Raw genomic sequence first — 72,089 nt, forward strand, 5'->3', positions numbered from 1 at the left:
TCGACCCCAAAAGAGTCGAAGCCAAAACACCTTCACCTAAAATCCTAAAGTGCAATAAGCACTAAAAGGCAAGGGGCTATCAACCCCAAAAGGGTCAAAGCCAAAACACCTTCACCTAAAATTCTAAAAAGTGCAATAAGCACTAAAAGGCAAGGGGCTATCGACCCCAAAAGGGTCGAAGCCAAAACACCTTCGCCTAAAATTCTAAAAAGTGCAATAAGCACTAAAAGGCAAGGGCTATCAACCCTAAAAGGGGCGAAACCAAAACACCTTCGCTGAAAATTCTAAGAAGTGCAATAATCACTAAAAGGCAAGGGGCTACCAACCCCAAAAAGGTCGAAGCCAAAACACCTTCGCCTAAAATCCTAAAAGTGCCGTAAGCACTAAAAGGCAAGGGGCTATCGAACCCAAGAAGCTCGAAGTCAAAATACCTTCGCCCTAAACACCTATAGTGCAACAAGCGCCGTAAAACAAAGGTCTGCTAGCCTTAAAGTGGTCAAAGGCACGCGCCACACCAAGCAGCATAACACACACCAAAAAGACAAGGGACTCTTGAATGAAAGAAAGCCTGAAAGCTCTCCTTCAGGCTCATCGAATGAAAGAAAGCCTGAAAGCTCCTTTCTTAGTCAAGCCTGAAAGCTCCTTTCTTAGTCTGGTCTGATGGCTTAGTTTAGTTTGTTTAGCCTTGTTGTATTACCTTGAGTTTTCCCCTTGTGGTTTCTATGCTCTTTGTAAATAACTCCTTTTTTCCTTGTTTAATAAAATTTTAACAATGGGGGCCTCCCTCGCTGTTTTTCAGTTCAATTTTTTTTAAAAAAAGTACAATAAGCACTAAAAAGCAAGGGCATCAACCCCAAAAGGGTCAAAGCCAAAAAAAACATTCGCCCCAAATTCTAAAAAGTGCACTAAGCACTAAAAGGCAAGGGGCTATCAACCCCAAAAGGGTCGAAGCCAAAAAAAAAATCTTCGTCCCAAATTCTAAAAAGTGCAATAATCACTAAAAGGCAAGAGGCTACCGACCCCAAAAGGGTCGAAGCCAAAATACCTTGGCCTAAAATCCTAAAAGTGTCGTAAGCACTAAAAGGCAAGGGGCTATCGACCCCAAGAAGCTCGAAGCCAAAATACCTTCGCCCTAAACACCTATAGTGCAATAAACGCTGTAAAACAAAGGTCTGCTAGCCTTAAAGCGGTCAAAGGCACGCGACGCACCAAGCAGCATAACACACACCAAAAACACAAGGGACTCTCGACTCCCAACATGGCCAAAGCCAACATAACCTTCGTTCATTTCTAAGCACTAGGGGGGGACACGTTTTCAAAAACAATGCCTCAACTGCCCAGGAAAATAAAACCCCGACTACCGTGCAAACAACATCGAATCATTTCTCATGCATCGCAACAAATATATACACAAGATAACTTGTTCATCACATACTTTTGTCCAAACCCCTAGATACTCCTAGCACCGCTAGCATGCAAAAATTCAGCAACACTTGCTCCCAAATGAGCAAAACTGAACCGCTCCCACTCCGACCACGGTGCAGAAACACCTTCGCGCCGGACCCGTAGGGGGGAAACAATGAGTACTTGAGCTGGCACAATCGCTTAGCCAAAGGTGGGAATATTTACATCATTTTCATCTAAAAAACATCCAAAAACCAAAAATACTAAGTTCCTTCTCAAGCCAATCCTAGACCCTCGGATCAACAGTTGTCGAGCCGCCAGAGCTCCCAGCAATGTCGGTGACCTTCGCACCTTCATTAATCACCACCTTCCCAGTAGCACGAGCTCGTTTTGACTGCCAAAAGGAGCAAATAGCTAATAGTTAGCCTAGAATTAGCTAAACATTGGCCGAGACCAAAGAGCAAGCGAGAAACAACAACCTCCTCCAGCGCAGCCTCTCACACAGCTTGTCACGCCCCAAATTATGTGACAGCGCCGCATGTGCATGAATGAAATTTCATACACATAGAAGGCATGAGTGTACATCATAAACAGCTAGCCAAGCTTTATTCATATCAGAGTTGCCAGTACCAGTATATTACAGCTTTACTTCCCGTTGTATAGTACACAAACAACATCCTTTCCTATACTCCCATCCCTCGGCAAGTCTACTCTAGTTCTTGTTTGCTTTTATTCATGGAGATACAACAGCAGTGGTTGTCTAGTTGTTGTCTGAAGTACTAACACTATGCATGCATGTCGTCATCGATATCACCTCTCCCAATCAAATCAAGACTATTCTTCTCCCCTTCTGCGCATATCAAAAGGAAGAGCTAATATGAGTATGTTTACACACACTCTGCAAGAATAATAAGGAATTAAGGCATAATTAAAAGTTAGTCAGCTAATTAAAACAATATACTCTGCAGAGATATATCACATGTACCGTCATAATCTTTCTCCATTAATATTTTATATAGGGTACTGCCCTTCATCTGAGAATCACGTCACCAAAGACCCTACTTGTATGAGTTGTTCCTACTCACACTGACCACAGCCAGTCTGTGCATCATTATTTCAGGTTTTGGTCGTCTCAGGCTGAGCATACCAATACTTACCCAGATAATGACGATGTTACTGCAATTAATTAATATAATTCAACTGTCTTCAAATCATATAGTAGCTCACGGCATATTCTGCCTAGATCAGCTTATCACATTGCTAATTAATTTAGAGCAGGTTAATAGATATACACAGTCTTGCCTTGATTAATGAGTATTCCTCCTGTTATCAAAGCTTCTTTTGTAGATCCTGGTAAAACCAATAGCTGCAAGTTACTAGGAACATCATCAATTAGCAAGAATAGGTGAGAGTTTCATTTGTGCGCCATGCATGCATGAGTTAGATGAAGGCTTTGTTTAGTTACGAAATTCAAAATCACAAATCTATCACATCAAAAGAGAATCTTACAAGCATGGAGTACTAAATCAAGATGAAATAAAAAATGAATTGCATAGTTTGCTTACATTGCGAGACGAATCTAATAAGCCTAATTAAGCTATGATTAGACACTAAATTGCTACAGTAATTGCTACAATACACATGCTCTAATGATGGATTAATTAGGCTCATTAGATTCGTCTCGTAGTTTACAGACGAGTTTTGTAATTAGTTTTGTGATTAGTCTATATTTAATATTTCAAATGTGCAAATATTCCATTTTTACAACTTTACACGGGCAACTAAACGAGGCCGAAAAGTGACTAGACTTGATTAATAGGCTACTGTCGTTACTGCATGCTCATCACCTACGATAAAGAAAAAAACTGAAAGGAACAGGACATCAGTACCTGAATTTGCTCCTTCCTTCTTCCAATTCCTTGACTAGAACTCGTTGTGTCTGTGTCGTGTATTTTGTGTGTGGTGCGATTACGGCAAGAGCACAGGGGCTCCTATTTATAGAAGTGTGATACCGAAATATCTCAGAGCGCTGTAAATGAGATGAGAAGATTATCTCCTCTCGAGTTTTCTTTCATTTTTTATACCGGTTGATCTTATCCGGTTCGTTCTCATCCATCCACCCTAGGCTGCGGTGGTCATGATATCAGCTGCAGTGAATACTTGCCTAGCTACTTCCATGTTGCGCTTTTATTTTCTTATAAAGATAAAATCTACTGCCAACATTTTAGCTTGTGGGAAACAACTGTATCCGAACAACTGCATCCTACTACACTTTTTTTTGCACATGTTATTCTTATTAGTATTATTGTTACTTAATATTATAGAATCTTACACAGCTTGTCGCCCGGCTGTCCTCCAGAACCTCCGCAAGAAGGCCTTCTTCACTGATTGCACATTTGAAATATTGGCCTCCAACGACAAGTACTCAGGGTACTCAAAGTCAGGAGCAGCCAGTTTCGCCAGGTCCCCCACAACCTTCGTGATCCAGCAAAGCCAACAAAGTCTCACAGGCGACAACGGTTGAGTTGTCCGAGGTGTTGGTCAGTATCCCTGAGAGGCAAGAAAATTCATTTAGAATCCAGCTCAATAGCCCTGAAACCTCACTCCGGACTCTTTGACCAAGGGTTCAGGCTCGGCCCTGAAGGTGGCCAGTGCATCCCTGTACTCCTCAAAGATTTTGTCGCTCTTTTCTTCGATCTCGTCGCAGGCCTCAGTGAGAAAATTCGTGTTCTCCTCCGCCTCCTTCACCTTGCCAAAACACTTCACACTACAAAAAAATCTAGTGATACATGACGTTTAAATTTCGTCACAGATCACTAAAAAACTGTCATAAAGCAGTATCTATGACGATCTCAAATAGCGTCATGTATCGAGCGTCACAGATCACACCTCATGACGTTTCTTAAATTTTCGTCATAAATTGCTTGATCCATAACGTTTCGAAAACGTCAAAGAATGTTCCTGGCCCCCAAAGCCCAACCCAAACCCATTTTCTATGACGAAAATAAACGTCATAAATAATATAATTTTCGTCACAAATTCAATTACTATGTCACGCATTGATGACATGGCAGATGATGTGGCTGGTGACTTGGTGATGATGTGGATAGCAATGATAATGTGTCAATCGACGTGGTCAATGACATGGCTGCTGACATGGGAATTACGTGGAAAATGGTGCTGTCTTGGCCAGTGACGTGGCATTAGACATGGCAGGTGACGTGGCAAGTGACATCAGCAGTACAGCCCATGAGTAGATGGGCCCAATTCAGAGTGGGCCACCAAGTTGGGCCTGATTTCAGTCCAAAATTAATTATCAGCTAATAAAATTTCAGCCCAAAACAGATTTTCAATCCAGAATTCACAGTAACATTTCCAGCCCAAATTGACATGAAGGTTTGCATAACATACAGTTTTCCCATCACAATCAGAATTAGTAAATTTCAAGACTTTACACAATTTACCAAAAACAACAGAAGTTCAATTTCATCAAGAATATGAACCAGCAGTAGCAAAGTTTGGTTAAACTTGGACCAAAAGGTAACAATCCAACAAAATATGAAGCTGCAGCAGCAAAGTTTGTTTTTCCTGCAAAAGATGAAGCATGTTGTCTTCTTGTAGCATTGTGCAGATTATGCACATGTTGTCTTCTTGCCTGCATGAATTAATCACCAAAACTAATAACAATAAGCATAGGGATATGACTTCATAATCTGAAACTTATACTGCACATATGCAATATGAACTATTTATTAGCAGTATTGTTTTTCAGTACTCACCATAGAAAAGGAGTTCTAGGAAGGGTCAAGCTGAAGGTTCGTACCAGTAATGCACAGGGTCCTGTTTCTGCACAGCTAAGTACTGAGTACGAGATGCTACCATGATTCCCATATTTTTTTAGTACTGAGTACACCATTCTGATAGCTAAAGTATGTTTAATTTTTATTATTGGAGTGTAACTCTAAAAAAACAGTTGCATCTAAGGACTCAATTTCATGCAGTTAGACAAACACATAGAGTTGATTCTGAAAAACTGAATCTATTTTGTTTCGACCAGTGCTACCAATACATCAGCTAGAGAAGTATTTCAGTGAACATGAAGCTAATGAAATGTGCAGCACTGGCTAGCAATGAATCACACACATTCTGTATAGCCTGCAAAATTATCAACTAAATAGCATAGAAGCATGTAGTTGAGACCTGAAAGAAAGAAGCTCAGAGGAACATTCAGAAGAAAGACCTTGAAAACTATATTTCGAGAAAAAGTAGTAGTACCGCGTGTGGCCGCCGGCGTCTTTCCAAATGAGTTGTGGTGCAGCCAGAGTTACCATGATAGCCTCTCTGAACGGGGAACGGACGCGCGGCATCAGCAGCAGCGCTCGGCCGCAGGTGCACCGGGCATCTGCAGCAGCGCTCGGCCGCCGCAGGCGGCACCCGGCCATGGCGTGTGGCCTCAGGTGGCGACGCATAGGCGTATCCCACGGAGGAGGTGCCTGGCCATGGTGATCATCCTACTGAGGCGCTGGACTGCTGGAGCTCCCGCCGGATGGATCTGAGGAAGAGAGCAGCGATAGATATGAGAGAGAGAGAGAGGCCCAGCGGCCAGCCGAAGCTGACCGGATCTGGGAAGCGCGTGCACCTGAGTTGGACAGGGTTGGGGTGTGGGCGATGGCGCCATGGCTGCGGGCGGCATCTGCTCGGATCGGGTGACGGCGGCGGAGGACCCTCCGTGGGCAGAGCCCATCGCCCAGGAGAGATCTACGGCTACTGCACGCCCGTCCGGCCCGTCAACGCCACCTCTGCTTCGCCCTCGGGGCCCGACAGCACGTCCGCCTCGCCCCCCGCGGCCGCCGCAACGCGAGCTGGAGGAGGAGGAGAGAAACCTGCCCCCATGGGATGGGGAGCCCACGGTCGCCACGGTCCCCGTGGACTGGCGCCCATGGATCTAGGTGGAGGACATCCTTGGGTGGAATCGCCTGGTGGAGTTGGAAGAGTAGGGGAAGGAGAGGAGCGGCGGCCCGGGAGTGGCGGAGAGGAGAGGGAGCAGCTAGGGTACCAGGACTCGCCTTTTATACTGTGTGAGCACGATCGTAATCGTCAGATCGTGGATGGACGGTTAGGAATCATTGGGCCGGATAGGGCGAGCCAAATAGAGCTCATAACTACCTCAGATTATTTTTTTCCTTTTTTCATTTGAAATATCCTTGTGAAGAAAATTGTAAATATGTTTATGTCATGGGTGTAAATATATTTTTTGCATGTACAAAACAATATGTCAGTTGCTGTTGATAATTCTCAACTTTTTTGCAACATATTTGCTATTTTCTACCACTTAATTTAATTTATGTGTGCTTATGAAAAGAAATTCCAATTTGAACTACATGTGCCACCAGAATTGATTCAAAAAAATTGTATAAAATTCATATTTAACTGTATGTCATGTATTGTAGCTCATTTCCTCTATAGATATGAAAACTTTTAACTTTCTTCTGGAGAGAACTCAAACTTATATCCCCAAACAACTATCCAATAATTGTAGTAATATTTAAATTTGCTCAAAAAATTCTAAATTTTGGCATGGAATCATTTTACGAAAAAAAAGCTTATAAAGAAAGTTTCACACGATTTCACAACTTTTTAAATACATATTGTTTACAAAAAGGACGCGTGTACACGATGTTTCATACACTTGAACTTAAACTTTGAACTTTGCACATCATTGTTCATTTTCTTCCTCAGATACATTTAAATTTTGGATACTGCCTTTCCTTTACCATACTAATGATAGCTGTGCATTTACATTGCAACTTTATATGCAAAAAACATTTTTTTTATTTTTAAATAACTAATAATGGGACCCTTGTGAAGAAAATTATAAATATGTTTATGTTATGGGTGTAAATATATTTTTCACATCTACAAAACAATATGTAAGTTATCGTGGAGAATTCTCAACTTTTTTGGAACAAATTTGCTATTTTCTACCACTTAATTTAATTTATGTATGCTTATAGAAAGAAATTCCAATTTGAATTTTTATGTGTTTTACTTCCCGTGTGACGCTGGGCTGGAGTGGGTCGGATTGAGATAGGCCGTGCCTGAAAGCTGAGCCCATGTGCACTGTGCTCGACGTGGGCACGTGGCCTAGCATCTCGGCTCGGCCCATCGGCCGGTGTGCACGGAACCAGCGCGCGGCGCTGCTCACTCGCTCTGTGCGGTGCTGCGAAAGCAGCCCAGCTCCAGCTGCTGGTCGGTTTCGAAAAAAAAAAGCAACTGGTCGGCCCGTGCGTGCATGTAGGTGGCCAGGCGACCACCACGCCCTTCCCTGATGGCAGCAATAATTTAGTTTGTAATATGTCACTTTCGTCTTGGTGACCCCGGGTTCGAATCCTAAATGTCTCATTTTGCCTCTTTGTTCGAATTAAAACATCGGATAACTTATTATAAAATATTCAATACCTGACATAGAACTAAAACCGATGCTGTGGTGTAATGGAAAGGTGGGTGCCTTGTATCCCTGCGGATCAGGGTTCGAAACCCTCTACCCCCATCACTACTTTTTTTTTCTTTTTAACCCATATTGATAATTTAACAAAACAAAATAACGCCTAGCATTAATGATGGCATAGCTCATTAGTAAGTCATTTTTATTATATGTTTGAGATTTGAGACTAGGTTTCGAATCTCATATGTGAAAATATTTTTGCTCTTTTAAATAACTAATTAAGACAACATTGTGAAGCAAAATGCAAAAACTAACAATCTTATAGATCCCAATAAAAAAGAACTAGCTCGCATCTTGTGTTTATTTGTTTATGAAATATGCCTCAAACTAAAATCTGGTAATAGAATAATACGCATATTTCCAACATGATTTGAATGTAATTAAAACTAAATAACGAGCCATGGCACAACTAAGGAGGGGTCCCGGTGGTTAGTTGTGATCGACTTAAACCCACCGCGCGCCTGTATAAAAATGATGAATGCCAAAACATATACTAGTCAAAATAACTATGACGATTTTTGTGACATTAATGCTGAAACGTCATTGTTTTGTGGGCTCGATTACGACGAATTCAATAAAACGTCATATTTTGTGGGCTCAATTATGACGAATTCAATAAAATGTCACAAAGTTCTGGGTCTAGGGTCCATACCTTCAAATTCGTCATAGATTGTGTGCAATTGTGACGGTCTATTAAAATGTCATAAAATTTTCATCATAGATCACCACATTTCTTGTAGTGTCACAACTTCTTCCCGCAGACCCTCAAGAGCCTCATCCTTCGAGTCCAAAGCCTTCTACATTTCGGCGGTCACCTCATCTTGTTCTTTAACTTTCTTGCCTAGCTCCTCGACCTAGGCCGACTCCAAAGAACGAAGCTTCTCAAGAGTTGCAAATTCAGCTTTCAGCTTCTCGTTCTCCAAAACCAATTGGAGCCTCTCAGCGGAGCTGTCCAGCGTCCTGTTGCTGTCAGCTCTAGCACTGCGCACAACCTCTTTACAGGCGATCAAGGCATGTTCTCAAAAGAACATCTAGTCAGAGGTTCGCATAACCGAGAAATCTCGCTCATATATCCAAACAATAGAAAGCATACCTTCACGCACAAAGATGCTAAAATGCGCCCGAGGTCCTCAGTGCCGTACACACTCAAACTTTTCTTGAAACCTGCCCAAGACACTACGATTTTTTAAAAAAAACTCACCTTCGATATCAAAGTTTTCCACCTACAGCTGAGTGGTCTCGGCGCTTGAGGAAGAACCAGCTCCCGCAGGCAAATCCATCCTCACAGCGTCAAGACCAATCTCCTTGATTAGCATTGCCATCATTGTGGCAATATCTACTTCAAAAACCAAGCGAAGGTAGGGATCAATATCAGGTCCTTGAAAGTTAAGAGGACGAGGTAGAAAAACCCCACCTAGTTCACCAAAACGACGAAGGTCGTCATCCTTCGCGTCTTCACCCACCGGGATCGTCGCCACATCATCCCGTGGGGCTTCATGAAGCGGTTCACCTTCAGGAGCACTTGTCGCCCCTTCCAAGGGAGGTCCGGCCGCCGTCAAAGGCAGAACCTCTGCGTGAACCTTCGCTGCAGGTAGGACAGCTTGTTGTGGGGTGACTTGCTCCTCATCGTCACTGTCAAAGTCAAGTAAGCTGGCCATTTGGCCACCAGCCCCATGCTTCTAGTGTAGATCGACGATGATCTTACCAACGTTGTTTGGGCATGAAAGAAGGGACCCAAACTGGTCAAGATAAAGTTCCACCTTCTCTCCCCGCGGAGGGGAATAGCTTACAGTCTCCGCTAACTCCTTCATAAAAGAATCACTCCCCATTTCCCTCCCCGAAAATCTTCGCAGATACTTGTCTAGAAGAGTACCTTTCTTCTTGAGAGCTTCCAGCTTTATAGTGGAAACCTGCGCGACAGGTGCTCGCGGAGGCCTTTCACCCGTGGCCCGCGACGACACATCAATTGTTGGCGAGGCGGGCTTCTTCAACTTCTTTGACGCAGGATCTTCGCTTGAAGTCCCGACTCCCCTCCCTCTATACCCTAGCTTGGGGGGTTCCTCCCGGGCGGCATATTTCACCCCATCAGAAAGAGAGATTTACTTGAACACCTTCGAGGCAGCAAACCATGAAGGAGTCAAATTCCTTCGACAGAAAAGGACCAACTAATTCGGCCACCTCCCGTCCAACCTCCTCAACAATAGTCTCATCCGTTTTTCCCTCCGGTCTCACCAAGTCAAACCTTGGAAATTGCACAGTCTCCTTCAACCCTCCAACCTTAATCTTCAACAAAGCGCGAGGCAACCACCCAGCAGCGAGGGACCACACCTTCGCGTAGATGAACTCCTCAACCAAGTCTCTTCCTCCGATCAGCCGCGCAGCAGATGCGAAGGCGGCACAACATCCTTGTAACCAGCACTTGACCTCCGAAACTCTGCCTGGTTCAAGTGCTCAAGGGGGAACACCTTCGACGCCAGTGGGTAAGACACCTTCGTCGGGACCTTCTCATCCAAGAAACCTATCTTCGCGTAAAACCAGTACTGGGCCCAATTAGCATCCCATCTGTTCTTCTGGCAGTAAGACAGCTCAATTCTCTCAATCTTCAAAGTTTTGTTGTTCCTCCTAGGCACGAAGGTGCAGCACCTACTCTGAGCACTGTAAGTCTCATCCTCACCCTCAAAACGTACATTCCGCCCTTGAGGGTGAAGTTCGTACAAGCGGCAAAAAGCATCCGCACAGATAGGCCCGTTGAAGGTCTTCACTGCCCAGAAAAACTTTGATAGCTGGACTATCGCGTTCGGCGTAAGCTGGTGGATCTTAACCTTGAACCTTGCCAATAGCTCCGGCAAGGTGGGATCCAGTGGGAAGCGAAGTCCCGCGACAAAGAAGTCAATGCATTCATCGTCATGAGGGACTGGAGTCTCCTCTCCCTTAGGAGCACGACAGATCCCGTCCCCAAAGTAGCCCCTATCCACGTAGGATGCTAGAAGCGCCGCAGATACCAACGAAGGTCCGAACCTTAGCGTCGCCTCAGGCTTCTCGCGACCAATCAACTCTGACACTTCGGCGTCAACCAGTGAAATATCCTCTTCATCCTCAGACATGTGAACCTTCTCTTCGGCAAAGGTCACAACTTCATCAATCTCCTTAGCAATTATCCTCACACGAGCTATACCTGGCAATTAAACCAAAATAGCAAAACTAAGTCTTGCCTTAAAAAAAACTTAAACATACAACAAGACGAAGCTTAGCAAAGCTTTTGGAAACCCACAAGTCTCTCATAGACACAGCGAAGGGGACGACTAATGGGCGGCCAACACGTGTTGGTTGCGTAAAAGCAACGAAGGTTTGCAAGGCTCAGAAAGCATGAAAGTGACGCCTCCCCCCTACATAGGGAGGTAAAAGTGCACAGTAACTCCCAGCGTCAAAAACGAGAAGAAGCCCAAACATCATCCAATCCAAACCCGACACATGTAAAAAGTTAACCTTTGACTCGTGCCAACCTCCGACGCCCGGGGAAGACGTTTTCTGCAGGTGATCAAGTTTCGAGGGTTCAGCCCGTCGAAGTCGGCCCTCGCCCATGAGGGGCTACTATTAGGGATCGCTACCCCGAGCTCCAGAGGTTCCTCCGAAGGTATGACCTGAAGGTCGCCGGCCCGAAGGTGACGAACACGGGCGAAGCCGGAGAGCCACTCTCTAAGGTGGTTGAGAAGCCCGCCCGAAGATGACGTGTGCCAGCGAAGCTGGAGGCCCACTCTCGAAGGTTGTCGCTGAGCACGAAGGTGACCCCGAAGGTAATCGCATCCTTCGGGGTAGCGTAAGGAGCACACTTCAACAAGGGTAGCAAAATGGTACACTCCTACTTGCGTGGAATGACCCTTCGCTCGGAATATTCGTACGAATATTCCAGGCGACTGAGGGTATTTTCGTCATGATGTAACATGGGTTGGGGGTATAAACACCCCCACCGAACATGTACTAAACACGCACTTGAACGTAGGCAAAGTTCTGTCTCGTTGCATTGCTTTCAACCTTCGTTTCGCGTTTACTGTTTATGCTTTCTGCTTGGGTGATCAAGAAACCTAGAACCCAATGCATCATATTTAAGATCAATCAACAACGGTATGTAAGTTAATCCATACAGTTTGGTACCTCTGAAATCAACCATACAGTTGATAGTAATATAATACCAAAAAAAATCAAAGTAAAGAAAATCTACCATAAAGAAACAAATAATGGTACAATTTGATTTAAAAGATTACGTAAATGTGAAAAGAGCTTGAAATGAAAGGCATTCATCAACCAAGTACTAGCCTCAAGCAGCTCATACGATCCTATAATCCTATATAGAGAAGGATCTCAGGGAGATCGTCGTCATCCGGCAAAGTTACTGGCGTGGCAGGGCAACAACGGTGCTTCATCTCTCTGATCTGCCTCTCACATGTCGTCCAGGAGGGCAGTATTTTTTCTTTTTTCAAAAAACAACCAAGAAATCAGTACAGTCTGGGCTAGGGCTGGATAACGCGCCGGGCCCAGCTTGACCGGGCTCGTTATGCTAACAATAACAAGTTGGCACCGCTCAGCTTGTTAACAAAACGAGCTAAAACTTCAACTTGGTAGCAGCTCTAGTTAAGCTTTAAAAGTATCATAAGAAGATGGTAAAAACACCGCATGTACAAACATCCGATTCGGTGTTATATAAACAAACTTTTATGAATTGGAGAATAACATTAAAATTCATAGGCGAGGGATCAAGACACCAAACATACATGATAGCTATCTGTTGAGCTCATACACTTTTTTTTTTTGAAAGGCAGCTCATACACTGTTCTTTTTAGTGGATAATGCATACTTTTTTACGTATGCTCTTCAAGAAGAGGTCAATGTCCACCAGTGTCAGTAGAGCGCTTTGCATTGAAACAACAGAACTCGGAAGATCCAGCCTGAACCCTGCGGATTAAAGTTGAACATGTCCCAACAGAAAACAGCCAAAACAAAAATAATACCCTAGTACATCTACAACAAATTTAGTATGTTTGCAGTCACGTGTGCATTGTCCCGTTCGTTTTTCTGTCTTTTGATGTTTTTTTACTGTTTCAGCTATTTTTCCAGCCGATTTTTTTCTTGTTGTCCCTGACATCATTTTTCGACTGGTTTTGACTTTTTGCTAACCACATCGACCATTTCCTGCCGCCCTACTTCTGCTACGTGCCATGTTTTGAGTAGTAAAAAAATTTGACTGACACCTAGTATTGTTTAATCATTCCCTTCGAACAAATAAGGATTTGAAAATTTACCAGCACGACGGAAAGCCACTTCATTTGGGCCTTTTCCCGTAGGCTGGGCCAGGAAAGTCAGAATTTTTTTATTTTTATATTTTTTTATTCGATTTATCAAAAATATATGTGGCTATATTTTTTTCAAAAATGTCACCCTGCCGCCGGATCGTTTGGCGGTAAGGAGTTACCGGCGGATGAACCGGCGGTAAGTTCCTTGGCCCACGGCCCATGGAAGCTACCGCCGTTTGATCCGGCGGTAGCTCCTTACCGCCAAACGAACCGGCGGTAAGTGCTACCGCCGCGCTGTAGCCCGGCTATAGCCGGCAGCTACAGCCGGCTGCAGCTGCCCTGTAGACGGTAGCGCCCTACCGCCGTTTGAAACGGCGGTAGGTGTTCCCACAATTTATTTTTAATTATTTTATATGATTTCACTGCTGTAATTAATTGTAAAATTATTTTAAAGACTGTCTGAACTGTAATTATTTTCTTTACGTTTGGAGATATTTCAGAAAATAATAGAGATAGCGGAGGTTAGGGAAATATTTTTTTTAAAATTTATACAAATTAGATTTAACTCTAATAGTCTGTGAAAATATATTTTCATGAGATATTCATGAGTTTCAATTACAATTTCGATGTCCTGTCACCTTGCATCTGATTCTTCTGCACCCCCGCTATAATTAAAAATGTGGGAGTACCTACCGCCGTTTCAAACGGCGATAGACATGCGTGAACCATGCCTATAGACCAAATACCTCCATCTATAAATAAAACAACGCTCCATCTCATATGAAGTCAGTAGCCATCTCATACAAAGTCTTTAGCCATCCACGCACGGCCACCATGTCTTCCTCTGGTTCTACCTACATTCCGTGGAACAAGATTAGAGAACATGTACCTCAAGGAGTGCAGGTTCCAATGTGCTTCTGCGGTTCGTTGTGCAAGCTGATGGAGTCCAAAGTTTTGGGCGATGACTTCGGCAGGAGGTTCTTCATGTGTGAGAACTACGAGTACGATCCGCCAAAACGCTACGGCAAGAACAAAGCGAAGGTATCACCTCGCACTATCTAGTTTGCGCCTTCGGAGTTGAGTATGTTTATTCTAACTCGGTTTGGAAATAGAGTCCACCACCTCTTTGTGATTTCATACAGTGGCTGGACACGGAGCAATCGACCGAAGCTAAGGAACACGTTGAGCGCCAAGCAAGCTGGGCTGCGGAAAGGTGGCAGCGAATGCTGCAAGAGGAAAAAATGGAGGAGAAGCGCAAGAAAGATAAAGAAGAGATCGAGAAGAGGTTCGCAGAAGTGGAACGTCGGTAGGCGGAGGAGCGTGAAGCTGATAGGGAGAGAAAGCGAGAGAGGGCCCGCCGTGCGAAGGAGGCGGGACCCGAGGCTATTAGGAAGGGGAAGTATCCTCGGTGCACTCAGTAGATGACTATCATGTAATGTTCGAATTTCATATTCCCTAAGGCATGTTAGGTCTAGATGGAACACGACGTTAGCGTGTTCCATGTACATGCCAGTGCAATTGTTATTGTAATTTCAATGTCAAATTAATCGGCATTGTGTAATTTGTACTAGCTGCAACTAAATTATTCAGTAGCATTGCCCTACAAATAAACTTTTCAGACCGACGCGATGACAACTCCATTGGCATATATCGACCAGTACACACAATAAAAACAGTGAAAACAATCACCGTTCAAACATTGAACACAAATTAAATAGTGGTCCACACAATTCAACGCACAGAACACAGGACATGGCATGTCAGGACCTGTTGCAAACTACGGTAACGAGGTCCAATAGTAAACCTAATATGCCTTAGGTAATTCGAACAAACGTTACATTATTTATTCAGACGGAGCAGTACAACATCAATCATTCACGGGCAGTATCCTTATCACGTCCCGCGATGTCTGGTTTTGCACGCTCGCATTTGCGTAAATCTTCATTCACCTTCTTTAACCACTCCATATATTGCTGATCACGATGGGTGATCCACGTGTCAATCCACTCATGGAAATGACACCAATGAGTATGCATGTCATCACCAGCGTATTTTTGCAAACAAGAAACGATTCAAAATTAATAAAAATAATAAAATCATATTTACAAATTAATCTATACCTGTGATGTTGCACCTCTTTTTTGGACTTCCTCGATATTCTTACAACACCAAAATCTCTAGCCAAAAGTCTCGTAATCACGAGATATGTTCGGAACACAACGCATTTGGCAATAGCAAATGGGTGGCTCTACACCTTTCGACCATACCTTGCAATCTGTAATACATCTATTGGGATCGTTAAGAGAGGGTCCTAAATTAGCCTCCATTTCCCGACGGAAAGCTGCCCGAGAGAATGAGGAGCTCATAGCTGTTTGGTTGGGCTAATTAAAAAAAGTGGAAACTGAATTGCAAGTTTGTGCTCTCAGGAACCACAAGGTGCTCTTTTATAGACGCAGGGCTGCTTGCATGTCCAAGCACTTTGAACACAGATATTATCTCTCACTGCTCCACAGTCGTCCACGGTTCTGCACTCGCACGCTCCACAGATAATATTTCTGTTCTACGATTTTTATGAGACAAATATGTCTGTTTGAACTCATTAATATTTTCAATTATATTCGTATGTAAACTAATATTTTCAATTACCTGCTCTACGATTTTGTATCGTAATAATTTATTTTCGAATCACTAATATTTCTACACATATAAAAACAAATTTCTACACATGAAACTATATTCAAATAATTACACCCTAAAAAATATTTCTACACATAAAACTATATTCAAAAACACTAATATTTCTAATTCTAATGTACCAACTATTATTACTAAAATTAAATTTAAAAATATACCTGCGATCCTAGTGGCGAGCGCCGCCTCGGTGCGGCGGCCGGGAGAGCGCTGCGAGCCGCGCCGCCGGCAAAGCCCGGCGCGCGTGTAGGAGCCGCGCGGGGGCGGGCGTGCGCGCGTCGGCGCGGGGCATCGCGCGGGCGGCGGCGCGGGCGGCACGGGCGGCGGTCGGCGCGGGCGGCGGCGCTGGGGAGCGGCCGCGTGGTGTTTAATACTCCGGACCTTACCGCCGGTTGAAACGGCGGTAGGTGCTTACCGCCGGACGCCGTTTCAACCGGCGGTAAGGCCCGGCCCACCACGGCCCACGGCGGAAGGATCCTACCGCCGGTTCATCCGGCGGTAAGAACCTTCCGCCGGATGATCCGGCGGCTTGGTGACATTTTTGAAAAAAAAATCACGAAATATATTTTTGATAAATAAAAAAAATAAAAAAATAAAAAAACTCGGACATCAAGGCCACCGGACCGCTTCCCTGAATCCCTGTAGGCTGTCGCACGCCAGGTCCAATCCCCCGGAATTCCTATCCATCTTCCGAAAGAAATAAATTTATACATCTTCCATTATTGGAGATTCGTGCATAGAGAAATAGATTGTCAGAATCTAAACAGAATCTAAACAGCTACGTGGTGACCGGGTGCGAGGTGGGCCGAGCCAATAGCGGACAGAGCATGTGCGTGTGTGGGAGGCAGAGAGGAGACATTGGTAGTTGAGTTGGTACGTGAGGGCATGTCAACATCGGATCTCAAATTTCGAATGAAAATTTCTCCTAGACCATTCATCTTTTCTAAAATCCGTTTGAAGAATATTATTCCTTGCATTTAATGCTGCAAAATGAAATCCAATATGTTATTGTATTCTTTAAGTTAGCATTTCAACATTTTAATAGACTAGTTCAATATTTTTACTATATTATTCCAACATTGATAGTATACTATTTCAATATTATTTCCAAATAGTTGAATTAGTTTTCCCAAAGTGTTGAATTAGTTGTTTCAAAATGTTGAATCGGTTTAGAAAATATTGAATACGGTATTACTAGAATTAGAGTAGAAAATAATGGAAATAGAGCACCATGCTCATAAGTTCATGCCTAAGCGGCTAGGCCTTGCAGCAGCGTCTGTCAGGGTAGCGAAAAGGGAAAGAGGATTCACGGGTATTCTCAAGCATTCACGCATTGTTACTACCCGATTCGGCCACGAGCTGGGCTTTTTTTCATGAGCCTTGTGATTTCGTGGACTTTCCTATCGTACTGAAGGTGGAGCAATTGCTAATTGGACTTTTTTTAGGAGCCATAGGAGGACCCCCCTCCCCACCCCCTCTCGCCGCCGGAGCGAGGGGGTGAGCACAGGACCGGCCCCAAACGGCCAAACCACCCATCCTCCTACCCGCCGGCCACCAGATGCTTCGCCGGCGCCTCCCTGAGGCCCGCGCCTTCCTCGGCCGCGTCTCCCCCGAGGGCCGGACCGATGCAGCTGCCGCTGCCTCCCCACCTTTCAGTCATTTCGTCGAACGCCTCATAGGCGGCGGGGCCCCGGCCTCCCGTGCCCCCTCCGACCTCGCCGAAGCCGGCGGCGCCGCCTCCGCGAGGCGCGGGGCAGGGGGAGGCGACCCGGCCTCCCTGACTGTCCACTTCCTCCGCCACTCGTGCGGCCCGACGCCGCCAAGGCCGCCGAGCGCGTGCGCCTCCGCTCCACCAAGAACGCGCACGCCGTGCTCGCGCTCCTCCGCGACACCCTCGGCATGCCCCCCGCCTCCGTCGCGCGCCTCGTCGCCGCCATCCCCACCGTCCTCGCCTCGTCCACCGTCGGCGCCAGGTTCGACTTCTACCTCCACGAGCTCGGCCTCTCCCCCGCCGAGGTCCGCCGCTTCGCCCTCGCCAGCCCCAACCGCTTCCTCACCGCGGGGCTCGACGGCCGCCTCCGCCCCAACCAACGCCTCCTCAGGGACCTCCTCGGCTCCGATGAAAACGTGCTCGCCGCGGTCAAACAGTCCATCGAGCTTATCTATGAGAATCTCGAGGTCATGCTGCTGCCCAAGCTCCAGGCGCTCCGCGACCACGGCGTCAACGGAGGAGGTCCTCGTCAAGCTCGTTGTCACACACCCCAGGGCGCTCGTGCACAGGTCCACCCGCTTTGACGAGGGCTTGGCTGGCATGAAGGACTTTGGAGTGAGCCCGGACTCTGGCATATTCCCCTACGCCTTTTTTTTTAGCGACCGTGTGTGAGCACGTTTTTTATTAATGTAACGAATATGGCACCATTTATGCCATTTCGAGTGATTTTGGTGATCGAATGACAACACAACACTTGGACTAATATGATTGTTAAGATGATCATTCTCAGGCTTTTAGGTTCAAGTGATGACAAAGAGAAAGAGAAAATAGGCGTAGCAAGGCCCGAAGGGCAGCCCCTACGGGGGTTCCGCTACCCGGTTAGCGGACGGGGGTCGAGGGGGAGCCGCCCCTCGCGGGTCTCAGGGCAGCACCCTGAAAGCTCTTCGATTCAGGAGCACCGGAAGAACCGACGCCAGGGCATCGGAGCATCCGATGGTAGTCGGAAGAACCGACGCCTTGATACTTTGGTGCAGAAGGGAATCGAAGCCAAGTCAGCCTATAGGCACCGGTTGAACCGACGGTCTAAAATAGGGCATCGGTGCAATGGCCGTCCTTTGTACCAGAGACGATGTCAAGTGCCCAGAAGAAGTTTCTTCAGCACCGGTTCAACCGACGGTGCATCGGTGCATACCACCGGTGTAATGACGTCAGCGTCCAGGAGAAGATTCCTTCAGCACCGGTTGAACCGGTGAGGCATCGGTGCAAAGCATCGGTTCAACCGGTGGTCTCTGCGTCAGCCATCAGGAGTCCAACGGCTACTTCGTGTTATGAGTGACCGGATGAACCGACGCTACCCTGCCAAGAGGCATCGGTTCTTCCGGTGGTACGCAGATTTTCAGCTAACCGTTGGAGCAACGGCTACAAGACTTGGTGGCCTATATATACGCCTCACCCCGGCCATTTGAAGATTGCTGGAGTTGCTGGACATCCCACACACACCCAAGAACATCTCCAAGCCATACAAAAGCATCAAGATCATATCCTTAGCCCTTAGCACACTTTGAGAGTGTTGTGTAAAGGATTAGCTCTTAGTGAGTGAGTTTGCAAGGCTTAGAGCCTTTGTGCTGTGGTTCATTAGTGAACCAAAACAAGAGCTTGGTGCGCCGGCACCTTGGAGCGTGGAGCTCGCCGGCAACGTCATCGACCCTCCGACTTGGTGTGGAGCGGCGACGACACCTTTGTGCGGGGGACGTGGAGACCTCCATCCTTTGTGGAGAAGCTCCTTAGTGGAACCCGGGGCCAAGGTGACCGTGATTGTGTTCACGGAAGAGACTTGGTGGCCGAGTAGCAATACTCTTAGTGAGTGCTACAACAACGTGGATGTAGGTGTGCCTTTGTGGCTAACCGAACCACGGGATAAACACCCGCGTCAAGAGTTTGCTATCTCCTATCCCGCTCTTTAAGCTTCCGCATTTCATTCTAGTAATTTGTATGCCTTTACTTTTATAGAATAGTTTCTTGATAGGAAAGGCTATAGGTTGCTAAACTCTTTTGGGATGGGGGTTTTACACTAGAACAACCTAGTTGCACATCTAGATAGCTTGTTTTAGTTTAAGCTTTGTGCAAACTAGTTGAAGCCATAGGTCTAAGTTTTTATTAGTGCCTAATTCACCCCCTCCCCCTCTTAGGCTAGAGCACCCGATCACTTTCAATTAAGAGGGGAAAAAAGAGTTTAAGTGTTACAGAACTTGATCTCTCTCGAGATCAAGGAAACCAGAGGGTGAATGGACTATTACGAATGGTTCCATGCGCGACCTAGCGTGCGTACAGCTCTAGAAACATTAAGCAGTGGTAAGCAGGTGAATATGGTTTGAAAATCTGCTATCCCCGCGTAACCCCAAACTCTGATCCCATCCATGATGAAGTTGCACAACTCCGGCGCCGAGAGATTGGCCCTTTGGAAGACCCTCTGGTTCCGTTCTTTCCACAGTGTCCAAGCAACCAAGATGACTAGCGAGTCAAAAGATTTCCGCAACGCTTTCCCCATTAGTTTTCTTGAGCGAAGCCACCAAGGAATGAGCTCTGAATTCTGCAGTGAAGGTGTGAGACTCTGCAGGTTGCATTTTGAGAGCACCATATGCCAGACTTCCCGAGCAAACACAACCGGTGAGAAGATGATTGATTGTTTCGGAGTGTTGGTCACAGAAAGTGCAGGTATCAGCATCTTGCAAGTTGTGCCTCCTCCTCCTCTCATTGGTCCAGCATCTATCGTGGATGGCAAGCCACAGAAAAAATTTACAGCGACCTGGAGCACGGGTTTTAGTTTAAAAGATAGTCCATAATGACTTGAACGGTTAAGGCACCAGTGATGTCCATTGCCCAAGAGTTGTTAAGAACAATGTTTTCAAATCGTATTATCGAACCTAGTCGTAAGACGACCGATAAGATGATTAGTCGCGATTAGTCGGCGATCAGCTCAATTAGTCGAGCCTAGTCAGTCCCAGTTGTAGTCTAGTCGTCCTGTAAATTCCAGAATCGATACTATGTATATCGGATCCATATACAATATAGTATGTTGTTTAAAGCAAATATCAAGATAATATTGATGGTCAGATACTCAGAAGGTCACTAACTTTGTAATTTGTGAGTTTTAATCTGTGAATTAGACTAAGAAAGCACTAGACTAGAGCCAAAACAACAGCAAGATATATAGAAGAGATACACTATCTATCAGGAAAATATTGCTGCAGAATCCAAACTACAAAATATCCAAACATAAGAAATTCAGACTGGCAAGTTGTTGCTTGCAGGGGTGGCCGGCGGCTTGCAGCGCAGTAGCCGGAAGCCTAGAGCTGGAAGTAACGCTGACCCTTGTATACCTAAACCTAATGGGCCACCAAATTACTAGCTCAAAAATTACCCAGACTCAAAGTTTCTGCACACCAAAACTAGTCGTCCAGTCCACACACTAGTCGGACGACTAAAGTTCTAGTCGAGGTAATCGAGTTGGTGGCCCTTATCGGTAGCGGCGGACTGATAAGAGTGATTAGTCACGACTAATCATGATTAGTCGGACGACTTGAAAACAATGGTTAAGAAGACCATCAGCAACAGTTTTGACCTTGCGAGCATGGGCGCGCACAGAATTTATCAAGGCCGGAGCAAGCTCAGTAATGGATTGGCCGTTGAGCCACCTGTCTGTCCAAAAATATGAGTGTAAACCATCCCCAACAACCACTGTAAACGAAACGTTGAACATGGCTTGAACCATCTTGCCAGGAGTTTCAGGCAAAGAAGACCAAGGTCTATTTGGATCGGTGCGCTTTAGCCACAGCCAACGCATCCTCAGGGCAAAACCTTGGACGGCAAGATCCGGCAGTCCAAGGCCACCAAGGTCGGCAGGTCTGCATACTTTAGGCCAAGCAAGAAGGCAGTGGCCACCTGAAACGGAATCCATTCCTTTCCACAAGAAAGCACGTCTTCGCTTATCAATACATTGGATCACCCAAGGCGAGAGAGAGATGGCCAACGCAGTGTGGACAGGTATGGCAGATAATTTAACCTTCGTCAGCACTGCTCTGCCAGCTTTGGTAAGGAGATTAGCTTTCCATGGAGGCAACCCTGAAACAACCTTGTCGACCAAGGGTTGTAGTTCTGTTTTCTTAAGTTTCTTTACCGACAAAGGTATCCCCAAATATCTGATTGGGAAAGCCTGCAACTGTCCATGCAGATAGCGCAACAATGTAGCTGTCTGCTCAAACGTGCAGCAGACAGGCGTAATCCCACATTTTTTCGGGTTAATGTGAAGGCCAGAAGCAAGAGCAAACAGGTCAAGGATACATTGGGTTGCGACTAGAGTTTGTTGGTCTGGTGAGGTGAAGAGAATCACGTCATCAGCATAGAGGAAGATCCTCTCCTTAATTGTATTGATCCCAAAAGATTGGAGGGTTCCTCTTGCTTCAGCATAACTGACGAGAGCATTTAGGCCTTCCATTGCAATGACAAAAAGCAATGGGGATAAAGGATCACCTTGACGAAGCCCTCGGGCATGACAAATGCGTCGACCTGGTGAACCATTTAGGATGATTTTTGTGCTGGCAGTGGATAGGATTAGGGATATCCAATTCAGCCATCTTCTTGAGAAACCCATGTGTTGCAGCATTTGTAACAAAAATGTCCAGTCTAGTGAATCAAATGCTTTTGCAATATCAATCTTGTAAAGCGCACTGGGGATCTTTTTTTGGTGGAACAGCTTGGCTGTGAGTTGCACAGCTTTGAAATTTTCATGTATGAGACGGCCACTGATGAAAGCACTTTGATTAAGGCGTACCAGGGAGTTCATGTGAGGAGCTAGGCGCCTTGCGAGGACTTTGGTGAACAGCTTTGCAATGCTATGGATGAGACTGATGGGTCTGAAATCTCCCAAGGATAATGCATCATCTTTTTTCCGGAGCAGGATCATGTATGCTTGATTTACAAGATATAAACTGCGACCGTCTAGCGACCAAAGGGCGTGAAATGCTCTGATTAAATCTTGCTTGATAACAGGCCAGGCAGCACGGTAGAAGGCCCCAGTAAATCCATCGGGACCGGGAGCCTTATCTGGGTGGATCTCCTGTATGGCCTTCCAAATTTCTTCTTCACTAAAGCAGAAATCAATCCCTTGTGGATTTAGTTTTGGTAGTCCAAGTTCCTCGAGATCCAAATGCACAGCACGTGGAGACGAGGTGCCCAGCAGCTCATCAAAATGAGAGAAGAAAGCATCGGCCTTTTCAGTCTCTTGTATCAAAATGTTGTTGTTTTCAGATGAAACTTTTTCTATGAAGCTTTTTCTTTTTCTGTGGCACGCTTGCAAGTGAAAAAAATTTGTGTTAGCATCGCCTTCAGCAATATTGACGATCCTGGAACGCTGACGAATGATGGTGCGCATTAGGGAGGCCAAGCCCAAATGTAACGAACATGGCACCATTGATGCCATTTCGAGTGATTTTGGTGATCGAATGACAACACAACACTTGGACTAATATGATTGTTAAGATGATCATTCTCAGGCTTTTAGGTTCAAGTGATGACAAAGAGAAAGAGAAGATAGGCGTAGCAAGGCCCGATGGACTGCCCCTACGGGGGTTCCGCTACCCGGTTAGCGGACGGGGGTCGAGGGGGAGCCGCCCCTCGCGGGTCTCAGGGCAGCGCCCTGAAAGCTCTTCGATTCAGGAGCACCGGAAGAACCGACGCCAGGGCATCGGAGCATCCGATGGTAGTCGGAAGAACCGACGCCTTGATACTTTGGTGTAGAAGGGAATCGAAGCCAAGTCAGCTTATAGGCACCGGTTGAACCGACGGTCCAAAATAGGGCATCGGTGCAATGGCCGTCCTTTGTACCAGAGACGATGTCAAGTGCCCAGAAGAAGTTTCTTCAGCACCGGTTCAACCGACGGTGCATCGGTGCATACCACCGGTGTAATGACGTCAGCGTCCAGGAGAAGATTCCTTCAGCACCGGTTGAACCGGTGAGGCATCGGTGCAAAGCATCGGTTCAACCGGTGGTCTCTGCGTCAGCCGACAGGAGTCCAACGGCTACTTCGTGTTATGAGTGACCGGATGAACCGACGCTACCTCGCCAAGAGGCATCGGTTCTTCCGGTGGTACGCAGATTTTCAGCTAACCGTTGGAGCAACGGCTACAAGACTTGGTGGCCTATATATACGCCTCACCCCGGCCATTTGAAACTTGCTGGAGTCCCAAGACACCTCATACACATCCAAGAACATCTCCAAGCCATACAAGAGCTCATAGATCATATCCTTAGCCTATAGCACTAGCTTTGTAAAGTGTGAGTGCTAGATTAGCTCTTAGTGAGTGTGATTGCAAGGCCTTAAGCCTTTGTGCTGTGGTTCTCTAGTGAACCAAAATAAGAGCTTGGTGCGCCGGCACCTTGGAGCATGAAGCTCGCTGGCAAACGTCATCGACCCTCCGACTTGGTGTGGAGCGGCGACGACACTTTGTGCGGGGGACGTGGAGACCCCCATCCTTTGTGGAGAACCTCCTTAGTGGAACCCGGGGCCAAGGTGACCGTGATTGTGTTCACGGAAGAGACTTGGTGGCCGAGTAGCAATACTCTTAGTGAGTGCTACAACAACGTGGATGTAGGTGTGCCTTTGTGGCTAACCGAACCACGGGATAAACACCCGCGTCAAGAGTTTGCTATCTCCTATCCCTCTCTTTAAGCTTCCGCATTTCATACTAGCAATTTGTGTGCCTTTACTTTCATAGAATAGTTTCTTGATAGGAAAGGCTATAGGTTGCTAAACTCTTTTGGGATAGGGGTTTCACACTAGAACAACCTAGTTGCACATCTAGATAGCATGTTTTAGTTTAAGCTTTGTGCAAACTAGTTGGAGCCATAGGTCTAAGTTTTTATTAGTGTCTAATTCACCCCCTCCCCCTCTTAGGCTAGAGCACCCGATCACTTTCACCAAACAACTCGCCTCGTCTTTCCTCCTAAGTTGTAGCTCATGGGCGGCCAGGGTTCTTGTTTCCTGAGCTACCTCGAAACGCAGCACCAGTTCTTTGGCAATCGCGAGTTGCAGCCTTACTGAGCCAACGTGCTTCATGCTCCAACGTTGCAATGCCTTCGCAGTATTGCGAAGTTTGTAGTCAAGTTCTCTGAAAATGTCAACATTGGACCAGGGGCAAGTCCAGGCTTCCTCCACCGTCTGAAGAAAGCCTTCGAATTTTGGCCAAATACTTTCAAAATGGAAGCTCTTGAAAGTATGCATTGCAGCGACCGTAGAGAGACGAAGAGGTGCATGGTCAGAACATTCAGAAGCAAGGGCAGTGAGCGTGTGGTTAGGGAGAGAGAGAGTAACCAGTCGTCCGTGGCAAACACCCGATCAAGTTTTTCGAGTGTTGGGTTGGCCCTCTCATTACTCCACGTGAAACGGCGACCATTAAGGTGTAGTTCCTGGATATCGACATCATCAATGAATCTACGGAAGGGACCCATCATTCTTCTATTCAGGATTGCATTGTTCTTGTCCTCAGCTTTATAGATGAGGTTGAAATCCCCACAAAGGAGCCAGGAACCCGAGCAGCCTCCCCTAATTTGGCGGAGGTGTTCCAAGAACTGTAATTTCTCACACTCGCCTTGGGGGCCATATACCGCAGTGAACAACCATTGGGCATCTAAGTTTTTACAGTGAATCAACGCAGTTAAAGAGGTGTCATGCAGAATTGGATTTGAAGCCGACCAATGATCTCTATGCCATGCAAGCAAAATACCACCACAAGTGTTTGTTGCAGGGACATAGAAGTAGTCAAAACCCATTCCCAGCATTTCAAGAATCAAAGCATCCGTGCAAGAGTCAAGCTTAGTCTCTTGCAGAGCGACAAGGGTAAAGCGTTCTTGAGCCACAAGAGTTTTAACGACCGATCTACGTGCCCTCGAATTAAGGCCACGTACATTCCAAATCAAAATGTTGTCTGCTAACATTTGAGAAACAGCGTTGCGACCATTACAAGCATACCTAAGCAAGCAGTGTCTCCGACTCGACCTCGGCCACAAAAGGGGCCACCTCTGGTAAAAGAACATCAAGCGCTTCACATTGTGTTACAGTGAGGGTTTTGGAGAAAGTATCCACAAAATGCTGGAAGGATGTAGCATCCGGTGGGGCAGTTGTAGAGGTCAAGCCTAGTCGCCGCATAAGCACATTTTGAGCTTGCATCACCGGCTTTGTGGCGCGATATTGCGACTTTTTGGCCAAGCGTTCGCTGCGCCTGAGGATCACCGACTCGCGTTGAGGTCGCGCCCTGATCCTTCTTGGAGGTGTGATCGCGACCGGCGGGGTGGCCGCCCTGCAAACAGATGTGGTGAAGTCAGCAACCATCTCCCGGATGGGGGTGCTAGTATCAGAGGGGATGTGCAATGGTAGTGCAGTGAAGGAGCCACGGGTGGTCGTGATGTTGCGGTGGGTTGGAGGAGTACAATTAACGACCAAGGTGGGAGTCACTGTTGGAGAACGGCTTATTAGTGCCGGTCACAGGACGTGTTAGTGCCGGTCCCTGTGGCCGGCACTAAATGGCCGGCACTAACGTGACAGACGTTAGTGCCGGCTACTCTGACCGGCACTAACGTGCGTATGTTAGTGCCGGTCCGTAATACTAGCCGGCACTAACGTGCCCGAACCCACCTGAGTCCTGACAGCAAGGTTAGTGCCGGCTGGTATAACTAGCCGGCACTAAATGTTTTTTCTTCTTTATGTTTCTTTTCTTTTCGTTTTTATACGTATGGCTATGCGTATTTCTACCGTATGTGACTACATAGTCGTACTATTTGCATTGCACAGTATTATTAGAACAACATATTACACTAATATTATATATATATATATATATATATATATATTTGTCATGTATGGAACACTTAGGAGTTCAAAAGTACATGAGATATTACAAATTATTGCGCACATCAACTATAATAACGTATCAGCTTCCTCGTCGTCGGATCTTCTTGGGCGACGCTTAGACGGAGATCGCCATGAAATTCGCCCTTAGGATTTATGACTTCATCGAGTAGAAATCCGCATATAGCTTCTTGAATTGCCCTGATCCGAGCGATTTCAATGAGTTCTTCTTTCATCCGCCAACGCTGTCACATTTTTCGATAAAAACATGAGAATAAAAAATAATGAATTAAAATAATGAGCAGATGTGATTGTGCTCACGTACATTGAATGCCTCCACTGTCATTTGCCCTTTTTCACTTGCAAAAGAGTTGATCCACTCGCATACGTAGTATCCACATAAGTTGTTTCCTTGGCCCTGTCTCCAACACTATGGACAAATGTGAGTTACGATATAGAATTTCTCTGATGTTTATTGCGAATGACATTAGTAGCGAGAGTATATTCATACCGGAAAATCAGTCACCCAATGAAGAGGTTCGATTTCACCTATGGGCAAGCCTATGTGTTTGTGGAGGTAACGACTCCATGCAGTATTTACCACCTCGATGATATCTTGGTACTTTGATTTATCTTGCCTTAACGAGTCATACACCAAGACCTTGTGCTCCTCAATCCGAATACAAAGCAATATCCAATGAAAGCTGTGCATATACATACGCATAACCAATTAATGTTGATTATAATAGTTATTAAATAGTATTATTAATACGAAGGGATTGAAAAAAAAGGCTAACAAAGAACGACTCACTGATGGTTGTATGGCAAGAGAATGAAGGGACACATGCTATTCTTACGCAACCCCCTGTATATAACATTGACTATGTCTCCAGAATTTAGCGCTAGCGATTTCTCGTGTATAATATCGGGGTCGAAGAACCCGACGTTATGGAAGTTCTTCTTTCGGCAAATTTGAATTTTTGACCTACGGGACACAAGAAAAACGGGGATCAGTCAACACACAAGGCTAAAATAATGAAACGAGAGACAATACTTACATGCACCATACACTGACGAGGGACTTGTGAAGGGCATCTTGATGGTATAAATCGTAGAGTGATGCAAACTCGATATATACATCATCTGCCCCCCGCCAGAAATGCTCATCTTTAATCCGAGCCGGGAACATCTCTAATTTACTAGCTTTAGATTGCACGGCATACCATTTGTGTAACTCGGCCATTCTCGTTGGTAGGAATGGTAGCAACTCTGGCCATATCAAAGGTTCACCAAGTACAAACTTTTTCCTGCCGCGGGCATTCTGTAGGGCCTCCCCAAGCAATTGAGCCCTTGTTAGATCAGTTTGCAATATCATCCCAGCCATGGTCAACGGATCTCTTGATTCATCGGGACAGTCTTCATGTGGCACTATCAACGGAGGGATCGATTGTTTGGACTGCTCTCCGAGCTGGGGAACGGTCTTTGCATTAATCAGCCGATTCTTGGGGTTGCTGTAGCACTTTCTGATCTGCCGATCATAATCCGACTCTCTTTCTTTCTCCTTGGTGGGATCTTTAATGAAGTGTTTAACAAAGTGTGCCTTTGCAACCGGATCTATTTCTGGCTTCTTGTTCGCAGCCTCCCTCAGTAGCTTGCGCTTCAACAAGAAGGTTTGAAACGATTCTTCTGTCTCTTCCTCTTCTGGAGCCTTCTTTTTCTTCTTTCTTTGCTGCTTTTGAGATGGTTGGACCGAAGGTACCGTGTAAGCCTTCTGTCGCTGACTCTGATTCTGTTGTGCGGCTGGTGATGATGCCGGAATTGGCTCGCTTTGTGCGGCTGGTGATGGCGGATCCATGCTGGGGTCCCGTGCAGGCGGTGGAGAAGGTGGGCCAACACTAGGATTCCTGTCAGCTGGCGTTGGTGATCTTTGCCTTGAGCACCGAGCGGAATCTGTGTCTGCTTGCACCAATCTTATATCGCACTTTGGCCACGCGATCCATGTGTGTACGGCATGTTGTAGTTCTGTTTCTTCAGAACTTATAGGGATCGGGAGGTCCATGTCTTCCCAGCGTTCTTCAGTAATTCGGTCAACAAAGACTCTGGCGAATCCTTCAGGAATCGGCTGGCAATGTATTGTCCCGCCCTCTTCTTGGACTTCCGCATAACCCTCAGCACAAACTTTGAGCTTTTTCCCATAAAGAACCAGAAGCTCACATTGGGTCCTAACGGTGATGTTGTCAATGGGGTCCCTCGGCCTGTCGGCACCCAAATTAGGGTGCTCCGTGGAAGCAACACTGCTACGACGCTGAGAAGGGGAGCTGATCTCCACATTGGCAGCTGGTTGGTCCGAGCGTTGCCCAACTGCTGCCTCAAGTGACATTATCCGGTTTTCTAGGCTATGGATCTTCTCAGCCACTACTGCCTTGCTTCTGCATCGGCTTCGGTAGGTTTCGAGATCTCCGGAAAAGCCATATTTCCATGGAACTACGCCCACGCCTCGGGTCCGTCCAGTGTGTTCCGCATTCCCAAGAGCGTAAGTCAGCTCGTCATTCTCTCTGTTGGGCTGGAAGGTTCCTTCTTCGGTACGCCTCATTGCGTCCTCGAGTCTTTGGGCAGCCTCTCTTAGTACGTCGCTAGTCACAAACATTCCAGTGTCGGGGTCTAGTGTGCCTCCATGAGCATAGAAGTAATACCTTGCTCGTTTGGGCCAACTCAAGGTTTGCGGTACGATTCCTTTTACAATTAAATCATTTTCCATCTTTTCCCATTTCGGAATGGCAACCTTATAACCTCCGGGCCCAAGTCTATGGAAGTTTTTCTTTTTGCTAGCATTCATTTTGCCTTGAATCGAGGCTGCCATGCTGTCAGCACTGTGCTTGTAATTCACGAATTCATTCCACCACTCTCGTTGCTTCTTCCAGACTTTATCAAAATCTGGTGTGAGGCCCTTGTTGACAAAGTTTGCCACCAATTTTTTCTTGAACGAGGCGAACTGAATTGCCATCTTCTTAAATGCTCATCCCTTTATTTTGTCAGCTTTGCCTGGGGGAAAGTTGAAGTGCAACGACACCTCTTTCCATAATAAATCTTTCTCTAAATCTGGCACGATATCTTCAGGTCGATCAGAGACTTTATTTCTCTTCCAAAGCTTATACTTTATGGGGACGGATTCCCTAACAAGATATCCCAATTGATTTACAAATGTCGTCTTAATTTGACCAGGGGCTAGTGGCTCGCCGGTTGCTTCGTTGATCTCCGTGATGGTCGTACATCCTACCATCTTCCTCTTGGAGCCACGTTTCCGTTTAGGCTTCGTCGATCCTGATGCCTGAAAGAATCGCAAATTTATCAAGCGGGTTGCTAGCAACTAGTGGACGTCGCGGCAGGTATGCGTAACCTTCATAACCCGCAAGCAAGGGTTCCAGATCGAAAATTATCATGATATTAGGTAACTTATTGACTGAAACATTCATAAGAATTTTTAGCTGGAGCACGACTCCTTACACAAGGACTGAAATCATCAACAAAGCTAGCAACATAACACAAATAGTTCGCAGCTGGGCCGCATGTGTCACAAATAATATCTTGCTCCTAACATATATATTGACAAAACATTTATCTTGATGCCTGAAAGAATCACTAAACTTTTATACTTCGGCTTCCTCGACATTTCCTTCTTCCTCCCCACTAATATCTTGCTCCTCGTCGCCATGATAATGCAAGTTTAAAAATTGGCTGCCATCATTCTCGTCCTCATCAAACTCTGGAGCTTCGTACGCAGTACTATCACGAATGAGGTCGTGCATTAACTCGTCTTGGTTGTCCGTAGGATCCATTTCCAGTAACTGAAACAATAAAAAAACAGCAAGTAAATAATATAATGAATCAAAGGTTATCCTGTTTCTTCCTTTTGATTCCTATTTTAGTAAACTAAGCATAAAGCAAGTAAATAATATAATGAATAGTCGTGTTGTATTATAGAAGAGATAAGAGAGAAAACACTCAGATAGTTAGATTCAATTCAGTCAAGCAGTATTTGTATATTTGCACATCTTAATTTTCAAGGTTCAGGTCATGAATTTTTCCTCTTGTTTTTTTTTGTCCTTTAGGTTTGCAAATGTGAAAGCATCTTATTCCATACCGTACAAAGCTACCAACAGATCTGAGCTTCATTTCAAGTTTAAATTAAAATAACAACTAGAAATAGGTATGTTTTTTTCGACAGACGTCGCACACCATGTAATCAACTAATAATAGTTTAGGTGATTTTGAATAACTAGTGCCTGCAAGCCAGTGCTAGCGTGGAGCATATATAGCAGCCAGGCCACGTTTGTCGATTGGTCGGACTCAACTAGTACTAGTACTCTTTGATACCTGTGATAAATATTATTTTGCACATAGCTATAAGCCATAAACTAAAATGACAGAGTCTGTAATTTCGGAGAAAAAAATATCACAAGGCCTCCTGCACAATTAAACTACCATTCTTTAATGTTATAGTGTGGCTTATGTGCAAGATATTGTTTGCTGACCAGAAAAAAAATCATCTAAAACATTTCTCAGTCCTTCAGTAAAACACTGACCATAGTTTCTCAGCAACACTTGCAAGATATTGTCAAGGAGCTACTATAGAGTACTACATAAACACAGAACCTCTAATCAAAGCCCATGGCTGCCTAAAACATTGGTAATGTGGTCTCCCTGTGCCAATTGATGGGCACCACACCAACAAATTTCCATACTGCTATGACTTGCAAGCACCGCTGCTAAAGAAGTTTCTCTACACAAATCAATGAGTAGGCGTCATCATGACATTGTGCTAAGAAAATATCAGCTTATGCTCATACATTTAGCAATTGTTGACAATATGTTTGCAAACTGGTTTTGGACCGAACCATTCCCAGGTTGAAGTCTGAGTGAGCTGATATGCACCATAGTTTCCACAATCAGTGAGTGTACTTCAATAACAAAGACAGCATTCCGGTACACAGCAGTAAGGTAGATACTTTGAACTATTGGAAAGAGAGAAGTACAGCTCTGCATACCTCTGCTAGAAGATGCTAAATTGAACATATGGATTTAATTTCACACAAGTTTCAGTTAAAACTACACGTGTGATCATGCAAGTATAAATATGTGAATTGACTATTTTCCCTAAATATTTAGTGGACACAATAGTTATGCTCCCCAACCACAAACCCGGTAAGAAGAAAGGATCAGTACCAGGGCAAAAATTTAACTTGTGTTAGCGTTAATTGTTCAGTGCTTTGGGATCGAAAGGATCAGAATTTAGGATCGGACTACTATTCAGATGAGGAGGGGACCTTGGCCGGGACGTCGACGGGGACGAGGAGGGGCAGCAGCGCGGACTGGACGAGGTCGAGGAGGCGCGTAGCCGCAGGGCCTGGACGACGACGAGGTGCGCGGCGGCACGGGGGCAGCTGGGCTGCCGGGCACGGTGGCGACGAGGCCGGGGTGCCGGCGCGGAGGGGGGGCGCGAGGACGACCTCGCGGAGCCGGGGTGGCGGGGGCAGGCGTCGGGTCGGGGAGGCCGCCGGGGACGAGGTGCCGGGGCGGCGCAGGCGCGCAAGGACGACGGCACGCGAGGTCGGGGAAGCGGCCGGGGCGGCGGCGAGGACGAGCCGAGGGCGGCGGCGGCGCTCCACGTCGATCTGAAGAAATAACTAAGTGTGGGTGCCGGACCTCTGTTTTGGGGGCAGAGCAGCACGTTAGTGCCGGCTGACATTTCCAGCCGGCACTAACCTGACCCCGTGACGTCAGATGGTGTAGTTTAGTGCCGGCTGGAAATATCAGCCGGCACTAACGTGCTGAAGTTAGTGCCGGCTAGATTTACCAGCCGGCACTAACATGTTCCAATCTGCCGCCAAACCAAAATTGCCCGCGCCGATTCCATTTTACCCTAATTTTTTAATATTTACAATAATATAACAAAAACCTATTCGTAATAGGCTTAATAATTACAATAATATAACAAAAATTGATATCTTTAATTTTTTTAGCATATTGTTAATTATATCTACACACTAATAATAGTAATCGAAGTAATTTAACGAATATGCAACCATTATCAATTATGTGTAGCTTATAGGTTTATATGTGAATATGTTTCTTTAATTCGTAATAAATCGAAAAAATTTCATTTTGATCCATGCAAAAATATTCAAAAAGCTTTTCAATAGTACCCTATACAATGATTTAATCAATTCGCATATTACTTGATTATTTGTTTGTAATTTAATGTTTCAATTTTTCTAGTAATGCAAAATTAGGTAGCGTAAAAAATATTTCTACCATGCAAAAATATAATATTATATGAACATGATATTGTGTCATAATTGGACAAATAGTATCGAGAATTGAGATAAATACGATGCGGTGCGTTACATTACATCACTGATTCAGAGAATTCAATTAATATATAACTTATATAAAACTACTACTCATTATCATTATCTACTGGTACATTGATAATCTTCTTTTTGACGAAAGTGCCTTGAGCGTGATCACGGCGTAAATAAGGTGTGTCCTCTTTGGATAAGAGGATGCTAGGGTCAATGTCAACTGAGAATGGAGGAAGGTCATCAATCTGGTCATAATCTTCCGAATTGTCCGAAATATCATCAACTCCAACAACTTTTCTTTTTCCTGGAAGAACTATGTGCCGTTTCGGCTCATTTCCAGCCTTGTCTGCTTCAGGTGTCTTATCCGACTTCTTCTTCGGTTTGCTCGACATGTCCTTGACATAGAATACTTGTGTAACATCTTTGGCTAGAACGAATGGTTCATCTTTATATCCAATCTTTTTAAAATCGACTGTGGTCATCCCATATCGGTCCTTCGTTACGCTTCCTCCAGCCACCCATTCGCAACGAAACAGAGGGACAACTATGGGTCCATATTCAAGTTCCCATATCTCCTCTATGATACCATAGTAGTTGTTCTTTTCTCCATTACTGTTTACTATACACATACGGACACCACTGTTTTGGTTGGTGCTTTTTTTGTCTTGAGCTCTCGTGTAAAATGTATACCCATTGATTTCGTAACCTTGGTATTGCTGGACGGTGATTGATGGTCCCCTAGCCAGCCATTGAAGTTCCTGATCAACTGTGTTGTTGCCCAATAATTTTCGTCTGAACCAGCCGTCAAAATTTTTTATATGTTGGCGTGTAATCCAAGCAAGATTCTTCTGTGGATTTTCGGACCGTATAATATTCATGTACTCGTCAATATATGGAGCCACCTTGGATGAATTCTGAAGAACCGTGAAGTTCGCTTGGCTGAATTCACTACAAGGGATGTTCACATTACATTTCTTTCCTAGTGTGCCTTTTCCCTTTAGTCGCCCCTCATGGTGTGACACGGGGAGCCCAATCGGATTGAGATCAGGAAGATAGTTAACGCAAAACTCAATGACCTCCTCTGTTCCATAGCCCTTAGCAATGCATCCTTCTGGACGAGAACGTTTACGCACGTACTTCTTCAATACTGCCATGAACCTCTCGAAAGGGAACATATTGTGTAGAAAAACAGGACCCAGGATAGTTATTTCTGTCACAATATGAACTAGAAGGTGTGTCATAATGTTGAAGAAGGAAGGTGGGAAGACCATCTCGAAGCTGACAAGACATTCGACAATATCTTTCTGCAGCTTTATTAGATTATTTGGGTTAATTGCTTTCTGCGAAATTTCATTCATGAACGCACAAAGTTTTACAACTGCTAATCTCACATTTTCTGGTAGAACACCCCTCAGTATAACCGGAAGTAATTGTGTCATCAGGACGTGGCAGTCATGGGACTTCAAGTTTTGGATTTTCTTTTCTTTCACATTTATTATGCCCTGTATATTTGAGGAGTACCCAGACGGGACCTTGATACTGTTCAAGCAATCGAATATACTTTCCTTCTCCTCTTTGCTCAGATTATAGCTGGCAGGTTTTAAATAGTGGCCTCCTTTGTCTCTCTTCTCAGGTTGCAAGCCTTGTCGCCCAGCTAGCTGCTGCATGTCGCGCCTTGCTTCCAATGTGTCTTTTGACTTACCATACACTCCCAGAAAGCCTAGTAGGTTCACGCAAAGATTCTTCGACAGATGCATCACATCAATTGCATTGCGAACTTGTAAGACTTGCCAATAAGGTAGGTTCCACAATATAGACTTCTTCTTCCACATTGGAACATGTCCCTGGTCATCCTTGGGAACAGGTTGGCTACCGGGACCCTTTCCAAATACTACCTTCACATTCTTGATCATCGAGAACACACGCTTTCCGTTACGGAACAGAGGCTTAGGACGAGTTTCGGGTTCTCCTTTGAAATGCTTCCCTTCGGTTCTTAGGGGGTGATCGGTAGGAAGGAATCGGCGATGGCCCATGTATACGCACTTCTTACAGTGTTTCAAATAAATGCTATCGGTCTCATCATAACAGTGGGTGCAGGCCATGTATCCCATGTTCGACTGTCCCGAAAGTTTTGCAAGTGCAGGCCAATCATTGATGCATACAAAAAGCAAAGCTCGGAGGTTGAAAGACTCCTGTTTATACTCATCCCACACATGTACACCTTCTTCTTTCCAAAGCAGTAAGAGATCATCCATCAAGGGTTGCAGGAACACATCAATATCGTTGCCAGGTTCTTTTGGCCCTTCTATAAGCACCGGCATCATGATGAACTTACGCTTCAGGCACAACCAAGGAGGAAGGTTGAACATACATAGGGTCACGGGCCATGTACTATGAGCGCTGCCAAACTCACCGTACGGATTCATTCCATCCGCACTTAGAGCAAATCTTATATTCCTTGGGTCGTTGTCAAATTGAGGATACTCTCGGTTAAGGTTTCTCCACTGGGACCCATCTGCTGGGTGTCTGATCATGTGATCCTCCTTACGGTCTTCTTTGTGCCACCGTATCAACTTAGAGTTATCCTTGTTTTTGAAAAAGCGCTTCAGACGTGGTATTATAGGGAAGTACCACACCAACTTTGCGGGAACTCTCTTCTTTACCGGCTGCCCATCAACATCACCTGGATCATCTCGCCTGATCTTATACCGCAATGCGCTACAAACAGGACAAGCTTCCAAGTTCTCGTATTCGCCGCGATACAGGATGCAGTCGTTAGGACATGCGTGAATCTTCTGCACGTCCAATCCAAGAGGGCAAACCATCTTTTTAGCTTCGTATGTTGTTGACGGCAGTTCATTACCCTCAGGAAGCATGTTCTTTACAATCTTTAATAGCTCACCAAATCCCTTATCGGTGACACCATTAGTTGCCTTCCATTTCAGCATTTCTAGCGTGGTACCCAACTTCTTCTGCTCCGGTTTGCAACTAGGGAACAACGGCCTTTTGTGATCCTCCAACATCTTCTCGAACTTTAATGCCTCCTTCACAGTTTCACTGTCTTTCTGTGCATCAAGCAACGCCTGACCTAGCTCGTCAGGTGGCTCCTCTTGTGCAACATTTGCTTCACCCTCGTCAATTGGTTCATCTTGAAAGCCACCTGCTTCATGAACCCATGCCCAATCTGGAAGGTTGTTATCATCATCGCCATTTTCTTCATTATCTTCCATCATAACTCCAACTTCGCCGTGCTTGGTCCAAAGGGTATAGTTACTCATGAATCCATTCAAGGCCAGGTGATTCCATAGAGTATCTCTTTTCCGGAATTCCTTTTTATTTTCGCAAATACTGCATGGACAACACATTAAACCCTTTGGCGACCTATTTGCCATTGCCGCTTTGAGAAAAGAATCTAAACCCTGAATCCACGCCGAGGTGCTCCGGCTGCCGTGCATCCATTGCCGGTCCATCTGTAATTAATTACCATATAAAAACAAAAATCAATTCTACATATATCAAAACAAGTTACTATGAAGTATTTCGAAAACAAATTGTAAATGTGTCATAGGCCACCTATCTAGTAAACCTAAAGTAAATAGCAAAATAAATTGACACAATAACATATACACATGTCACCATGAAATAATTCGAAAAAATCATTCTAAATATGTGATAGTCAAACTATATAGTTAACTTTCTCTAAAAAACAACAAATAATTCTACCTTGCTCAAATTAATGAATAAATTGATAAATCATGTTCATTTTCCCTCATCCTTAAAATTTTGCATAATAACATATAGACATGTCCCCATGAAATAATTCAAAAAAAATCTAAATGTGTCATACTCAAACTATATAGTAATCCTTCTCTAAAACACAATAAATCAATTCTATTTTGTTCAAATTAATGAACAAATTGAAAAATTATGCTCATTGTTCCTCAACCTTAAAATCACTATTTTCTTTACCTAGAAAGCATGAAACAAAAGAATAAACACTGTGAAAGAAGAGTGGAAGAAGCTGCTAACCTTTAATGCACTTGGATGGACGAAATCCTCATAAATTTTGGAGAAAATGGGCAGCACCTCCCCTCTAACACGCCATGGTTGAGAGGAGAAGCTCGGCCAAATGGATGGGTCGGGCTGGGGAAGAAAGGAGGGGTCAGTATATACGGGGCAACTTAGTGCCGGCCAGTGAATTCAGCCGGCACAAACTGTAGACAGTTAGTGCCGGCTGGACCCTTCAGCCGGCACTAACCTGCACCGTGCCAAGTTAGTGCCGGCTGGAGGCTCCAGCCGGCACTAAATTGGCTCTGACCGTTAGGGCGCAGGCTGCTGACCGTTGGGGGTGACACTTTAGTGCCGGCTGTAGAGAATAGCCGGTACTAAAGTGACTGTGGTGTACTGTAGATACACGTTAGTGCCGGCTCCCATGTGACCGGCACTAACGTGCTGGTACCGATAAGCGTTTCTCCAACAGTGAGTATCCTCGAACCGTACCACCTCCAGAGTTGCATCAGTATCGTCATCCAAGTTTGGGGGATGCGCATGGTCGTGGTGTGCCGGGGAAGGAGGTGCGACCGGGGTAAGCAGGCTGGGTTCCCTGGAGAGATGACTCGGCGAGATGTTAGCTTCCCAAAGCGTGGGGTCGTCGACCGTTGGCATGTGAGCGACATGATCCCGGATCGGCAGCAAATCTTCCGCCTGGGGAGAAGAGATGTCCTGTAGTGATTGTCGTGGAAGAGCCGCGGCGCCCGAAGGACAACCTAGCAACGCGACCTCACACTCCATGGGGTCAAAGGCTAACACAGGGAGGCCCTCGAGCCGTGAACCAGCTCCACCATGTGAGCAGAGAGAAGGGTCAGCCCATACCGCCTGTTCCGCGTGAGGTGTGGGCACGTCAGAGCCCCTCGGAGTACAAGCAGGAGGCCCAAACCTGAGCGGCATGGTCTGCACGACGGGGACGCTAGGCACCGGCCCTCGTCTGCAAGCTCGCCGGAGAACGCACCGAAACGCAGTGGCATGGAGGACGGCCGAGGGCTAGCAGCAAGAACAACCGATGGGTGGCCGGCATTAGCTGGCTTGCCGGTATCGCTAGCACCGTCACCACTGGAGGAGCTCTTCGCATTGTCACTCTCCAGCTGGCGAAAGACTGTCTTCTTGGGCCAAGGGGTGGATCTAGAACAATTTTGGAACCCCGGAATTTCATCCTCATCATCCGAGTCTATCCACCAATGATCAGGGTAATAGGGGTCATCAGAATCATCAGAGTTGTCCGTCCAGTCTTGGATCTCTAGGATCTCAATCTCCACCCTGTACTTAAGCATGGGTAATTGATGATATAAGATCTCTTCCGGACGCAAGAAGAGCTCAGCACCAGCGTTGGGATCACGCCTCTCTGGGATGCGCAGGAAGGCCACATTGGGGATGAGATCTGGGTCGGAACACCAAGTTATCGCATGGAAACGCCGGAGATCTGATCGGGCGGCGGTTGCCGGCGTTAGTTCAGGGCAGGCACAGAAATCACCTAGCACCTCCCACGCCGCTGCAGGCGACCATGCATGTGACGGAATACCTCTCAGCTCGACCAGCACGCGAAAGTGCATAGAGTCAGCTTCAGCCGTAGAGAAGCGTCGCCATCTTTTGAATCGGAGAACGAGATCAGCTCGCGGGAGCGGAGGTGCATGCAGAACGGTCTCAAGGGCGGCATTGTCGTTGAAGATGATCAGGAAGTCCTCAGGTTGGTAGCGGCGAACGGAGAAATCCTCAGGGGAGATGTTGTAATTGTCGACAATGAAACGCTTAGCACGATGAACCGAACAACGAGGGCGTGTGCCGACCACCAGAGCGACCAGGGCGTGCGTAACCAGCGAGTCTTCTTGAGCCTGCAGGGCCTCGCAACGGGGAAGGACACACATCTTCATCGCCGGCCGCCTAGAAGGATGCCCAACCGGTTGAGGGCTCGGAGGAACGAGCTCCGCCACCGTGGCAGGGGGTGGAGAGGCCGCGACCTTAGGGAACCGGACTTCGGAGCGGCGAGGCTCGTGCGTCGGTGAGGCCGCACAGGCAGAAGGCGGCCCGGAGTAGGAATGACCAGTGGAGCCAGAAGCCATGGAAGCCGTGGATGCAGATGCAGCTGAGTGCATGGCATGGTGTTGGTGTCGAGCCATTGGCGCGTCTGCGACGTGATCGGAACGACGGACCGGCCTCCCTCGGCCGCGCGTAGGAGCCGGCCCCCGCCGCGCCCGCTTGCAGTTCTTGGCGGAATGGCCAACCCCCTCGCAGCGCAGGCAACGTGAGGGGTTAGGGCACCGTGCGGCGACGTGGTCGTAGGATAAGCAGTTGAAGCAGCGACCGACAAGGTCCGCCGGGACCGGCCTGCGAACCGGAGCGGGGCGCCCATAGCGAGCAGCCCGCTCAGCATGGGCGTGGCGCCTCGAGATGACCAACTGGAAGCCGTCTTCATCAACCCGGGGGTGACGGCGAGTAGTCGGACCATTGCGAACGACCGTTGTTGCTGTGGCGCGCCCTGCCGCGGGCGGGAAGGAGGCACGCGTCGGCGACTGGGGACGATGCAGAGATGAACCTCGCAGGATGTCACCAGAAGAGAGGACATGCGGGGCTTGCCTCGACATGGCCCGTCGAGCATCGACCATCAAGCCACCCGCCGAGGGGGGGGGGGGCTCCCGTCTGGAAGACGGCGGGGTGTCTTGTCAGCGACCATGGGTTCTTTTCCCTTCAGGGAGGCGTGCGGAGGCGACCATGACACAGGATCCTCCTAGTCGGAGTCCGAGGATGGGATGCTGAAGCAGAGCCCATCCGGCGACCTAGAAGTGCCGGCCGCAATGGAGGGTGTGAAGGGAGTGGCGGAGGGGTTGAGTGCTCTAGATCCACCGGCGAGGAAGTTGGGGGTGGTGGGCTTGTCGTCGTCGGGAGGAGTGTCCTCCTGGCGCGGCAGACGAGGAGGCTCGCTCATCCTCAGGGGCGGTAGGAGAGAGAGGCTGTGGCGGGAGGTGGCCGCCGGGACCGGAGCGGTCGCTGGCGGGGGCGGGTGGGCTTCCCTCTCTAGAGAGAAACTAGAGAGAGAGTGTTCGTCCTTCCCTATACACTGATGCGAAGAATAAGAATGAACTGTAATGGAAAAGGAAAATCATCCCCCTACGCCTTTGGGGTGTTCGCCAAAACCTACCAGTCGAAATGGGACCGCAGGATGGAGAATTACCTCAGCCTGGGGGCGGGTGGGCTTCCCTCTCTAGAGAGAGAAACTAGAGAGAGAGCATTCGTCCTTCCCTATACACTGATGCGAAGAATAAGAATGAACTGTAATGGAAAAGGAAAATCATTCCCCTACGCTTTTGGGGTGTTCGCCAAAACCTACCAGTCGAAATGGGACCGCAAGATGGAGAATTACCTCAGCCTGGGGTTGACCGAGGAGCAGATCAGGCGGGCATTCACCAGGCACCCCTACTGCATGTCAGTGTCCGATGACAAGGTCAGGCAGCTCACGCGCTTCCTCTCTGAGAAGCTTGGCTGGGACCCTGAGTACGTGTCATCAAGCCCGACTCACTACCAGACTCGCGTACTTTGCCGAGTGTCACAGATACTCGGCAAAGGCCGAAAAACACTCGGCAACTTCTTTGCCGAGTGCAGCACTCGGTGAAGCGCACACGGCATTTCTTCTACCGGCGAAGCCGGCTTTGCCGAGTGCCTTTTCTCGGGCAGTCGGCAAACCTTTGCCGTGTGCCAAGCCGCACTCGGCAAAAAAAAGTTGAAACGGGACGGACAACAGCAAACTGGCTAACGGAACGGACAAACGGGATGAACAGGACGGCCGAACGGGACGGGGTCGAAAACTTTGCCCAGTACCAGACGCGTGGCACTCGGCAAAGATTTCATTGTCCATTTCACACAACAATTCTTACTCATGCTCTAACAAAAAATATTCCATTATTTCAATCACTATCGGCTATATTTCAATTTATATGAACTAATTCTTTTCATTTCAAAAAAAAATTAAAAATTACAAAAAAAATTGAAAAAATAACCCAAATTTAACATGAACCAATTTATGCAGTCTATTGCATATACAAAAAAGTTAGCATGCTACAACAAAAAAATGTCATTATTTCATGCACTTTTAGTTCAAATTCAATTTAAATACTCTAGTTTGGAAAAAAAAATTTAAAAATTGTCAAATGGATTCAAAAAATCGCAAAAATTTAAAATTACACAATTCTTCATATCTTATGACTACAAAAAAAAATTGCAAGTAAAACTCCAACTCGAACATCACTCTGACTCAAAATCTCAAAGAATCCTTCTGAGTTCTCTGAAACTTTTCGGAGATGGCTCGTTTCGTAAACTACATACATGACAACTTTTGCAATCCATTTCAAAATTTTACCACAGACTCCCTATATGAAACCATGATGTCAGGACAAATTTCAAGAATTTCTAATTACTTTTGATTTTTATAAATTAAAAACCATTTTGTCCATCCAGTACTTTGTCCCGTTTCAGGACCAAGATGTTCAAATTTCCCTTTCAATTATTTGAAAATGTCTCAAATTGGACTAAATAACATAAATATCATTTTTCCATTCATTATACTTCATTTATACTATATTTTGCAGTTCAAAATTGTATTATTCCCAAAATATCCTTTTAACCAAATAAATTAACTAAATATAGTAAACATAACAAAAAATATATCAAATTCTAATATGCAGTGTTTTGTATAGTATAGTAGCTAAGAAAAAAGTTTGGATTGCATTGGAGAAATTTTTTTTGTTATTTCGCCGAGAGCTAAAGTCGGCACTTGGGAAAGATTTTCAATGTCGGGTGCCAGACCTATTGCACTCGGCATTCACAGAGCTTTGCCGAGTGCCGGACAGCTGGCACTCGGCACAGAAAGTTTTGCCGAGTGTCCCCAGCCTGGCACTCGGCAAATCATAACGGTAACGGTCTTCGTACAGTGTAACGTTCGTGGCAATAGGGTGGCAACGGGGTAACGGTCGTGTGCGGCGCACGTGATTGTCTTTGCCGAGTGCACACTGTGAGGCACTCGGCAAGGAATAACGGCGGCCCCGTTGTAACGGGCGTGTGCGGGCTTGTGTGGCGCACGTGACACTTGTTGCCGAGTGCTGCCCACGCGGCACTCGGCAAAGGTGCGTTCGCCGAGTGTCTTGATTTAGGCACTTGGCAAAGTGTGTCTTTGCCGAGTGCCACGTGACTGGCACTCGGCAAAGTTTTCTTTCGCCGAGTGTTGTCTGTTTGCCGAGTGCTTTTTCGTAGGCACTCGGCAAATAGTAATTTTACCGAGTGCTCGATATTGTGCACTCGGCAAAGCCTTCGGCACTCGGCATACGTCGGATTTCCGATAGTGACTGTTCTTTCCTTCAGCTACGAGAAGCAGGTGCTGCCGAGATACAAGGTGCTGGACATTCTGGTGTCCAAGGGTGTCCTCAAGAAGGGCATAAGGATGGGCCATTTGACTATGTCGGAGAAGAAATTTGCAGATTGGTATGTCAATAGATACCAGGAAGTGATACCGCAAGTACTGGAAGCTTATGGAGCCAGGACAAGCTGTGCTGTGAATTAGCAGGATGATTCTGCCTTGCTCTACCTGGGTACAAAGGCACTGTCTTCTCCTTGTCCTCAATTGTTCAATTTTTGTTGGTTTCATGCTTATGATCATGAAGTGCAATGCAGTACTGGAGTTGACGAATTACTTAGGTTCCCGTTAATTGTCCTTTAATACTGATTTATTGCATATTTGCATCACTTCTGATGTTTTCTTTTCTGTGGGTTCTTTCTGTGAACGACTAAGCATGTCAACCTAAAGAGATTATTCTTACAGTTACTAGATGTGTAACATATTAAAATACATCGACATAAATTACCAAATAACAATACTAGCTAGCTGGAAATTCAATCATCTATCTGCATGTATTTTCTTATTTGATGATTTTCTTTTGTTTAAAGGAAATTTAAGTTGTTTTCTGTCCAGTTTTGCACTTGTTATGCACTTGTCTATCATGTTTCGGTAAAATCAGGATGAATATTGGTTCACCGTCCTTACCCGACAGAAGCTATGTTAAATCTTTGTGGACATTTCTCATGCAATTGTCTCAATTGAGTATTATGACCTCTTTTCTCTTCATTGCTGTCCACGCTTTGTCCACACCATCCCTCATTGCAAGCCTACTAGAAATCAGCATAGACTGATGGACACTTGGATTATCCATTCACATTCAACCATCATCCCCACGTAGATGTACTCCATTCATTCGCCTTCACCACAGTAATATGATTTGCCTCCTCTGTTTGCTTAGAAGTTAGAACCATGATATGCCCCCACCCTTTGTAAACATTTTGTGGCATATGGCATTATGATTACCCATTATGCCCTTTGACAAAACGAAACAAAGGTATTGGATCCATTGTTGTATACATGTACATTGTTACTTTAGTGTCTAGATGTTCATCTTCGGTTCCCATGAAGCGGGCACTGACTTGAGGGATCCAAACTATAGATTGTTTTGGCAGGGATTCATTTCTTAATTCTTTTTCTGAATGCGTCAAAGGTCTTGTGTTCGAAAAACTCTTCCTTTCCTAGGAACCTATTGCCTGAACTATTGCTTGTCAGCCTGATACACTAATCAAACCAATTCTTGAGACACGATGAACGTTTTGGCATGACATGTTTGTGAATTGTTACATTTATCGAACCTTCTTGAAGACAACTTCTGGCATTCAAACCTTCTCCAACATAGGTTCTGGCATGCTTGCGAATTATTACAGTTTTTTGGACCTTGTCCAAGACTTCTAGCATGTTTGTGAATCTATCACATTTTCCAAACCTTCTCCAGGACAGCTTCTGAAATTGTGTTCCTTGCATAGTTGGGTGTTTCAACTTCCGCATAACAGAGGTTTACAATTTGGATTGAACTCCTAGTTATGTTTTAGTTTGTCTGCGCTTTGATTTTTTTTTTTGTATAGAAGTAACCAAGCGAAGAAATCACATTAGATTCTGTGTTTCCTTTACAGATGTAGTATTTGGTAGTGAACGCCTGATATGAACCAACAAACTGCCATGTCGTAAGTAATGAAATCAGGGCTAATGGCCCGTTGGCAAAAAAAAAAAAAAAACTGGCATATCATATGCAGTTTTAGTTTGGCTAGTTATTCCTTGTTTGCTGATGAGAACTGTTGGCACTCCCTCACACACACACAACACCATCTTGCTTGCAAGTGGAGGAAGAAGATGAGAGGAAGAAGGACTCAGGAAGAGCACACGAAGTGGAGCTGCTTAAGACTTTGAGCTGCAGCTGCTCTCCTCTTTATAGACACACCGGTCAAAGTGAGAATTTACAAGGCATGGCTCTACAGTACAATGCAGCCATGACTATTATATGTACAGCCATCTACTGCTACCATGCTGCAACTTGCAGCGGTTACTATGCACAATAGTCCTTTGCCGCCCAAGAGTAAATGGCAGGCTTGACTGAGTACAAGCTAGTGCTACTACTACTACTAGGCATGGAAAAAAGCAAGCATGAGCATGGGTAATTATCTATCAATTCTTCCCCTAATTGCACTGCTCTTGCTTGATCTCCTCAACTCCAATCTTGGTCCTCAACTCTGTGAGTCGAATGCGCCCAAGTGGTTTGGTGAGGATGTCCCTGAGCTGTCGAGCTGTCTCGACATACTCGAGCCTGATCTGTCCACCATCAACGCAATCACGGATGAAGTGATACTTGGTGTCGATGTGCTTGCTCCGGTCGTGGTGGACGGGGTTCTTTGCTAAGGCGATGGCGGACTGGTTGTCCACCATCAGGACGGGTGCTCAAGCTTCTTCTCCGGAGAGCTCTGCCAGCAGCCGCCCCCGCCAAACTCCCTGGCAACATGCCGTCGCCGCCGCAATGTACTCTGCCTCGCAAGTGCTCAGCACAACGACCTTTTGTTTCATCGATTGCCAGGAGATCGGGCACACTCCAAGGAAGAAGAGCACACCAGTCGTGCTCCTTCGTCCATCAACGTCGCCCGCCATGTCGCTGTCGCTGAACCCAATCAGCTCCAGCTCTCCTCTGCTCCTCCTTGGGTAGACGAGCCCATAATCGCGCGTCCCTGCCACATAGCGGAGCAGATGCTTGACCGCGGCGAGGTGATCCTCCCGCGGCTCCGCCATGAACCGGCTCACGTACCCCACGGCGAACCCAGTGTCTGGCCGCGTGTGCGTGAGGTAACGCAGTGCGCCGACGATGCTCCGGTTGCTCGTGGCGTCCACCAAGGGGGTAGTGCCGTCCTTTGACAGCTTCACCTTCTCCTCCATGGGCGTCTGGCACGCCCTGCACTCGCCCAATCCGCTCTGCGCCAGCAGCTTCCTCGCATAGGCGCTCTAGCGGAGTGTGATGGCATTCCCGGTCTGCTCCACCTCAATGCCGAGGTAGTATGTGAGCAGACCGAGGTCTGACATGCGGAACATTGACTTCATCTTCTCCTTGAATGCGTCGATGTCCCGCTGCTCAGCTCCGATGACGATGAGGTCGTCGACGTACACGCCGACGATCACCAGGCCTCCCTTCGACCGCCGTGTGTAGAGGGCGTGCTCGGTGGCGCACTTGGTGAAGCCGAGCGACGCGAGGCTGGCGTCAAGCTTGATGTTCCACGCACACAGTGCCTGACGCAGCCCATACAGGGGCTTGCGCAGGCGGAGCACCCTGTGCTCCTCGCCGGCGATGACAAATCCCGGCGGCTGCTGCACGTACACCTGCTCGGCGAGCTCTCCGTTGAGGAATGCCGATTTCACGTCCAAGTGATGGACCTTCCAGCACCTCACCGCCGCCAGCGCCAACAGCAAGCGCACGGACTCCATGCGCGCCACCGGCGCAAAGACTTCCTCGGAGTCGATGCCCTCGCGTTACACGAATCCTTTGGCGACGAGCCGCGCCTTGTGCCGCACCACCTCGCCGTGCTCGTTCCGCTTCACCTTGAACACCCACTTGAGCCCAAATGGTCGGCAACTGGCCGGCGGATCCACCAGCTCCCACGTGCGGTTCTCCTCCACCGCCGCCATCACCTCCAGCATCGCCGCCCGCCAGCGTGCCTCATGTTCTGCTGTGGCGAAGTTTGGTGGCTCCTCTGCGCTGCCCAGATGCAGCTCGAGGTCGTCCAGCACATGGGCCACCTGCCCAGGCGGACTCCCCATGCCAACAATATCATCCACCAGACGGAATCGGAGTGGCTCGCTAGAGTAATTGGTGTCGATGTTCGGGGAGGCGCTCGGCGGAGGTGTGACGAAGCGAATCGACGAAACGGTGCTCGTTGCGGCGGAGATCAGAGTCCCCTGCCCCGCTCTTGAGGGTGTCACCTGTGCCTCGCTCGAGGGTGCCCCCTACGCCTCGCTCGAGGGTGCCCCCTGTGTCGCACTCGAGGGTGTCCCCTGCGACTTGCTCGAGGGTGCCCCCTGTGGCGCTCTCGAGGGTGTCCCCTGCGACTCGCTCGAGGGTGCCCCCTTTGTCGCACTCGAGGGTGTCTCCTACGACTCACTCGAGGGTGCCCCCTGTGTCGCACTCGAGGGTGTCCCCTGCGACTCACTCGAGGGTGTTGCTTCCCCTTCGTCGTGAGCCAGCTCCCCCGCACCGGAGTACACCATGTACTCGACGGTGAAAGAGCTGCTTAGGCCGCCTGGCGTCGCTTCCCCATCGCCGGACTCCCAGCCCCAGCACACCGCCTCGTCGAAGATGACGTCGCGGGACACGACCACCTTGCTGCTGGCCGGTCGTAGAGCCGATAAGCCTTGCTCCCGCGCTCGTACCCTAGGAACACCATGGGAGTGCTCCTGTCTTCCAGCTTGGCAAGGTTGGGCTTCGTCTTCTTCACGTGCCCGATGCAGCCGAATGTCCTGAGGAAGGACACGTCCGGCTTCCTCCTGTGCCAAGCCTCGAATGGCGTCGTGCCCTTCAGGCTCTTGGTGGGCGCGCGGTTCAGGATGAACACCGCCATGTTCACCGCCTCGACCCAGAACGCCGCCGGCATCTTCTTGGCCTTCAGCATGCTCCTAGCCATTCCGACCACCGTCTGATTCCTCCTCTCCACGACGCTGTTCTGCTGCTGCGAGTACGGCACCGTGAGGTGGCGTTCAATGCCCTGTCCCGTGCAGTAGAGGCCGAACTCGACTGAGGTGAACTCGCCGCCGTGATTCGTCCACAGTACGCGTAGCTTCTTCCCCGTCTCCGTCTCCACCTGCGCCTGGAACTCCTTGATCACCGCTGGCGCCTCGTCCTTGCTCGACAGCAGGTGCAGCCACATGTAGCGGCTGCAGTCGTCCACCAGGAGCAGGAAATAGCGCCGTCTGCCGTGCGTTGCTGGCTTGATTGGCCCACAGAGGTCGCCGTGGACGAGCTCGAGGGTGTCGCCAGCGTGGTAGCTCGCCTTCTTGGGGAACGGCAGCCTCCTCTGCTTCCTGGCAAGACAGCTATCACACAGCTCGCCGGCATGCTCGATCAGTGGCAGCCCTCGCACCATGCCCTGCCGCGCCATCCTGGCCAGAGCATCGAAGCTCAAATGGCCGAAGCGCGCGTGCCAGCGCCACGCCGCATCGTCGCACCTTGCCACCAAGCACACCGGGCGCGCAATGCGCAGCGCCAAGGTGTAGAGGTGATTTCTGCCGCGCTCGACCTTGGCGGGCAGCTTCCGCTCGCGGTCCTTAATCCGGAGCACGCCGCCGTCGATCAGCACCTGGCAGCCTTGCTCATTGAGCTGGCCAATGCTGACGATGTTGCTCCGGAGCTTGGGGATGTAGTACACATCCATCAGCGCCTTGTGCTCGCCATTCTAGCACTAGAACACAACCATGCCGCGCCCCTGGATGTCGATGCTGGAGTTGTCCCCGAACTTCACGGTGCCGATGACCCCGGTGTCGAGCTCGGAGAAGGCCGCGCGGTTCCCGTGCCGCGCCCCTGGATGTCGACGCCGGAGTTGTCCCCGAACTTCACGGTGCCGACGACTCCGGTGTCGAGCTTGGAGAAGGCCGCGCGGTTCCCGGTCATGTGGTTGCCCGCGCCAGTGTCGTGGTACCACAGCTCCTCTGCCTCCTCGTCTGCTCGCTCGAGGTTGACCCGCGCGCGCGGCTCGTCGAGCTCGACGCGCCCGCCGCTGTCCTCTGCCTCGATGTTGATCGCGCAGACCTGTGCCATGAGCAGCACAGGCTCTTCCTCGTCATCTTGGGCGAGGTGCGCCTGCTCCTGGCGCCACGGCTCCTTGTAGTCACGGACCCAGTGCCCGATCTTGACGTAATTGCGGCAACGATCCTTGTCGGCGGCACGATCTCTGCCGTCCTTGCCGGCGCCCTCCGCCTTCAGCCGTGGCTTGCCGCGCCGTCTCCGCCACCGCTGCGTGAAACAGAGGAGCCCTCCCCCCACTTCCTCTTGAGCAGGCGCGCTGCCCACTGCTCCTCCGTGAGCAGTAGCTGGCCGCCGGCAGTTTTGCGGGCGTGGGCCTCCGTGCGGTCCTCGACTGCCTTGAGCCGCCCGGTGACGTCCTCGATCGAGAGCGTGCTCATGTCGAGCAGCGTTTCGATTGAGAGCGCAATCTGCGCGAACCGGGGCGGCACGACCTGCAAGTACTTGGCCACCGCTTCCTCCTCTCCGATGTTGATGCCAACCTGCTCTAGCTGGCTTACCAGTGTGGTGAGCCGCAGCGCGAAGTCCTCGATGGCCTCTCCATCGCGGAACGCGATCGCCTTGTACTCCCGCCTGAGCTGTTGTGCCTTCATCTTGCGCACGCGGTCGCCGCCCAGCCGCATCGTCTCCAGGCTTTCCCACGCCTCCTTGGCGGAGTCCTTGGCACCAAGCGGGATGACGTACTCTGCCGGCACGGACTTGAGGATGGCCTCCATGGCCGACTGGTCGTCTTCTTCGTCAGCGGTGCCCACGGTCACCGCCGCCCACAGGCGCCTCTCCTTGAGCATCACCTTCATCAGCACCACCCACTCAGCGTAGTTCGTGCGAGTGAGCACGGGGTACTGCGCGCTGCCGACGTCCCGCACCGTCTTCTTCACGACGTACGTCGTCTGGCGCCCGCGGCCACGCTTCTGAGAACACACGCGCCCATGCTCACGATCCAGGGAAGCCATGGCCACCAAATTCGAACACTCAAGCTCTGATACCACTTGTTGGCACTCCCTCACACACAACATCCTCTTGCTTGCAGGTGGAGGAAGAAGAAGGACTCAGGAAGAGCATACAAAGTGGAGCTGCTTAAGACTCTGAGCTGCAGCTGCTCTCACTATGGTAAACGGGTCCTTTGCTGTGTGCCTAGGCACACGGCAAAGGCCAAAATACCCACGGCAAACCCTTTGCCGTGTGTTGCACACGGCAAAAGACACACGACAAATAGGCGTCGGCAAATAGGACCTTTGCCGTATGCCATTTATCAGGCACACGGCAAAGAGTTTGCCGAGTGTAAAAAAACACACGGCATAAATGTTTTCAGAAAACTGATTTTAAAAATAGAAAATAAAAAAATTAATTCGAAGAGGACCCCACCGGTCAGCCACAGCCCATTCCACCAAAGTCACAACTCGCAACCAATTTTCGTGCACATAGCGGTCGACGGGTTTCGAACCCGCGACCTCCCCCTTACATCTAACCTTCTCTACCACTACACCACATACTCAGTTGTGTATACTTTATTTTATCCCCATATACTATACTAAACCGAGTCTAAATTGCTTATTTGAGACCCTAAACGAATTTAAATTAAAAAGTTGTCAACTACAAAGTTTCATAATTTTTCGAGATCTACAACTTTCGTTTTGGAAGTTTATTCATCCAAGATTGTTTACGAAATTTGAAGTTCACTTCGCCGTGTGCCAGATCTGGGGCACACGATCTGGCACACGGCAAACCTTTTTTTTATTTTTTTGTTTCCTTCTATTTTTGTTCGTTTTGTTTCCTTCTTCTTTTATTCTTCCAAATTTATTACAATGCACTTTGAATATACTTATCAAATTCACTCAACTATATATATTAAATTCTTCTACTCATATTATTGCATTATCTTATGCAGTTATAGATCGAAATTCAATTTATATAAATTCTATAATTGCACTTGATACATTAGACTTATCAAGTGGTTCCAAAAAATTACCAAAATTTTACACGAAACAATATATATTGTCTATTAGCTATAGAAAATTTTTTGAAGTCAAACCCAAATTTGATCGTCACTTCCACTCCAAACCTAACCGTATCCTTCTCAACTCTCTGATTTTTCTTCGCAGTTGTTTCCAATTGTAAGCATCATACGTGATAAAATTGCGTAACCCACTCAAATTTTTACCGCAACCTCCACATATGATATCATGAGATATTGACAAATCTCATAATTTTCAGACTTCAATTGATTTTTTTAGAATTTTAAAATCATTCAAGCACAATTTGTGATCGTATTTTCTGGACAAGATATTTGCTATTTCTTTTCATTTGATAGGTAAGGCCTCAAAATATGTTAAATAACATGAATATCATTTTTTAATTATTTTATTCTATTATTTGAATCACTTACCTTTCAAATTTGACTTGATTCAAAAAATTGCTTGAAATGTAATTAATTAGTTAAATATAACAAATAAATACAAAAATGAATCAAATTTTAACATGGAGTACCACATGTTGTATGTAAAGTGTAGAAAAAGTTTCGAAGTGAGAAGACAAATTTTTTTTATTACTTTGCCGTGTGCCAAAATAAAACACACGGCAAAGTTTAGCTTTGCCGTGTGTCACAAAAAAGCACACGGCAAAGTATTCTTTGCCGTGTGTCAAAAAAAAGCACACGGCAAAGCATGACTTTGCCGTGTGCTTTGATTTTGCCGTGTGTTTTCTTGAGCACACTCGGCAAAATTTATGTTTGCTGTGTGCCCGTGAATTTGCACTCGGCAAACCTTGGCGCACACAGCAAAAACGAGGTTTCCGGTAGTGTCTCCTCTTTATAGACACACCGGTCAAAGTGAGAATTTACAAGGCATGGCTCTACAGTACAATGCAGCCATGACTATTACATGTACAACCATCTACTGCTACCATGCTACAACTTGCAACGGCTACTATGCACAACAGTCCTTTGCCGCCCAAGAGTAAATGGTAGGCTTGACTGAGTACAAGTTAGTGCTACTACTACTAGGCATGAAAAAAGCAAGCATGAGCATGGGTAATTATCTATCAAGAACTAGATGATCTGGCCTTGCTCTCCTCTTAGATTTGTGCATGTTGTACATGTCATAATGCAAGGTGAATCCCTCTAATCACCTGTGGTTGTGATTGTCTTCAGAGATTTGATCTGTTCCATTATGGAGTTCTTCAGTGAAGGCACATCTTTTGATAAAACGGGTCGAATTGTTGGATGATTGCATGCCGATCAAGTCACAGGGTGTGGTATGTCTTCAGTGCGATTCCAATGGTATTCGATTCAGAGCGCTCTTCTGCAATTTTTAACCACCTATGTCTATGAGTGAGCCCATATATGATGTAATCAAGAATGTTATGTAGGCTTATCTCTCGGCTCCTGATTGGGCATTTCTTTTGCTTTGCTATTTGCTGGCAACACTACTACAGAATACATCATCGCAAACGCCCCATCACCGCCGGTTTGTTTCGAACCGGCGGTGATAGTCTATCACGGCCGGTTCCAAATGGACCCGGCGGTGATGCTAACATATCACCGCCGGTTCGTAATACGACCCGGCGGTGATATGTTAGCATCACCGTCGGTTCGTAATACGACCCAGCGGTGATGTGTTCTCCACCTATTTTAATTTTTCTCACTCTCTCTTTCACTCATCTCCCTTACATTTTTTTCATCTCTCTCGGACCTTCCCCTCCTGCTCCGCCGCACGGGCCGCTCCCCCCTCCTGCTCCGCCGCACGGGGCGCTTCCCACCCTCCTGCTCCGGCCGCCGCACGAGGCGCGCCCGCTCCACTCTCCTCTGCTCTGCGGGCCTCGCCGTGCCGCCCTCCCGCTCCCGCCCTCCCCCCCCCCCACCTCCTGCTCCGGCCGCCGCACGGAGCGCGTTCGCTCCAGATCCGATGCCAGCGCGGCCACTCAAGCTCGCCCGGCGCTCGAGGAGGTCAGATCCTGCCCCGGCGTGGGCGGATTCGGTGGTGGAGTGGGGGCGCAACGGCGGCCCGGAGTGGGACACGGCGGCTACCCGGAGCGGGAGCAGCGGGGGAGCGGCGGCGGCCAGGAGAGGGAGCTGTGGGGCGGCAGAGCGGGAGCAGCGGTACGCGGCGGCGGAGCGGGAGCAGCGTGGCGCTGCGGCGGCCCGGAGCGGGAGCGGCGCGGGAATGGGAGCAGCGCAGGAAGCGGCGAGGGCGCAGCGGCGGCGGGAGCGGCGAGCTCGCAGCGAGCGCGGCGGCGGCGGCGGAAGCGGCGAGCTCGCAGGGAGGCGGCAGCTCGTGGGCAGCAGCAGCTGTGGCGTGATTTTTTTATTGTTTTTTCAAAGAGCAACACTGTCGGGTGGTGAACCGACAGTATTAGCTGTACCCATCACCATCGAGTTAGATCAAACGATGCTCAAAACCGGCGGTGATGTGTTTTTAGAACCGGCGGTGAAAGGGGTGAATGGAGTAGTGCAATAAGGCCCGGTACTTTCCTAGAATTGAACAACATGTGTTTGTAGAGCCATATAACCCGTAATAAGCTCATTCTTCTACATCAGGCTGCGCAAAGATTGCAGCAGCATCTGCATATACCCGAGTTCTGAACCCTACAAATTTTACAGCAGCACCCGCGTGCATCAGGAGAGAAATGCAGTCTCACAATTTCTGGCCAGTTTATACAACGTGGATTTCGACTGGTTTGGCAAAGGACAAATCATACGCCGTCGCCAAGTCTCAGGCCACCCTCGTCACGCCCGGTGTCTCCTCCCCCATGCCCTGTAGCCAGCTCCTCACCGCCTACTCCGCGGGGTGTTCGACGAGATCCTGCGCCCGGACTCGGTCTTCTGGAACGCCCTCCACGCCACGCAGCACGCACGTCGTCGGCGGCGCGCACTCGGACGCACGGAACAAATTAAGGCATTGTATATTTGTATTGTATCCTTCATCGTCAATTCACTACTAGAAAACGGGCCATCGGTCCTGGCCAAAGGTACCAGCTGCTGTTGCAACAGCAGCTGGTACCTTTGGCCATCGACGATCTAGTGGAGGGAAATTGGCACCGGGTGGTGGTACCAACCGGTTCCAATGCATCACCATAGGAACCGGTCTGAACCACCACCCGGTACCAAATGAAGGCCGCGCTAAAGGCACCGGTTTATAGGAATAACCGGTTCCTATGGAAATGAAACGTGGCAGCTGCCAGGAGCTCGGGCCTAAGGCACCGGTTGGTGCCTTGACCCGGTTCTATTGAATTAATTTTAGCACCGGGTCATTGAAATCAACCAGTGCCTTTGGCCCGAGCCTATAAATACCCCAGCCCCTCCCCCTCTCAAGCTGCCGTGAACTCACTGTTCATGGCAGCTGAGTGGGGTGAGGGGAGACGAATTTTTGCTTTTTTTTGAAAAAAGGTTAGTTATTTTTCTTTATAACTTAGCAATTAATTTTTAGAAACAGTTATTACTTAATTTAGTTTATATATGTGATAATTATTTTTATTTGTAGCATCTTATTGTAGTTATATACGTTATCAATTTATTTGATATTTGAATACTATCAAATTATTGTATTTATATGTTTTTTCAATTTATTTGATAAGTGAATAGCATCTATTTATTATAGTTATATGCATTATCAATTATATAAATATATTGTTATAAATTGGTAGTATGAATGAACTATTTGTACAGTACAATGATGTATATAAATGTATTGTGGACCCAGATGAGTCGGCAATGGATGTACATGGCCGACCGACGTTCAAAGGAGTTCATGGATGGCGTACATGAATTCATAGAAGCGGCCGAGAAACACAAGTATGGCGGTTTCGTTCGTTGTCCATGCAAATTCTGTAAGAATGAGAAGGATTACTCATCATCAACAACCATCCATAGTCACTTGTTCAATAGTGGTTTCATGCCGAACTACTATGTTTGGACCAAGCATGGCGAAAGAGGAATTATGCTGGATAATAATGTTGAAGAAGAGGACAGGATTCCTGACTTTGCAGCCAATTATAATTCCTTTTTCAATGACACTGCAATGGGTGAGCCTGAAGAAGATACTGAAGTATACGTTGTAGAAGATGATCTTGGTCAGATGCTGCGCGAAGCTGAGGAAGGTTGCGAAACAGAAAAGGAATTAGAGATCTAAAGCGTATGTTGGAGGACTACAGAACATTGTTGTACCCTGATTGCAAACAAGACCAAAAGAAGTTGGCTACCACATTGGAATTATTGCAATGGAAGGCATCAAATGGTTTGTCTGACAAGGGATTCGAGGAGTTGCTAAAACTTATAAAAAACTTACTCCCTGAGGGTAACACCTTGCCGGAGACTACATACGAGGCAAAAAAAGTTGTTTGTCCTTTAGGATTAGAGGCACAGAAGATACATGCTTGTCCTAATGACTGCATCCTATATCGAGGTGAGTATGAAAATTTGGATTCATGCCCTGTATGCAACGCATGCCGGTATAAGATCCCTTGAGATGATCCAGGCGACGTTGAGGGGATGCGTGTCAAGAAGAGGGTTCCTGCCAAGGTGATGTGGTATTTTCCTCTAATACCACGTCTGAAACGTTTGTTCATGAACAAAACGAAAGCTAAATTGATGAGATGGCACAAAGAAGAGCGTAAGCAAGACAATATGTTGAGACACCCCGCTGATGGGTCGCAGTGGAGAAAAGTGGACAGAATATTCCCAACATTTGCAAATGAAGCGAGGAATACAAGGTTCGGCTTAAGTACGGATGGCATGAATCCTTTTGGTGAGCAGAGAAGTGGCCATAGTAGTGACACTCTGTATATACAACCTTCCTCTCTGGTTGTGTATGAAGCGGAAATTCATTATGATGCCGGTGCTTATCCCCAGCCCGAAGCAACCCGGTAACGATATAGATGTGTATCTGAAACCACTGATTGAGGATCTTCTATTGTTGTGGAAAGATGAGGGTGTTCGTTTGTGGGATGCGCACACAGAGGACCATTTTAACCTGCGTGCATTGCTTTTCGTAACCACCAACGATTGGCCAGCACTAAGTAACCTCTCCGGACAATCCAATAAGGGTTATAGGGCATGCACCCATTGTTTAGAAGAAATCGACAGCATGTACCTCAAGCACTGTAGGAAGATCGTGTATATGGGTCATCGTCGATTTCTTCCGATCAAGCACCCATTAAGGAGGAGGCATCCTCACTACGATGGAAAGGCATATCATCGTACCAAGCCTAGGCACCGTTGTGGGAAAATGGTGTTTGAAATGGTCAAAGATATAAAAGTAGTATTCGGAAAAGGACCCAACAGCAGATCAGTGCAGAGTGATGACGGACGTGCACCTATGTGGAAGAAGAAGAGTATTTTTTGGGAGTTACCTTATTGGGAAGTCTTAGACGTCCGCTACGCAATTGATGTGATGCACCTAACAAAAAATCTTTGTGTGAACCTTCTAGGCTTCCTTGGTGTCTACGGTAAGCCAAAGGATACATTGGAAGCGCGGCAAGATCTTCAACGTATGAAACAACGGGCCGCCCTACATCCAGAAAAAAGGGATAAATGATGTCATTATCTAGGTCATGCGTGCTACACTCTTAGTAAGGAAGAGAAGCAAAGTATGTTCGACTGTTTGAACAGTATCAAGGTCCCATCAGGCTACTCTTCGAATATAAAAAGGCTACTGAACTTGAAAGAGAAGAAATTCGCACACGTAAAGTCCCATGACTGTCACGTGTTGATGACGCAATTGATTCCAGTTGCACTTAGAGGTATTCTACAAGCTAATGTTCGAGCAACAATCATAAAGCTATGCGCATTTCTCAACACAATTTCTCATAAGGCAATCGATCCATCGAGTTTAAGCAGGCTACAAGAGGATGTTGTCCAAAGTTTAGTCAGTCTTGAAATGATATTTCCTCCATCATTCTTCAATATTATGACGCATCTTCTAGTTCACCTGGTCAAAGAGATTGGTATTCTCGGTCCTGTTTTCCTTCGTAATATGTTCCCTTTTGAACGATACTTTGCAGTCCTAAAGAAATACGTTCATAATCGGGTTCGTCCAGAAGGAAGTATTGCGAAGGGTTACATCACATAGGAGGTCATTGAGTTTTGTGTTGACTATGTGGAAGAACTCTGCCCAATTGGGATTCCAGTATCACGTCATGAGGGGCGGCTGATTGGAAAGGGCACACTTGGAAGAAAATCAGTAAATGCCACAGATCATACCACGTTGAGCAAAGCACATCTCACAGTTTTGGAACAATCAGCCTTGGTGGCTCCATACATGGAGGAGCACATGCAAATTGTGCGAAGTTGAATGATTATGTCTTGTAATATTTTCTGTGAACATTATTAGATTTCTTATGCAATGAATTGACTTATTGGACAATTAAATGATTTATTATGCAATTATTTGATTTATTATGCAATTAAAATGATTAGTTATGCACCTAAATGATTTATCATGTAGTATTTAGAATTATTTTGCATTTAAATAATTTATTATGCAATTATTTGATTTATTATGTAATTAAAATAATTAGTTATGCACCTAAATGATTTATTATGTAGTAATTAAAATTATTGTACATTTAAACGATCTATTATTGTGCACCTAAAACCATAGTTAATATTTTCTTAGTTGAATGATTTACTAGGCAGTTAATAAATTTATTGAGCAAATAACAAATTTATTAGACAATTATTTTAACTATTAGACAATTATTTAAATTATTAGATAATTATCATATTTTCTAGGCAATTATCAGATTTATTATGCAAATATCAGATTTATTATGAATTATGAGGCAATTAATAGATTTACAAGAGAAAAAGAAAATGGAAAAGAAAAGAGAAACTTTGGTACCGGTTGGAAAATACAACTGGTACCTTAGGGTCCTATTTGGGTAAAAAAAAGCGGGGCGTCGCGCGGGAGTCGAACCGTGGCCGCGGAGCCCAAATTACCAAGCGCTACCATTGAGATACTGAAGAATTCCGTTCAAACTGGGTCAAAGATTTCTGAAAAGTGAACTTTAAATGGCCTAAGGTACCGGTTTTGGATATTCACCCGGTACCATAGGGTATTTTCATTTCCCGCCCGTTGGGCCCTTAGGCACCGGTTGTGCGGAGACCCGGTACCTAAGGCCTACATAGGTACCGGTTGAATTTTCGACCCCGTACCCTTGGCCAAGGGTATAAATCCGTTACCTTCTTCCTCCATTCTCCACTGCTCACCAACACACTCCTCCGGTCGACCGCCGCCGCCTCCATCTCCGCGCGCGCACCGTCGCATAGTCGTGCCGCCGCTGCCACATTGTCGTGCCGCCTCCTCTTCCTCTCTGCGCTCGGTCCGGCGTCGTCCGCCCGCGCCGATGGCCCCCGCCCCACCTCCGCTCTAGCTGCCGGTAAGTGCTCCGCCCGTGAAATTCCACGTCGCCGGCGTGATTCCAACCTCCCTGACCCCTCCACCGGCTTCGCAGCTCGACCCCGAAGCTTCCCGTGGAGCCAAGAGTCCCGGAGGACCCCTGCATCGACTCGTCCACAGGCACCGCACCGCCCTTGCCGCTCGCCTTCGACGCCACCGCCCCTGCACGGCCGCCTTGCTCGATTTCGAGCCTCGGTAAGCCCCCCAAGCCCCCGCCATCCTTTTGCGCCCGGATCCAAGCCCCAAAGCCGCCCAGCGCGTACGCCCCGGCGAGCGCCGCCGCGCAGAGCTGCCACTGCCATCAAACCCGCCGCCCCGAGCCTTCCCTAGCCCCGCACAGGCCATAGGTGGATCACGCATGCCGCGTAATCCATCCTAGACCCAAAGCCCGGTCGATTTGACCCCCGGAGGGCCGAGTTCGGCCATCTCCGGTGAGCCTCCGCCGCGGGAGCGTCGTCTCCGGTGACTCGCGCCGCCGCCCCGCGCGCCCAACCGACCTCAGCCGCACGATCTTGATCCAACGGCCGGAAACACCCGAACCCGAGTCAATCCAGGCGGATAACGGTCAGCGCCCACGTGTTTTGCTAAAGAGCCCCTCAGCTTCTTCAAAATAAACCCGCAGTCCATGCTAGTTGAAAAGTATTTCCAAATCCGCGCCTGCTTTTACGTTTTAGACCCTGATCTTCTTTAAAATTTAACCCACGGTCCACCCAACCGTCGCCCCTGGTCTTTTTGCGTCCTAACCCCCGCGTCTACCCTAGTTTTGTAGAAAACCCCTAGAAACTTAGTTTTTCTTGCAGAAAAGCCCCTAGACCTTGTTTAAGCGAAGTTTTCACGTTCTAGCTCCATTTTAGGCGTTCTTTGTGTCCACGCGATCGTTGTAACGCGTAGAATAGTTCTAGCATAGTTTTGGTTGCTGTTTTCATGTATTGTTGTACTGTTTCTTAGTTTTTGCTATTGTTTGCATGTATGTTTATGTTGTGTATTGTTTTTGGCCATGTGTTCGTGAGAAGACGTTGATCCATCTGATCAGTAGCCCCAGTACCAGTACCCGGAGCAGCCATCTTCTGAGCAGTTTGAGCAGCAGGAGCAGTTTGAGGAAGGCAAGTATAACATGAATAACACCTATCACTTTAAATACATTTTCATACTGCATTTTAATACTGTACGCCTATAAGGACTTTCCTAGCCACTTTATACCCTTTATATATAGTGTATAATTTAGTTATAGAATTTAGTTATTAGAGAGACTTTATTTAATCATGTATTTAAATAGAGAGTGAATAATGCTTGTATTTATGTATTTATCATGTATTTTTGTAACTCATGTATTTATCATGTAACTCGTGTAACGACGACGAGTAATTTCGTATTCGCTCTCAAACTCACGCATTCGCCATCCCTCGACCCTCAACTCTAGACCTCGACCCTCAACCCCATTCCTCGACCCCGTTCCTCGACCCGGTTCCTCGACCCCATTCCACGACACACACACACACAGTCTAATACACTCTAACACACACACACTCACACTAACACACATAGACACACACACACACACACTCACTAACTCTCTCTCTCTTTCTATGTCCCTCTAACATACACACACACACTCTCTCTCTCTCTCTCAAACACACATATTCGTTCAAAGAATTGAATTCTCCTGCTTCATTTAAGGATGGACACATACTCTAACACATTTTTAAGGTTTCAATTAAGGATGGACCCCTTCGGTGATGAGCAGGCCACCGGGCAATACATGTTGGACACAATAAACGAAGATACGAGGGCCAACACCACCCAGCCAATCGCTAAAGAAGATGCTCGGACAGCTGATTCGTTCCTGAATATGTCTGGAGATGCCGATGAAGAAGATGATGACTTTGCGCCGCCGCCCAATCAACAGCAGCATGTTCCAGTACGAATCTTAAAAATATATGCATGGTGACTTCGGTAGATTAGTTTTGCGATTAACATATCTTTTCTGCAATTTAGTCGACCTCCGCATCGACTTCGTTGAGCCAGTCAAAAGGGAGACGCCGGCCAACCAAGAAAATGGAGGGAAGACAGGTCGTCACAGAAGTGGACGCAGAGGGCTGTCCAAGTGCTCAAGAGGATGCTAGCACAAAAAATTGTCAACCAATGTGGGGTTATTGTTCGGGCAAGAATTCCAATCACCACAAGACTATGGAAAACGACCAAACCCGAAGAACAGCAACCTGCCGTGCCTGCACATCAGAAGGAAATGCTATGGGCAGAACTCAAGGATATGTTCACTCTTTTCTGAAGGAGTTGACCAAGAACTTGTGAAGAAATGTGCCTTGAGAAAGATGGCCATTGCCTTTGCAACTTTCAAGAAGAAGTTGTACACCAATTACATCAAGAAGGATAAGGAGCCGAACTGGGATGATCTTCCTCGGGTTAAACCATACTGGGAGGAGTTCAAACAATACAAACTATCAGAGGAAGCCCAAAAAAAATCCGAACAAGCTAAGGTGAATGCAGCAAATAAGAAGTACAGCCACCACCTTGGGGCTGCCGGGTACAAGAAGTCAGTTAAAAAATGATAGAAGATGGAGCAGGACCTTATGGATAGAGGCATCAGGCCGATGACTTGGGATTGGCCGGATAGATCCAAGTGGTGGTTATTTGCTAATGGCGTGACACTAAACCAGTTGGATGGAAGTTTGGTCGTGCCCGAGCATATGCAAGAAGTGTCCCGCGATCTAGTCGCTGCAATAGATGAGACTCAACAAGGAACATTTCATCCTCAAAGGGAGAATGATGAGCTGACAAGGGCATTAAAGAATCCGGAACACCCTGGACGAGCCCGCGGCATCGGCGTGGTCCCATGGAAAGTTGCTTGGGCCGGAGATCCCTCTTACAGGACTCACCGAAAGAGCAAAGCCGAACAGGAAGAGAAATTTTGTGCCATAGAAGAAAAGATGAACAAGAAGGTTGCGTCCTTGGAATCTCAGATGGACGCCAGGATCAATGAGGCGGTGCAGCTAGCTCTGAGCCAAAAGGGCACTGCTGGGTCGCACCCGGATGTTGTGATAAGCCCGGCCTCTCAGCGACGCAGCAGCTGTGCATCCACAGCGGCGCCCGACGTACAAGCGGAAAAGCAACCCTAGATTGAGCCAACGACGGTAGATGACCAGAGGTATCCAGTGGATGATGTCACCATGCCGACACCATGCGAGCTTCATGTGCGAGCAAGAAATATATCCAATCATGTCGCATACGGGTCAGCCCTGCCCCTGAATCCTTCTACTACAATTCATGGAAGGCCGATACCCCCTGGCTACACCTCTGTCACAGTCGAGCAGATAGTTGGAAACAATGAGGATCTTGAGCTCGACTTCGTTGGAGGGGATGGAGAGAAGACATTGGGAGACGCACTGCACGGGGTCATTCTATGGCGCAAGGCCGACATCAAACTTACTGCAAGCACAACGGCTCCCGTGAAGACTGATCGCCCGTCTCCGCGGCCTACCTCACCGCCGTCCCCACTGCCACCTCCTTCACCACCGTCTCCGCCGGCGCAAAGGGCCACGAGTACTCCAACTCCTCCTGCACCAGGAAAGGGAAAGAAAAAGTGAGCATCCCTCCCAGCGGCTGGAACCTCAAAGAAGAAGCAGAAAACGGTCGAAAGATAATTAACCTACGAGAAAACCGCTGAGGAGTTGGAAGAGGAGACTGCTCGATATATAAAAAAACAATTGAAGCCTAAAGTCCCCCCCCCCCCCCCCCGCCGAGGGAAAAGGTACCTCTAGAACTAGAGAAAAAGCTTCTCGCAAACCTAGACAACCCACCAAAACCGAAAAGCTTACCCTCGGACTATGATCGTACTCTGTCAAAGGCACACAAGGTGAGAAATTTAAAGAAAAAATGTAGCAAGACCATTCCTCAGCTTGGCACACAACAAAAAGAACTCGAACCCCTCCGGGTGCCAGGGTTGCCACTCCTACACCCGACGGACGTACAACTCCAGGCGGACCTACAGGCTGCAATATTTCTTTCTGAAACTGGATTAACGCTAGAGGAGGCAACGGGGCATGTGGAGACAAAAATCCCTATCGCTCGCACTATTACTCCATTCCAGCATGGAAAACCTTTTGTCACTGAGGAAGAGGAGAAAAGTCTAGGCACGCAGAAGTTCAATTTGCATAGATGGTACCTGCGAATGGCAAAAGACGAAGGGAAAATGTTTGGAGTCAAGTATCGTGACCATGATTTCTTCCGCGGGGAGGACGACTTCTGGGTGTACTTCCAAAATTTATATCACATTTACAATCGACAAGCTCTCGACGCCTCTATCATCACCATTTGGGTTTTGTAAGTATCACTTACCTCTATATTAATACTTTTTGTTAACAAGAACATAATTATATGTGTGCATTATAAAATTTCTATTGCATCGTTTAGACAGGAGACCCAAAGAAGTCGAAAACATGGATGGCACCATCAAATCGGCTTCATGTCTCCTTTGCTAGTCAACCAGAAATTGATCAACGAAAGTTACAAGGAAACGTGCGAAAACATGTACGATTCGTTGACTAGGCAAAGTTACAAATCCTATATATTCATACCATACAACTTTGGGTAAGCCTTGATCGACTCAAACCTCTGTTATATTACTAAATAAATACTAAGTTGTCTAATACATTTATGTATATATCATATCTATATCTGCAGTTATCATTGGATTTTACTCATACTTTCCGTAGAGACCGGCAATCTTATAGTCTTTGACTCAATGAGAAATCCAAAGTCCGCAATCCAACATATCATAGACCCCTTGAACAGGTAAGTTCAGTTTGCACAATCAAATCCTTTTTCTGTTAATAACAATTCCTGAATATCAAACTTAACTTTGAGCGCAGGGTTTGGAAAAAATTTGTAAAAAATAACAAATGACGTGGTCAATAGAGGCCTGAACTGAACGTTAACATGGATTATCCGGTATGTTCATTCATAAAGATTTGTCTAGTTAAGTATATAATCCCAAATTGTTCTAAATTGAGTAATTTATTTGTTTCTCCTTAAGTGTGCGAGACAACAACAAGGAACTGATTGGTGCGGGTACTACGTATGCGACTACTTGCACATCATGACTCCATGCGGGAAGGCTACTGATGAAGAAATGAGAGTACATCCAAACCGTTCACTAGTATATTTTCATAATTGTACTAACGCACATAATGTTAATGTTTTTTTCCTAAATGCATGATAGATGTCTCAAATGGGGGGATGAATGTTACTCTACTGATCGGATCAACGCCGTGTGCGAGCAGCTTGCCGGATTCATTTTGAACGAGATCTTGGATCCTAGAGGCGAGTTCTACCACGATGGTCACATCTATAGAGGACTTCCATCGACATCCTGAGGGGACTAGTAGTTGAACGGCTAACATGACTTGTACATTTGTAAATATTTTTAAACATTATGCCTTGATGTTTGTAAATTTGTAAATATATTAGTTCATCTAATTAGCTTAATTATATGCTAGTTTCAAATATTCTCTGAAAACGAACACGAACGACCAATGAACGTAGAGTACTGTAGAGCTTGAGTGCGTTTAGCAATTACTCCCTCCGTTCGGAAATGATCTACATATTTTGACTAGAGAAAGTCATTCGAAGTAAAGTTTGACTTATTAATCACTCTTAGAATATAATGTCAATTACGAATAACTCAATGTCATGTCAAAACCTCTTTGAATACATATGTATTGACATAAATTTTATAAACTAATTATACATATAATTTAACTAATTATTAGTCAAAGTTTATAAAGTTTGACTTTTCCTAGTCAAAATACGTAGATCATTTCCGGACGGAGGGAGTATAAAAGAATAAACAGTAATAAATATAACAAACAAAACTGGATTTGGAAAAAAAGGGAAAAGGTCATTGGTACCGGTTGGAAATACCAACCGGTACCAAAGGAGCTGCCACCTTACGTCAGCGTGGCAGCCTCTTTGTTACCGGCTGTTATTTCCAACCGGTACCAATGTAAGCCTAAGGCACCGGTTGAAAAACCCGGTGTCTTAAGTCGAGGCCAATGGTCGCGGTTGCGGGGCACCGGTTGGGAAACCGGTGCCTTTGCCCTTCTCAGCCGGTGCCCAAGGCCCGTTTTCTAGTAGTGATTGTTTGATTTAATTATCCTGTTTGGCTGTTTGCTGTGCTCATCTCTGGAACTTTTTTTAATGCTTCGGCATTTCTGATAGAAGTCATATATATGGAAAGTTGATGACCAAATTAGTACACGCGTGATTGCTCAGCAAGGGCACCTTGCCAAGCCCATCTTGCAGAGCCGCACCTTGCTGTCTCTGGAACTGTTTGATGTGCTCATCTCTGGAACTTTTTGTAATGCTTCGGTCAGACTTGCCAACTTTATTTAATCGTCTCGACAAGAGCCACACCTTGCTGTTTGATTTAATTATCATCTCTTGCAAAGCCCATCTTGCAGTCCTGTTCCAACTTCATAACCACAATTTTTATTTCTTAAGTATGGCCTCCACTTTCTGCAATTTGAAATAATTTTGTGTGACCATTAGATTTGGCGGGACATTAACTGGATATTAATCTATGGGTAACAAGTTATCACTCACCTGAGTGATTTGAAGCATCTCATCACTCAGATTTTTTTTTTTTGAACTGGGGTGAGAGCTGAATAGGAGCTTTGGCAAGATTAATTAGTGGTTCGGGATTTAGGGATTTGGGTTGCTGGGATTGGTTGGAGAGTTCACCGCCGGTCCTAGAGGAAGGCCGCCGGCGGCAAGCTAGCCAGGCAGAGGTGGTGGGCGCGGGGGCGATGAGGCTAGCGGCGGTGGCGCTGCCGGCTCGGGCGGTGGAGGCCGGTTAAGTCAGGTAGGGGCGCGGGCGATAATGGTGGCGACAATGGTGCCAAGAGGCGAGGGGGAGGTTGGGAGGAGGTGGCTGCCATAGGGGAGCTAGTGTCTCGCTGGTGCTCCGCACCGGCTGGCGTCAGGAGCAGGGAAGCCTGGGAAAGTAGGCAGCGTCTAGAGGTAGAAGATGAAGAAGAAACATTGGATTTTGATCCAGTGGTTCAAAAAATAAGTAAGGAGAGCCGGGATTTCACTCGCAGGTAGACGCTCCCCGGAAAGGAAAAGCTATCACCTGCATGGCTAAGTAATAAATTAAGGACCAAAATCAACGCAGTCGATTTCAAATGAGCTTTGTACAAAGATCGAGACCCAGAGTCCTGATGATAAAAGATTTGTCGATCAGATCCTACGGAGAACCAAACCAAAAAGAAAACGATGACAAAATGCATGCAGCTAGGGGCTTGCATATTGAGCTACATACCCAGACATTGCCTACACCGCTACTCGTACTTAATTTGAACCGAAGGGTGGCCCGGATGCCTGGAGAGTGCAAGCCTCAGAATGCCCTCCGCGTAGACGTGCAGGAACCACCTCTCAAGTTCTTGGGGCGAGCCAATGTGGCTGGCGTTCATAGGCGGCTTGTTGCAAAGCCTAAATATCACATCATCCAAGCTACATCCCCTGTAGATTTCTGCCGTGAATGATGTGAGGCTCTGCAAGTGCTCAATCCGCGTCAGGAACCGCAAGTGCTCAATCCTGACAGGCATAAACCCAGATGGCGTTGCCACTGCCACCCTTGTGGCGTCAAATCTCACGTCCAAGGTATGCAGATTGGGCATCGAACCGGGCTCAAACATGAGGCCACATGGCACCCTGTAACTGAAACAGAACTTCTTCAGACACGGGAACGCTGCGCTGCAGATGGCGAGCTTTCCTTCAGGGAGGAGGACTTGGTCGACATCCAGCGCGAGGTGGGCGAGGCTTGGCAGCCTCGCGAGGGCGTCGAGGCCACTCGAGGAGAGCATCCGGACACGAAAGTCCAGGAATGCGAGCCTGCTGAGCAGCGGGGTCCAGTCCGGGACCATGGGGAAGAAGGCATGGCGGACCTGGAGCCTCCGGAGACGGCGTGGAGGAGGAGACCAACAGCTCAGGAGCTCCCCGATGTTGGACGAACAGCTGGAGCGCAAAACAAGGGATCGAAGGTTGTCCCAGTTGCTGAGCTTGCGGAGGGCGCCTGCCAGGGCGACCTCGGGCTCCTCTTGTACAAAATCGAAGCGAAGCTCAAGCTCCAAGAGGTTGCTCAGCTCGCCAAGGCCACGGATGTCCTCCACCGAGTGGTTGTGCACTGAGAAACCATTCAGAATGCGCAGGGCTTTCAGTCTGCCGATGCCATTGGGCAGCTTCGGTGGCGAATTGTCGGAAACAATTATAGCTGATAAGGACGTTGCCTCGCAAACATCTTCAGGAAATTGATCCCATAGTTCAGCATCTATGTCCAGTGTCCTCAAATACCGCGAAGTTCGGATCTGTTCTGGCAGCCTGCACTTCATTCGCAGAGTCCCGAAAATAACTGAAGGTTCAGAGCTTGTGATCTTCAAATACTTCAGCAGATGGAACTTGGATACGATTGTCTGATCACAGAACATGCTTTTGTTAGTTGGAGGAGGAGGACTGCGCCCCAAGCAACCGTTCCTGATTTTGGATGATAACATGAGGCTATCGTTGCTCCAGTGAGAGACATCAAGGTGCAGAACTCTCAAGAGTGAGAAAGATAAACTGGAGAGACAAGGCCGGCAGTAAGCGCACGCCCAAAGGTCAAGGGTTCGAGCTCGGCTTAGATCCAGGTTTGAGATCACCCGGTCGCATTCCATGTGGTCGATGCGAAAGCTGACCCTACGAATGGACGGATTCCTCGTCTTGATGTGCTGATCAGCAGTGCCCACTATAGCAAAGAAGTTGTCCTCTGTGGCCTTGGCTATGATGAAATCAAGCATTGTGTCGTGCACTCGGCAGGATGTGGCTTTGTTGTACTCGTTGAACTCAGCTACTTGGATAATGTTCCGATTGACGAGTTCAATGAAATAGCCTTCCGCAATCTCCTCCGGAACACACCCATACGCATCACAGACAAAACCTTCGGCAACCCATCTTCTCGCCAAGTCATCCTTACTGATTATCCAATCTTCTGGAAATATACCAAGGTAGAGCACGCAGTTTCTTAGATTTGGGCAAAGATCCGTAGCTAAGGTCCAGGACATGCCTCATCCACTCTAGGCTAGGACTTGTTTCCAGCCTATAGCGGCCTAGAGAACTCAACATCTTCTCCCATGTTTCTATCACCATGGCATTCTGGCAAGCTAACGTGCTCGCAAGGCTAATTATGGCCAAAGGCACGCCTCCACACTTCTTTAGAATCTGCTGTGAAATAGTTTGAAAATCCTCAGGGCCATCCTCAGAGTTGAAAACTCTTCTGAAGAACAGTCTTCTTGAGTCGGCGTCGTTTAGGGGCTCCACCGTGTGAACATGCCCATGAAAATTACGGGTGTGCAAGCACGCTGAAGCTACATTTTGGTGGCGTGTAGTTGTTATGACTCTGCTTCCACGGTAGTTCTCCACGAAAGCACAGCTGATTAGATTCCATGCGTGTTCACTCAAAATGTCATCAATCACAATGAGATACCTGACAAATAGGTTAAGAGAGAGAATAATACAGTTTAGTCGATTTATGTCCGATCAATATGACAATATATTATCAACCCAAAAAATATGGAGTTATTTATCATATAAAAATTTATTATAAATATGAGTTGCCACACATACAAGATATAAGTTATTGCAAACAAAATCAATCATACACTTATATATATAAGTTTACACAAAATAAAAGTTACTATACAAATAAAGGTTGTCGCCACGGTAAGCTGATATACATATAAGTTGCTAAAAAAAGAATAGATCATCACATAAGTTGCTACTAGTGCGGAACATTGTGAAAGCGTATGCAAGTGAGGTCTAGTTTTGTTTGTCTTCTTACGTAGAACACAATGATGTAATCGGTTCAAGAAACGAAAGTAATATGAAGAAGTTAAAATAATTTTTATAAACACGTTCAATTCTAAAAAAGAGCAACATGTACAGGAGACAGATAGAGACATCAGACAGCATGCAAGGATGGGGAGGACGCGAGAGATAGAACAAGAGAGGGTGGTGGCTAATCCTCTGACTTTCAAAAGCGACTTGTCTATTATCCTTTTTAGACTAGAAGAGAAGAGACTGGGGGTGAGAGGGGTTGTGTAACTTATCTCGATCCTTTCACTACTAAATTTTTTTTAGGGGCGGATAAAAACGTATTTTCTGAAACGGGTGTCATACATACCCTTAGTTTTCTTTGCTAAAAATGCTATTTTAAGAGCGGGTAACACACACTCCTAAAAATAATTTTTAGGGTCAGGTCATGGCGTGACTCGCTCCTAGAAATCGATTTTTAGGGGCGGGTCATGGCGTGATCCGCCCCTAACCAGCCACCACCACACAGCCACTTGTGACTCAAAGGGGTATGATATTCTTTTATATTAACTTTGAAGTTGATTTGTAGGAGCAGGTCTGTCACTCGCCCCTAATAATCATTTTTAGGGGCGGGTGATGCCATCACCCGCCCCTAATTTTTTTCAAATTATTCTAAAAACTGTTCAATTCATTAAAAATATCAAAACACTTTAAAAATATGAATTTTTACCAGAAACTTATTGCGGCCTTTATAATTTAGTAAAAATACCAAAATCTAATTTGAGTGTCCATATTAGTTCAAGGTGTGGAAACCACAATGAATAGCTTCCATACTAACTTATCTCATACGACTCAAGGCTCAATTTGTGGTTTCCACACTAATACTCAATTTAAACTATAAAATGTGCTTTTAATAATTTTTTTCTAGTTCAATAGATCAAAATAGTTTTATGGTAAAAATTTCACTTTTTTACTTGTTTTGCTATTTTTTATTTAAACAAATTTCTAAAATAAATTTGAAAATTATTTGCAGGGTCGTGTCACATTTTTAGGGACGGGTCGGGTGCTATAGTAACTCGTTGCATTTATAGCAACGGGTGAAATTTTGATCTGCTCCTAAAAAAATCGACACGTTCATGCAAATCGTTTTTTTAGTATTGTTTGTACTAACTTCATTAAAATCTAAACACCAGCAACAGTGAGGTTAGTCTCAGTGGAATTTTATGACTGCGAAGTAGGTAACTGTGCCAGATGAGTTTTATGGTGATGAAATTCTCCTCACATTCCATGAAACTCCATCATTCTTTCTTATTATCATGTCAGCAAAATTGATTATATTTAATGTTATAAAACCCTCTATAGAACTCTCATTAAAACTGGCATGAGAAAGAGTCGGAGTGGAAGAAAAGATTATGGCATGGCATTACCTCTTGACCTGGAGATATTCTCTAAGCTTGTCGATAAGTCGATGCTCAGAGTCCGTGGATACATCGCACTGAGCCCCGACTCCTGATAGTATGTGTGCAAAAATCATCTTCATATTTGGGCTACGAGACACGAACACGAATGCTGAGCAGTCGAATTGGCCTCAGGTTTCATTGTACGCTCTTCTTGCAAGTGTTGACTTGCCTATGCCACCGAACCCGACGATGGGCACCACGCGAAGCTGCTGCCTCCGTGCTCCTTCTTCCCCTTCTTCCTCATCAGTAAGCCACCCGATGATCTTGCGGATGGAGCCATCGATCCCCACGAGGGCAGTCGCATCCTCGTACAGCGCCGAGATCCTCGGATCCATGGTAACAGGAGATGCAGAGGGTTGCTGATTCCCCAGGGCGGCGTGGTCGTCAAGCAGCCTGTAGCTGCCACGCCGACGGCTTTCGTCCTCCGCACGGACCTTCAGCTTCTGGATCTGCCAGGCGAGGTCGTGGCACCGCCACAGCATCCTGAGCTGCGCAACGAGCCCGCCGGCGGCCCCATCGCCGAAGCGGCGCACGAAGAGGTCGACGCAGTCCTCCGTGTCGTAGGACATCTTCTGCCACTATTAAAAAACAGACCAAAGATCTAGATCAAAAGAACCACTTATTATTTGTACCGGTACTAATAGAAGACATCAGCACCGGTTGCATCAATAGCCAGTACTCTTGGCCTACGCCAAATGCAAGCAACGCGTGTCACGACACAAACTAGTGCCAATACACTGACAAAGGCACCGGTTAAATCCATCAACCGGTACCAAATCGGCCATGAATCAATGACACCGGGTGGTGGCACGACCCGGTGCTTATGGAGCAGACAGTAGCACCGGGTCATGCCATGACCCGGTGCCTCTGCTAGCTCTGGTCATAGGCACCGGTTGGTGCTTTCAACCGGTGCTGATCAAGTACTTTTGGCACCGGTTGTTTAGTACCAACTGGTGCCTTTGTGCTTATACTATAAATACCCTGCATCTCCCCCCTCCAAGTTATAAATACTTTTATAAATTAATTTTATAGATTAATTTTGTAGATGTAGTTAGCACTTGATTTAGTTTATACACATAATAAATATTTGTAGATATATTTTTTAACCTGATTTAGTTTATGGTTTCATATTATTGTTATATAAAATATTAGACATAAGATAACTATTTATTTATATATAGTTAGGATTTGGATTATTTTATTTTTATATTAGGCATGCATAATATATATATTTATAGTATATAATTTTGATGACACTCCAATTTAATTTGTTTCGTAATCAATCATTGTTTAATTCAATATATTATTATTTTAGCTTCCAATGTTTATTTAAGAATCGTTATGTTGACACTAGTTTGATGTTAATATATGAAATGTGAATCCAGATGAGTCGGCAATGGATGTACATGGCCGACCGGCGTTCAAAAGAGTTCATTGATGGCGTGCATGAATTCATAGAGGCGGCCGAGAAACACAAGTATGGCAGTTTCTTTCGTTGTCTATGTAAATTCTGTATGAATGAGAAATATTACTCATCATCAAGAACCATCCACAGTCACTTGTTCAATAGTAGTTTCATGCCAAACTACTATGTTTGGACGAAGCATGGAAAAAGAGGAATTATGATGGATAATAATGAAGAAGAAGAGGACAGGATTCCTGACTTTGCAGCCAATTACGGTGCTTTTTTTATGACACTGAGGCTGAGGAAGATGCTGAAGGACACGTTGTAGAAGATGATCTGGGTCAGATGCTGCACGAAGCTGAGGAAGTTTGCGAAACAAAAAAGGAATCGAGAGATCTGAAGCGTATGTTGGAGGACTACAGAACATTGTTGTACCCAGATTGCAAACAAGGCCAAAATAAATTGGGTATCACATTGGAATTGTTGCAATGGAAGGCATCAAATAGTTTGTCTGACAAGAGATTCGAGGAGTTGCTAAAAATTATAAAAAAAAACTTACTCCCTGAGGGTAACACCTTGCCGGAGACAACATATGAGGCAAAAAATATTGTTTGTCCTTTAGGATTAGATGCACAGAAGATACATATTTGTCCTAATGACTGCATCCTATATCGAGGTGAGTATGAAAATTTGGATTCATGCCCTGTATGCAACGCATGCCGGTATAAGATCCCTCGAGATGATCCAGGCGACGTTAAGGGGATGCATGTAAAAAAGAGGGTGCCTGCCTAGGTGATGTGGTATTTCCCTCTAATACCACGTCTGAAACGTTTGTTCATGAACAAAATGAATACTAAATTGATGCGATGGCACTAAGAAGAATGTAAGCAAGACAATATGTTGAGACACCCCGCTGATGGGTCACAGTGGAGAAAGGTGGACAGAACATTCCCAACATTTGCAAATGATGCGAGGAATATAAGGTTCGGCTTAAGTACGGATGGCATGAATCCTTTCGGTGAGCAGAGCAGTGACCATAGTACCTGGCCTGTGACACTCTGTATATACAACCTTCCTCTCTGGTTGTGTATGAAGCGAAAATTCATTATGATGCCGGTGCTTATCCCTGATCTGAAGCAACCTGGTAACGATATAGATGTGTATCTGAAACCACTGATTGAGAATCTCCTATTGTTGTGGAAAGAAGAGGGTGTTCGTATGTGGGATGCGCACGCAGAGGAACATTTTAACCTTCAAGCATTACTTTTCGTAACCACCAACGATTGGCCAGCACTAAGCAACCTCTCCGGACATTCCAATAAGGGTTATAGGGCATGCACCCATTGTTTAGAAGAAACCGACAGCACGTACCTCAAGCACCGCAGGAAGATCGTGTATATGGGTACTCGTCGATTTCTTCCGATCAAGCACCCATTAAAGAGGAAGCATGCTCACTACGGTGAAAAAGCAGATCATCGTACCAAGTCTAGGCACCGTTGTGGGAAAATGGTGTTTGAAATGGTCAAAGATATAAAAGTAGTATTCGGAAAAAGACCCGGCAGCAGATCAGTGCAGACTGATGACGGTCGTGCACCTATGTGATAGAAGAAGAGTATATTTTGGGAGTTACCTTATTGGGAAATCTTAGAGGTCCGCGCCGCGCAATGGATGTGATGCACCTAACAAAGAATCTTTGTGTGAACCTTCTAGTCTTTCTTGGTGTCTACGGTAAGCCAAAGGATACACAGGAAGCACGACAAAATCTTGAACGTATGAAACATTGGGCCGCCCTACATCCAGAAAAAAAGGGATAAATGACGTCATTACCTAGGTCCTGCGTGCTACACTCTTAGTAAGGAAGAGATGCAAAGTATGTTCGACTGATTGAATAGTATTAAGGTCCCATCAGGATACCCTTCGAA

The 72,089-nt window shown here is 46.6% G+C and overlaps 1 protein-coding gene, 1 long non-coding RNA gene and 1 pseudogene across 2 annotated transcripts; 1 reads left to right on the forward strand and 2 right to left on the reverse strand.

Annotated features, from left to right (window-relative positions):
* Positions 1 to 1,362: 1,362 nt before the first annotated feature.
* Positions 1,363 to 3,387, reverse strand: LOC120680088. The gene is made up of 2 exons (XR_005677460.1): positions 1,884 to 3,387; positions 1,363 to 1,798 (listed from the first exon to the last, which is right to left on the reverse strand). It is a non-coding gene; the product is annotated as an uncharacterized LOC120680088 (long non-coding RNA).
* Positions 3,388 to 17,325: 13,938 nt separating this feature from the next.
* On the forward strand, positions 17,326 to 42,465 carry LOC120678075 (annotated as a pseudogene).
* Positions 42,466 to 44,712: 2,247 nt separating this feature from the next.
* Positions 44,713 to 45,198, reverse strand: LOC120678076 (secreted RxLR effector protein 161-like). Its single transcript, XM_039959232.1, has one exon. The coding sequence runs from the start codon at positions 45,196 to 45,198 to the stop codon at positions 44,713 to 44,715; it is 486 nt and encodes a 161-aa protein (XP_039815166.1).
* Positions 45,199 to 72,089: the final 26,891 nt, after the last annotated feature.

The sequence above is a fragment of the Panicum virgatum genome, chromosome 6N, assembly GCF_016808335.1.
Source record: "Panicum virgatum strain AP13 chromosome 6N, P.virgatum_v5, whole genome shotgun sequence".
Lineage (NCBI taxonomy): Eukaryota > Viridiplantae > Streptophyta > Magnoliopsida > Poales > Poaceae > Panicum > Panicum virgatum.

Coding starts and splice junctions, on each gene's coding strand:
- LOC120678076 (XM_039959232.1), bottom strand. CDS start 45,198: ATGGAGGAGAAGGTGAAGCTGTCAAAGGACGGCACTACCCCCTTGGTG.